This window comes from Gallinula chloropus, assembly GCF_964237585.1.
Source record: "Gallinula chloropus genome assembly, chromosome: 5".
NCBI classification, from domain to species: Eukaryota; Metazoa; Chordata; class Aves; order Gruiformes; family Rallidae; genus Gallinula; species Gallinula chloropus.
Genome location: NC_140090.1, coordinates 50,639,956 through 50,712,044, shown reverse-complemented (window position 1 = coordinate 50,712,044; position 72,089 = coordinate 50,639,956). Strand labels below are relative to the sequence as shown.

The 72,089-nt window shown below is 43.7% G+C and overlaps 1 protein-coding gene across 1 annotated transcript; it reads left to right on the top strand.

The window, feature by feature from the left end:
• Nucleotides 1-33,046: 33,046 nt before the first annotated feature.
• Nucleotides 33,047-71,499, top strand: PHYHIPL (phytanoyl-CoA 2-hydroxylase interacting protein like; the record flags this gene model as incomplete). Its single annotated transcript, XM_084264713.1, has 5 exons — nucleotides 33,047-33,152; nucleotides 59,765-59,961; nucleotides 65,718-65,892; nucleotides 66,827-66,944; nucleotides 70,965-71,499. The coding sequence occupies 5 exons, from the start codon at nucleotides 33,047-33,049 to the stop codon at nucleotides 71,497-71,499; spliced, it is 1,131 nt and encodes a 376-aa protein (XP_084120839.1).
• Between the last annotated feature and the right edge of the window lie 590 nt (nucleotides 71,500-72,089).

Here is a 72,089-nt window from a genome sequence, read left to right as displayed (position 1 = left end):
AGGGAGAGGTGCTTCGGAAAAGTCTTATGGTTAGCAGGGCTTCAATGAACCTTTGAGGGGGCAGATGGATTATAATAGCATCCCAGGACCTCCTTGCCTGCCTGGAGATGTGTATTTGCATGCTGCTCTCCCCTTTTCCCTTCCAGAGTGCCCCCAGGAGCTGCAGAGGGGCTAGCAGCTGCTACGCATGTGCCTTTTCCCCCCAACCAGTGAGGTTTGTGCAGGAGAAGGTATCTCCTGGATAGGAGAATTTAAGCTGGTGACAGTGCCTGGGTGCTGCCTGAGAGGCTGACGCGAGTGCGCTGTGTGCTGGGAGGACTTGCTGCAAGGCTCTTTCTGGGCTGGAGTGGGCCGCCTGAGAGCTCTGACTTCTCCTGTCCCACCACACAGCAGCAGTTGGCAGAGGGGTTGGCCCTTGATGTGGTGTGGTAGAGAAGGTTGTGTACATTGGGAACTGAATGGCCCCGTTGGTGCTTCAGAGCATGGCAAGTATCTTTTGAATCCATAAGGACAAAGAGATGCCGTATCAATGTTGCAGACTGGTGTGGAAAAATTCTTATCTGTGCTTACTGCATAGGTCTGATTCTTCTCCCTTAGAGCCAGCAAGGTGTCTGACTCAAGCAGGAGCAGGGAAGGACACCTTATTTTTGAGGAAGGTGTTTCTTTTTTGATGTATAGTGCTTGTTGAACAGCACTGCTTTGAGCTGCTTTTGTTTGTGAAACAGAACCGTATGTTTAACCTCGTTCATTGGGTCTCAAAATACTTTTGCGCATTGTTAGCAAGGCACAAGGATTGAAACCTCGTAAGTGCTGCCACCTCTGTACTAATTTTTGCCCTGGATATGGACCTGGACACGGGGTGGTTCCCTTCGGACATGCACACTGTGCCCGTCCTTACCCAGAAGCTGGAATTCTTTCAGCTACTAGCTTCTTTTCCCTCCTCCTTAGCTATGGGGTTCGCGTGTCCTTTTGTCTCTGTCCTGTCACAACGCCACCACCACAGAGCTGAGATCAGGTTTTACATCTGAATGCTGTCTGCCAACAACAGGGCCCCGTCATCCCTCTCGATGCCACAGATCAGTCTGATAAATTTTATCAAGCGCTATCTGACGATCCCCTTTCAAATGGCGAAATGTCTTCTCCGGCTCCCCTGTGTTGCTCCCGGTGACTCCATGGGCTGTGAAGTTGCTCCCGACGGGACACTTTAGCAGCTGGCAGCGCGGCTGCAAGTGAACAGACGTGTTGTTTTCTGAGGTCGGCACCCATTTGTTAGTGGGAGCTGCTCACAGTCTCCACTCCACGGGAGCGCTTCCCCCTCTGAACTTTTGAACTGCCGAAACAAATCAAATTGTGGCGCTCGCTACAAAACGGAAACCGGCGTTTGGGCTGCGTGAAGGAAGCCTTCTGGCTGTGTGAAGGAAGACTTCCAGCCTCGGTGCAGTTGCCTGGGGAAGCAAAGCCAACAGAGAAGCGCATTGTCCTGGACGACTAAAGAGTAAGGGCCTGTTAAACGAGTCTTGTCTATCAAGTTTCTCACGTCTTTCTAACGTTGTCTCTTAGGTGTGACCACATATGTAAGAGGATATATTTTTTGCAAGATTTTTCCTGTTTGACTTTGCTGAAATCCGAGCGGTACCCGCTGATACTGCTTTCAGGTTTGGGAACTGGTGCCAGAACTGCCAGCCCTGAGTTTATAAAAGCTGTATGAACTTTCAGACTTGGCACGACAAAGGTGCGTACCAGTTCTTTGGTGGATTTCTTTTCCATTAACACATCTCAAGTGCTGTTGCATTTCAAGTCTTCCTGCTTCAGAACAATGTCCTCAAGCGTGAGAAGGGACAGCACTGATTTGAGTGGGCTCATCAAAAGTGCCTTCATCCTTCACGCAAAGATGCTTACAGGCGTCCACAACGGCAGTGAGTCCCTCACGCTGGGTCACATTTTTATTCGCATAGCTAAAGCAGAACTGGTGTTCTCTGCCCCCCCATTCTGCATTGTGAATACACAGGACACATGCAGTGGATATGCTTTATGCCCTGAAAAAAGTTATTATTAGCCAGTAATGACACCTCCATAGTGGATGATCATTCTCTTGTTCGTTACTATTAACACATTTTTCCTCTTCCTTGTTTCCAAGTGGGAATAAATCTGAATGGAATTTCTGCACTTCAGCTGGGAGTAGTAAAGGTCAAAGGGGCTAAAAGCCCCCCCTGATACATTAGAGGCACTACAGCTGTAGGTTTGCCCTTTATCCTTAATACTGTGTTAATTAATCCTCTTAAGGATGGCGTATGATTTATACAAGCTTTAACAAGTGAACATTGGTCTGTCTTTTTGACTGAGGGCATGATTCATCGAGTCCCTTTTGCATGTGCCTGACTGTAAGAATGAACTAATCTCATGGAAGTTAGCTGCAGTGCGTTGCTGAAGCAAGTTCTTTGGGCTGGGTCAAACCTGAAAAATCGAGCAAAGTTGCTTTGAAGTGAAATCAACAGCTTGTACAGCAACTGGGATTCACGTCTTCTGTATTTGGCTGTATAAATGTCACGGATGTAGCCAGGGTCTGCCATCTAGGTGGAGATGATCTTTGGAGAGGATCTCAAGATGAGGATGGGCTAGAATGAGGTGCCTGTCCTGCAGCATTGACTGCAGTCAGAGCCTAGATTGTTATTAGACTAAATCTCTAATGTATATGTGTCTGTATGTGGTTAGTGAGCTGAGTCCTACCTAACTCCTCACTTGCTTGGTCAGCTCACATCAGATGCACAATCAGACCACACTGTTTAAACAAACACAAAATAACACATACCAAAAACACCCCACAAACAAACAAAAAAAGCAAGAAGAAAAAGGCATATAAAGCAAAGGATACATGGCAGCAGAGTGTGTGGTCTTTGTTCTTTAACCAGTTTTTTGTTGGTTTCAACTAATTATTGACACCATAAGAAAAATTAGCTTTCAATTTTAAACTATTTTAAAATATCTAGAAAGAGTGCAGTATGTTTAAATCCAGTAAGCTACCATGTTATAAACCCCATGAAATCAAGGACATTCAGATGTAATGGTTGGGTTTTTTTGTGGGGCACTAGTGTACTTAATTGTGTTTACAAGTAGAGATATCTACATACTGCACACTTGAAGATAACATAAAATGTGTGTCCTATGCCAATATAGTTGCTTAATCATCTTCCTGGAATTATTCTGTACTGAATGACATTGGAATCTACAGTGTGTCATAGCAGATTGCAGACAACACAAAATATGTGTGCTAAAATTTGATGCACGAATCAATAAATAACATGTCCCTTTAAATATAATGAAAGTAAAGGCTCATATTGATCTACATCAACTCTGATTAGAGTCGCATGCTATTCTCTTTTTTAAAAAAAAAGCAGAATAGCTGCCAAGTGAATTGTAAGCATTAGATATTACAAAGGTTTCTCCCATTGCAGTCAGAGGAGCAAGAGCAAGTAGGGAGCTATATAGGACTTTACTGGCTTCTATAGGATGATGTCTGCTTGAATAAGATGGTGTCTGCAAGAAAGCTGTGTGTTCTCTACTGCTCAACTGTTCATTGCACTTTTTGTTGGTATGAAATAGGGAAAGAAAGCGCCAAAACGTAGAAGGGAATCCCACATCTGAGCTGCAGAAATATTGGCACACTTTGCCAATATTTCTGCATGTTTTGATTTTTGGGAAACTCGCCAAGTACACAATTACAGGACCTACACTGCCAACATGTTCTAAGGAGAAGGAAAGCTCTTCCCAAGATAACATCTATCTTTACTTTCCTCTAACACTTAGCTTTTAAAACAAGGTATCTAAATGGTTTGGACGCTTACATGTGCTAATCTGCTGAATTGTGCTCCTCTTCTTGCCTGTGGATGCTCTCTGTACCTGCCCTCTGCAGCCTTCCCCGTGTAGGTAGGACAGCCTCCTCCAGCCCAGAAGCTTGTCAAGTGCCAGGATATCCAGAAAGGCAGAAGGTCCAAAACCCTCTTTGACTTCCTTCATAGGTTGTTAATTGATATTTCATTTTTATTTCTGATTTTGGCTTCAATGTGACATGTATTCCGATTGTCTGGGTTGGGAATGCTTGGTCATCAAGCCTTGCTATTGACACAGTGTTACTCTGAACTGCCTCTAAGTTTCTATTCGATTGTCTTCCGGGGGATTGTGCAAGGTGGTGTTTTCCAAGGCGGTGTTTCACAGCAAACTGTGGGGCTGAGAGAAGCAGCCAGCTGTCAGACTTGTAGGGCACAGTGACATACCCTCTGTGAGAGAAGGGTCTCCGGAGGTGGGGATCTCCCCCCTTCTCTTGCTGCAAATTAGGAGAGACAGACAAATTACTATCACAGTAGTACTCTGCTTGCTAGGACTGTGCCAAGCACCTTAGCCTCTCTCTTAGCCCTGGTCTGGCAGATGAATTCTTACTGTCTTAACCATTAGGCAGGACCACAGCTCAGCTCAAAGTGCTGCTTTGGGTTATCTGTGGTGCTACCAGTGCAACTTCCTCCAGTTGAAGCTCTAACTTCATGTTACATGTTATCAAAGGATAACGGGTCATCCTTTACGCACAAGCTTTTCACAAGTTTGATCTCTACATTCTTCATAATAGGAGCAAAAGGCTCATTTCTGTGCCATGCCCCAGCACAACTGCTTTCCTGACACCGTGTGGGACTACTGGTAAGCGTTTGTGAGGGTGGAAGCATGTGTTGGTGTATTTTGTTGGGTTATTTGGAGCTTGAAATGGAGGAGCGTGCATGAAATTGGGACACCAGTGACTAAAAGCTCCTGACTGACATTTATAAAGAAAAATACTTCGGGATTTACTTCAGTAATGGAGTGTGTGGGTAGATCCCTTCTCTGTCCCTGAGAATGGCTTAGGAATGCTGAACTGTTTGCCACATCTTCAGATTTTTCTCATAATTCTCTAAGAAATGGGGGTAAATCAATTACTAAAAGTTGCACTTTCTTCTTCCATGCCAAATGGAATTTTGTGTGCCACACCTCCAAAGGTACTAGAAAATCCGTGCTTCCTTGGTGTCGACCATTCTTTGTGCCTAGTACTGAATTCTTTTTTACACTGATTAAGAAGTACTGGCTCCCACATAAGATTCTTAAATCCATGAGGATCACTTATCCAAGCTCAAATCTCGTATACAACTAAAATCCTCCTGTAATTTTTTTGCTATGCTTTGAAATTCAAATGGATTAAGAGAAAAAGCTCCTTAAGGAGACTGCAACTAGGTAGATAGTTTGTTGTATATAAATTGTACATACATGCCTGCAGACAAATATACATAATGTGATGGTGTAGTTTGCTTTTTCAGGATCATAGGCAGATTCAGAAAAGTCCCCAGTTTCAAACTAGCAGAAAGTTACCCAGGCCCTCTCACTTTGGTGCAGATAAGATCTGTGTTTTGGCCATGGTCTTGAAAAATCACAGATGCTCAGTGTTAGTTTAAACTCAGAGACAGAGGCTACATTTCATGTCTAATAGGTTTCAGAGCAGCACATAGGAGGGAAGGGTGGAAAGCTACTGAAATTCAATAGGAACTGGGCAGCTAGCTCTTTCAGACCCCTTGGAAAAATCCCTGTCCAAACGTGGAGGAATGAGACAGCTGCAAAACAGATTAAAATTTAGTTGGAATAACTTTCTTTGAACATCTGAATGTGAAGTATTTTTAAGGCCTTTCCTGTTTCAACTCTCCCCTCTCAGCACTCTGGAGTGAGATGCTGGGCTTTAAAAGCCATCACATTCTAATGTATAGGAATGCACTTTTTTTCTTGCTTTTTTTTTCTTTTTTTCTTCTTTTCTTTTTCCCCAGGATTGAAATGAACATCTCCTGGGCTTTGAGACAAAGTTATTTTTCAAGGAAAGGTCTATATTTTAATGAAGACAGCAGACTGGAAATGCCAGCTGTCTGAACCTATTCAACAGCATAAAATTCCAGAATAAGTCCCAAGATGGAATGGTTACTGGCCAGAGAGTAGAAAAGGTAATTAAAGGTGTTTAATAGGTGCATTTATCAAATAGCTCTGTGGTTTATCATGTAGTTCTACAGTTTATCACAGGAATATCACTTCCAGGCACTCCTGGCTTTATGCAAAATATGCATTATAGCCCTGGCTTTTTTCTGCTCGAATATAATGTTTCATGGGAAGAGCAAAATCTGTAGAAGTCAGAGATCAAAACTGAATGTTATTTCCAAAATACCAATGATACACAGAATGCTGTCATGGAAACCTTCCTTGCAGAGCCCGCAGTGTAATCGGCAGTCATCCCACACTGTGCTGTGGAAGTATTCATCTGTCACCACACCAGACTATGTAGTCTATAAATTGTAGTCACAATAAAAATACAGATTTTTGTTGTGTGATACTGCTTTTCATGGACAAGTGTTGCAGCTTGCTTTTCATGCCTGCATGTCTGGCTACGCCTTGCAAAGCTATCATGGGATCAGATGGGGTTTATTTCCTTAACTGTCGTGGTTTGACCCCAGCCAGCAGCTGAGCCCCACGCAGCCACTCACTCACTCTCCCCTTGCTGGATGGGGGAGAGAATTGGAAGAGTAAAAGTGAGAAAACTCATGGGTTGAGGTAAAGACAGTTTGGTTGGTAAAGCAAAAACCCTGCGCATAAGCAAAGCAAGACAAGGAGTTTGTTCCCCACTGCCCATGGGCGGTGGTGCTCAGCCATCCCCAGGAAACCCACATTTCATTGCTACTCATGAGTGGTTTTATTTGCCCTTCACAAAATCCTTGCGGTTATTAGTTATGTTTCCTAAAGTGATCTTTTTCCAGATCATAGAGACAGGGTACCAAATTTCCAGACGATGTCAAGCAACGATTTCTTGTCTTTATCAGGTGCAAAGTATAGGCAGATTAACCCACTGCAAAGATACCACGTGAAAGTAATTCTCAGACTGAGTGTGAGAGGCAGAAGTAGCAGAGAGTTCTTTGTATTTATATGAAAGATGAGATGAAGTGTTGCAATTGCATAACAGAAGGGTCTGTATTGTGTCCAATTCATCTCCATATCCCATACCTCGGAGAAAATCCAAGTTCTTGAATGAGAGACCACAAGGCTATTTGGATAGAGATGATCTTTGAGAATGCAGGTATCTGCTTCCTTTGGATTTGGCATATTTAAGTGAAGGGGACAATGCGTTCAGGCATGTGTCACAGTGTGGTTTTAGTTGCATCTTCATTTTCCAGGCAGAATGGAAAGGCTGAATCAGAAATGCTGAATCAGGGCAATTGTGATTTATTACATGGAGGGAAAAGTATACTTCATTAAGTAGTGGGGAACACAACAAAGTCTGCTTTTCACTTTGGTCTGACAGCATTTGTGACTCTGCATCTTACCCGCCTGCCATATCTGGTTTTCAGGTGAATGGATAGTGAATATTACTGATTTCTGCACCAAAGATGTTAGGAAATAAGTTTCCCTTGTGTTTCTATACAAGTTAGACTAAGCAAACCTTGAGAAAAAGTAAACTCTTCATTTACTGAACAGACATATCCGCCATGTTCTTACTCCACGCTGTGTAAAAGAATCCCCATTTTCAATTGCTCAGTTTGAGAGATCTCTCTGTAGACTGACCACTGACCCCCATCCTCAACTTCTGTTTTAGTTATGCTGTGATAGTTGCAACAAAATGAGATTTGAAAAAAAAAATAAAAATTGGAGTAAATTGAGTTTTCCCTGATAGATTTTGGGAGGCATTCCTTGTCATATCAGTGAGAATGCTCATCCTGCCTGATTTAAAGCTGTGCATTGGAGTACATCAGGAAAGAAATTATCTTTCTCAGATCTTTTTTCCCCCCTAAAAAAGAGATCCCAAATAAGATTCTGACTTTCTCTTCAGTATTCAAATTGCTCAGAAGCTCCAGTAATTTTGGAAGAGGTCTTCTGCCTTCTGCTTTCATTTCCTCCCTTTTAATAGGAAACTCTTTGTTCCCATGTCTGAAAGTGAAGAAAAGTATACTTCATTAAGCCTGCAATTGTTTAGAACTCAGAAGTGTAGATTGATTAGCAAATACTCTACAATAGCTCTTATAATGGAGAGCTTTAAATAAATGGGTTTTAAACTATTCTTACAGTTTCTAGTGCTTTTTATACGGTCTAAACATGCTGTGTACACTATTCTTTGACTCTGCTGTGTTCCTGGAGGGGAATGAATCAGAATATTCTGAATGCCTTATGTAACGTATTTAGAGAACTTTTTTGTTTGTATCTTTGTTTGAATTTCTTGGACGGAATTAATTAATGGCAAAGTATAAAGGCCAACTTTGAAATCCTAGCTGACTTTATACACCAGAGCTCAATTTGTATTCTGCATCAAGGAAATGTTTGGATTTGAAAGAAGGACACCATTATCAAAAAGATTTCTGTAGATGGCTCTGTTCTTCAGAGCGCCATCTCTTTGCCACAGGAGTGTGCCTTTAACATTCGGGTAACTCAAAAGGAAATGAATTTTTTGATCAGAGTACATATTTAATTCCTTATTAAAAAATTAAACTCAGAGCAGGAAATAGTTACTGGTTTGGGGTAGGAAAAAGAAAAAAAGGTTGGATTTGTTCAGAGTGCTGTTAATTTCAGAGGCGAGGTACAGCAAATAAAGTCTGTAGTCTGTACTTCTATGATCCTGTAGAAATCTGATGGGGCAAGAGCTTTTAGGAAAGAGAAAGGTTCTTTTTCTTTTCATATCCGTGTTTGCAGTGTGATTTTGGAACTGCATTCCTTTGTACAGTAGTATACCACTGCAGTAATGTGCAAGGGTTAGTTCCTCACCAGGTACATGTTTGTCTAGCTTCATCAAAGGTGGTGGAATGAAGGTAACAGATGTCAGCTTCCAAAAGGTTTGATTAGCTGATCACTGCAGCGATGGAGAAGTCGGCAGGAGAATCCCTCCTTTTACATTTGTGGAAAAGGGGTTCTTTGTGAAACACAACCTTCTCTTTTACCGACAAGGAAATCCCTGCCTCGCCATATGTTAGCATCCGTGTGCTCCACCCCTGTGCCCGCTCCGTGCTGGGACGGGCAAAGGAGAGCAGGTGGAGGTCCGGCTTGCACGCCGACGCTTTCCTAGATTTCAGCTTCTACATTCAGAAAGGCGAAGCTGCTCTGCTTACGTGATAACAAAGGGAATTTTAAAAAATGTCATTTAGGGCTATAACATGCCAGTTTCTGTTAAAGGTACAGGCAGTTCCCCAGAGTATACTGTCGGAGCAGCATCAGCTCTTGGTCTGTACATGATGGGGCCCAGGAGGAGTTGGACATGGGGTGTTTTCAGACTAGACCAGTGCCTGTGTTATAGCAGGAGGAGGCAGGGTGCTCGATGGCAAAGGCCAGAGGGTTCCAACACTGTGCCTTAAGTTGAGTAAGTATAGGGGAACTTTTTTCAAGTCTTGGACAGGGCCAACCTTGCTGTTTTTTTTTTTCTCAGCTGTTTCTTGTGTTCTCAGGCACTGAAGCTTGAGCTGTCACTCCAATGAGTGCAAAGTCAGCATATTGCTCTGGTAGCACATATATAATGCCTAACAGTAGGATATGAACACTTCCAGGTAGATGAAAAGACCTTGGTTTTATGCTTTCCAGGATTATCCTCCCTGACAAAGAGAGATCAAACAGGAGGGAGTAGAGCGTTGAAAACATCTTTTATGCTTCTGAATATTTGTATCCTAGAGAGAGGACTGATTGAGATGGTCTTTTCTGTTTTAAAAATAATTCTCATGCTAGTAACTCTCTCTTTTTCTTCTCTGATGTTATGTATTTTCTGCCTCATTTATTTATCTCTGTGGCACCTTGGCATGGTCCTGAGTTAAATGCTGTCCTGTCTCTGTCTAGAAACAGTGGAGCGTTAAAGACTATTCTGTAGCATCAAACCCTGACAATACTTATTGCAGTGCCATCACATTCCCTTGTCCTATTTCTCTGATACTGACAAACTTCCACATTCCTGCAAGAGACAGGGAATTAGGATATGGGCAGTAGCTGGTGTACAGAAAGCAACCCAGCTTCTCTGGCCTATTTGACACTGGGTGATCATGGATTTCCTCCAGAGCTGCCAAGAGCGCTGTGGACAAGCCCGTGTTTATAGTCCTGCAGTACAATGTGAGCAGTGGCACAGAAAGGCTGCTGGGCTCCTGCCAAAGGGCCCCACAAAGGCAGCCAGATCATCCCCCTGCAATTCAAATAGGATGACGGGGTGGCAGGGGAAGCCTGGTTGCTCAGCCACCTCCTCCTTTCCCAGGCTCGCTCCCCCCAGTTCTGGTACCGGGAGAGCGTATGTACTGAGAGGGAGGTCATCAGGAGCGCTGACTGCAAAGGGATTTTGGGAGGCAGGTGCCTTCTAGGCTCAAAGCTCACAACCTGAGCTGACTTGGGATGCTACGAGTCCTATCCCAAAGTCCCCTACTGGCCCCTTACTTTGGGTGTCTTTGGTGTTTGGCTAGTGGCCAGAGTGGGCAGGACCATTCCCTTCATGAGGCCTCAACACGAGTTTCAACAAAAGCTTTCTTCTCTGTCCCCAAATGATGAGACTGGTGAGAGCTGGGGGAGGAGCAAGCACTAGGAGGGCAGCTCAGAGCCCTCTGCTAGGGGAAGGGCCCGCGAAGAAGTTGCCATCTCCAGCATGAGCAAGGGTGGCTCCTCAAGCCAGGATCCCAGCCGTTCATCCTGTGCACGAGGTACAGCAGCCATGGGGCAGAGGGAGGCTGGAAAGAGGGAGGAAGGGGAACTGGGAAAGGGCTACATGACCAAGAGAGGAAGGTGATGCAGGGAAACCAGGATAGAGAGGGGCTTGGAAGAACATGACCTTCAGGGAAAATGAGATTCAGTGAAAAGTTCAGATACATGGAATGTAAGGAACAGTGATGCTGTGGGGAACAGAAGGAGAATTTAATGTAGAATTAATGGCTTGATGCAATACTGAGTATTCAGTGACTGAGGGACTTGAGTGGGACTCTCCATGTCATACAGGCATATCTGATGCACGTTTTTCTTTAAATTTTTACTCTTCTGACATTAAGTGGTTTTGACTGGTTCCCACAGGTCTACAGAGTTTAGCCACATAAAATTGTATTTTCTTCTCCATTGCTGATCTTCTCTTAAGCCATGAATTTGCAAAACTGTCTAAAAACAATTTTCCAAACCCAAGTTTCCCTTCCTGCAATCAGCAAGTAAAGGATTCACTGCATCTCAGTCGATTAAGTTTCCCATCTGTTCAAAAGGTTATGGCTGCTTCATGAAATGAATACGTTTTTTATTTAGATATTTTTGGAGGAGAGAAGTTACATGATTCAGGAATAAGATGTAGGAGATGGTGTCCTTTTCTGAAGGGATGATTAGATCTGGTCTGCAGAATGTGACAAAGCTCAAATGTCATTTTTCTCTTGGACTTGAATGCCTTTGGATCCCAGATGCTCAAGGATAAAGGTTTTCTTGTTTGTTTGTTGCTTGTTTTCTGAGTGGAGTTTTATTTATTTATTTATGGGCAGAATGATCTATTCTGCTATGTGGGATGTCAGACTGTTTATTTTGGCACCTTCTTTGACAAATAGGTACATTTACTGTGCAGCTGAAGTGTTTTTGCTTCAGGTCCCCTTAGGATTGTAAAACCCACTGGAGTCATGGTTCACTGCAAAACGAAGAGTGAATGGTACTTGGCTTTATAAATTTCTCAACATTTTCCACGCTGTCAAACTCATCCATATAACCTTCCATTTTTGTGAACCTCACATGGCTCAGCATGCTTGGATTTACTGATTTCCTTTTATTTTTTAAATCTAATTCCTGTTGGAAAGCTGGTTATGTAGGGTGTTGAGTTCTAGCTGTCCTTGTTTTATATACAAGATTGTGGCTTGATTTTAAGATGTCACAGCAGAGTACTTTTTCTACGAAGTGTTATTTTATGGTATTCCCTCTTGCCATTTCTCCTAAGGCTTGTTTGGCACTCGGAGGGCACGCTGGAGGCAGCTGGCCAGTACAGCCATGACTTAAGCCTTACTCAGTTCTAATCGAATGCACAAAACATATAGCACCACACAAGGGATAGGATTTCTCTCCATCCATCTGGCTTGCACCCTTTCCACAGAGGGAGATCCTATCCTGTGTGTGGTGCTGTACTCACAGGGTAGTACCTGCTTGAAAAGACCAGGGAACAGCAGATACAGTGATGCCATCCCTGAGCCACGTGTGAGTGTATGCATTCCGGCCGGTGGGGCTCTCCCAGGTCCTTGCTGCACTGGGAACACCCGGGGAGAGAACAAGCAGTAGACCCATCCCTCAACTTCTTTGCCCAGCCAGGCTGGTGGTGGTCGTACAAGGCTCTTCTTTCACCTCTTTGGTAAATACAAGTGTGGCAGCTTAAAACACAGCCTTGGTGGGTGTCCAGCTGGAAGAGAAGCGGTGACTTTGCTGAGTGCCCCAGCTCTCCACTCCTCTCTCCTGCCTGGGGCAGGCCTGTCCTCTTTGCTCCTCTCAGGTAGCAGGTTATAAGGAGTTATTGTCACTTCCACCACGGTCTTTCTCAGCTGCCTGCAGCTAAAATCACTCTGCTGATATCTCACCTTCTGGAGCAACTTTTCAGGATCTTCGTTTCCATTCAGAAGGTGCGATTTTGTGGTTCAGTTTTGTGTGTGGTGGAACGTTGCAGCTTGGTATTTCTCCACAGATATAAATCTCAAGCTTCTAGGCTTGAGGGATGGGGTGGAGAAAGTGTCTTCTTTTTTTACACTTATGACAATAGCTGTGAATGTACATAGCTACACTGATAAGGCTTATGGAAAGTATTTTATTAGGAAATGTGCAAGCTATTAACTTTTCAGTAAGAAAGTGTAAATGACCAGTCTTACATTTGTATGTGAAAATATAAAACTTCATTTTCTGTGCATATAAGAGCATTTTTGTCTGTCATAGTAGCCGAAACACCTTAATAAGTTATTTTAATTTAAAAATAGCTCTGTCAATTAGTGATGTCATTTTTTTCCTCCACACCACCTCAACAGTCCCAAATTCTTCCTTAAAAGACAGTGTAGTGAACGTAAAAGTAAAAACACAGGTGATGTTCTGTGTGTCAAATCCTCATTTTGGATGCTGGTTTGGCGAGTGGACAAGTACCGTTACTACTGAAAGGAAGGTTTTCTTTACCCATGGAGCCAGCTAGTTTTACTGGTGGCTTCATAGGACGTTGTGTTGCATCCATTTTAGAACATCCTGGTTTTAAAACACATGCTTACCCTGTGATTCACATACATGCGAGCAGGAAGATAACTGTGGACAATGTAGGAAGAAATAAAAATTAGGAATTTATTCACTTAAGGTATTTTCATAGGTCCCAAAAAGAAATAACTAAATCATACATTTTCAATGGAATGGACTAAAAGATCAAGCCAAGTGTTACAGTATGTATTTCAAGTTTCCTCCAGCTCTGTGCTTGCTGCTATTTGCATCTCTAAATCAATCTTTTTAGAGCTTTGCAGACAAAATTTCTTTAAAGTCTCAGTAGTTTTGGCTGTTTGGATTGATCGTGTTTCAGTTGTTGATGTCATGACAAATTTTTACTCTGGAAAACTTTCTTCTAAGGGAACACACACAGCACGAAGTACAGAGGAGCAGATTCTGAGAATTATTCAAAATTAGGAGGGATGATTAGTAGTGGTGTAAGGATGACACTCAGAAGAGTAGCAGTGGTGGACCGAGGCCCTTTGAAGAAGGCGCAGAAAGAAGGCTACGCAGAGTCCTCACAGAGAGAAATGTCATTGCAGAATGAAAACAGAACATGGTTAGAAGACAAAAGCTTAACACCAAATACTTCTTTTACTAGTAGAAGAATGTAGTGAACCTTTGCAGAAGAGTTGGAAGAGACCCACAGGAGGAAATCCCATGGCAAGAAACATGCCCCACTGAGGTCTAGCATCATTTTTATCTACAATATTGTCTTTGTTCTTTAAATCGTGATACATTATGGAACGTATCAAAGTCATAAATGTCGTCAAATGCTATCAAACAAGAACGAGTTCCTTAGTCCCAATTATTTTAAAATTCTTATTTCTAACAACAACAAAAAAAAAAGGTGGAAACAGCTTCCCTTTTGCGGGTGCACTTATGTACAGCACACAGAAACCAAGCCTCGCAGGAACAAAAACTGCCACGTGCACTTGACAACAGCAGGCCTGTGTGGTGTTCCTTAAGGCTCGAGTCAGCTGAGAAAAAGTGTCATGTTGAGCATTACACCATTTTTCTCTGGATAATTCAATGTGTGAATTATTTCACTGTTATTTCACCATTTCTTTACATACTGGATTTCAACAAAGCAACTTTACATATATGGCATTTAAGCACCCACGACAGCGGGCTGACATTTTGCTGGGCTTACACATAAAATCCTGCTGAGGATGCAGAGACTGTTTGGCTTCTCCCTCCAAAAGGCTAGTCATGTCTTCACATACGATGAGATATTTATTGAGTGCAATGTTAACAGCTACCATATTGCTGTACTCCCACGTTGACGCAAATGTTGGCAAAAGCTGCCATGCCAGCTGCCCACTTACACACTCTAGTGGCACCTTTGCTATTCCTCAAATCCACAAATTGCTGCTCTCCTCCAATTAATGCTCAAATGCTGGCGTGTTTTGGGGTTGTTTTTTTTTTCTGCCTCACATATTAGCAGATTTCTGACAGAAAATAAAACACGAAGATGGATTCACGGGAGCTTGTCAAACCAGACCAAACCCAGCAAAGTTAAGACTTTTCCAATGGAGTGGTCCGTAGGAGTATTAGGGAAGAAACCCAAGGATTGGTGCAGAAAATGAGGAGATTAAACCTTAATTTAAATGAGCACTTGTGTACAGTACATATGGCAGGAAACTATTGGTATAGCTGGAACAGAGCAGAAGTCTTCCAGCAGTTCCATAGGTCCTACCTCTTGTCCTGCCCAAGGTAGAGGACACAGTCTTTAGGTCAGTATAGAAACATGTAACTACAGAAGACTCCCCACAGCATGGTGCTTCTCTGTAAGAAGATAAGGTGAGTTCCACAGTCAGCATTTGCATCTAAACCACGCAAACGGTTTTTGCCCTCCTGCTCATAGACTGTATTCCTCCAGCCGACAATGGTGTGTTCACTGTCAAGCCAAAGCATGGCAGCTGCATTCCTTTCTTGAGCACACAGAAATGGAGCTGATGATCGTTTCTGATAACTTGTCATCTCTAGAAGTATTTATCCAGATCTGTGAAAGTCACTTCCTGCTGACCTCCCAAATATGCTGCAAGGCATATTCAAGACTTGCATTTATGTCCCCCCACCTTTTTTTTTAAAGTCTGTTTACACAGTTCTCCAATGGCGTTATAGTTCTCATGTTTGAAATCTGGTGCATGCTATTTCTATGCTTGTGTCATCATTTTCTTTGGCTGTGGAGCTTTATAACTGATTATCAGGAGGGTTTTATATTCTACAGACTTGTGACGAGTAAGAAGTATACAAAGATCATACTGTGGTGGTGTTGATCATCAAAAAGTGAGGAAAAAAAGCCTTTAACTTCTGATGTGCATCCTTTCAGAACTCAGTAACCACTTCAAGACTTTGAAACAGAAATACAGAATATCAAAACTTATCTAAATGACAAGCCAACATCTTTCCAAAACACCAGCACAAACTTCTGGAGTTTGTGTACTATGTCAAGAAGTGGTTCAGCTTGAGTGCCACTGTTTGAATGCTTTCAAAACCCTCGATGTTATAATCCATTACTATCCAATATTCTATTATTCCCAGTAGGACATTTAGTGGAGAGATGAAACATGAGTAAGCTGTCATTAATTCTTTCAGCAGTTCTGGCGGCTGCATGGAATTATTTACTCCTAGGTAGAAACCTAGGGGGCTCTATGTTGTGATGGCATTCATTAGTACTGCCTTCTGGCCTAGTCTTTGTTACAGTGTGATGTTATTTTAGAGACCCGTTTGATAATTTGGGAGCAAAGTCTGGAAAGAGACATTCACGTGTACATCCCTTGAAGCAGTGGGGCTTCTGCCACTCAGTCTCTTTGGTAACAACTTTCCTTTACTTTATTCACGGGCTACTGCACACAAAGTATTCCTCCAGGTCATTGCCAAATTATTTGTTTAGTGTTTCAGGGCAGATGATGTTTAAATTATTTGAGATAGTGTCATAACAGGTATAAACTAATTATTCTAATCAACATTGAAATACAGTGTCATCGAGTTGCAGGTGTCATTTCAGAACATCTTCCTGTGAAAAGCCTACCGTGCTGTTCCACTTCTGTTTCAACCCTTGCGTTGAAGTCAGTGAGCTTCCTTCTTGCTATCGCTCTGGAAAGAAAGAACATAATCTCTGCCTTAAGGGTCTTCATAAGAGATATACTTTTCCATAACCTCAGTTATCCTTACACTTTTCCTCACCCTCCATTCCTTACTTGGGAAGGAGACAGGTGTTATATGTAAATACATAAATGTTTATACCACATGTGCTGTGTTATTAGGTGAGTGAATTTAAAAGTCAACTTGGCAAAAGGGGTTGAGAGGGGGAAAGTGGAAGCTGTGACCAGCACAGAAGGAAAAGTTTTGCAGGAACAGAGGAAAACTGTTGCTTCAGGATTCTAATAAGCAGTGTTAGTGACTTTGAAAATAATAATGTCTGCTGGGGCATGCACAGAGCTAGGAAAGCTCAGATATCTGGTGACTGCCAAACGATCTTGCTATGCAGCCGCTGCCTCCAACGCAAATAGCTCAGCTACGTTTAAGTATCCTTACTGGAGGCAATCAATCACATAGGGAACAGAGCAGTTATAAATAAGGCTTGCTGTTCATATACATTGGGTTATTTTTGCAACTAAGCTATATTTGCATCCAAAAGAAATATTTGGATAACTGACTGTCTCCCTCCTAGGAGAAACTGAGGGGAAAAAAGAGTGCAAATTGTCAGCATAGGTCAAGAAATAATTGAAATTCATAATTCAGTGCCTGGATGCATTTAATCTTTGGAACTGAAGCGTTGCCACCCTGTGCAACCTTTCAAAAGACGCTGGCGCCTTAGGCTTAAGTACCTAATGTCACAGCGAATGAAGAGATCCAGACAGCCAAAAACGCCACAGCGAATGGAAGGAAGACAAGCACAGCAAGAACACTGTAAAAATCCGAGAGGTCGCTTAAAGACAGTTGTTAATAGAAAAGGGGTCTTTGAGCAGAAAGTTAGCTTCTTGAATCCTCCCCCATCTCTGTGTTTCTCAGTGTGATGGTAGCAAACTGGCTTAAAAACATCGATTTTATTTCTTCTGCTATCAACATCTACCCCAGAAATTGTTTTACCAACTTCAGTCAAGTGTGTATCCACGCGCTGGGGGTTACCAGCCCCCCGGAGCTGTCTCAAGGAGCCTGTCTAAACTGCAAAGAGCTGGGCTGCCAGCGGAGCGCTGGCGAGAGACACAAATGGATTCGCCTGCTGGGCACTGGCCAGCAAAGCAGGGGCTGACAGTGCCGGTGTGTGCCACCACAGCAACAGGACCAGAGAGCTCAGCAGCTGCTGAGGTCACGCCTCTACTCAGAGTAACTCTGATCAACCTGTGAAAGTCTCGTTTTATTATCTGACTGAATCCGGTCAGATGATTAATACCATCCCTGCTTTTCCCCCATGAAACAAAGACCATGTGATATATCTTCCCTGTTGGGGGTTTTGTTCTCTTTCTTCTCTCTTGTTGGACATTCTTCCTGCCTCGCATTTCAAAGCTGGTCTGCAGGGCTTATGAGAAGACAGGTGCAAGTACTGTGTTTGGATTTTTTTCGTGCTTGTGGTATTTCATTGTAACTGAAGCCAACATTAGGAGCTTTACCCTTGTTTTTTGTTGCTTTCTCCCCCCCCCCCCCCCAGGTTTGGCCTTGCTTTTACTGCCAAGGCAATGTGTATTGGCCAACGGTTTGCATTTTAAAGTGCGAACAGAAAAAAAAATAACTGACAGGTTTTTTTATAAAGAAGGGCGTGTTTAGGCTGGGTTTTCCATCTAAGAGGCTGATGAAGGCCAGCCTGAAAATCATTTTAATGTTAACTAATTTCAAAATTACAGCTTCTGAATAAGGAAAAAAAAAATCACATATGAGCCCTTTTGTTTATAACTAATGTAGTGACAGGGCAGAGGCGAAATTTCTTCACTTGCTTCTATCTTTAAAAATCCAGGCTTTACCAATGCATTATTCCAAACCCTTCAGTGAATAATCTGCATAATGATTTCAGTTTCTGCAAGTCTCATCGCCAGCAAATTCATTCATTAGAATGTATATGAAGGACAAACATAGAAGGAATTGAATACAGCTGAACTGAATTCATTTTTAAAAGTTTGAAGGAATGCGGGTGGATTTTTTTATCCCAGTATCTTCTCAGCTCTCTTCAAAACAAATTCAAATTCCATCTAAAAGTAGCAAAAAACCTCCATTGCTCACTGATTTTTGTGAATCTATCTGCCTTCTATGTATACCTCATGCTCAGAAGTAAAGAGAGAACAGACCTCCTGGCTCTGACATTTTTTCTCCGGGTATGAAACTCGTTGAGGTGTTCTCACATTCCTACAAACAGCCTCCACCCATGAACATCATTAATCTCTCTGGTATGTTCAGGTCTTGCATGTGTTGGCTTTGGGCCATTCTGTTGGAGCACAATGTTCTTAAAGCTTGCAGCATGACACGATAGAGCAAAGGAAGATAAAGGAAGGCCCAGCGCAGACAGTGATAAATATAAAAGAAAAGGGCAAAAGAGCCTCTCCACGTTTCCCATCCATACTGCTACTCCTGCTTCTTTTCTCTTCCCTTTATCTTTTGTTTTACTCTCTCTGCTATCAAGTCTTTTAAGTCCTTCCCTCTGTCTTACTGTACTACAAGCATGAGTTAGGAGGAATGAGCAATAGTGAGCGAATGCAGTCTTCCTTGGGTGCAGCAAGCAGTGCGCTCACATGTGAGGAGACTGACAGTGGAGAATCACAGGATCCCAGAACTGTAGGAGTTGGAAGGGATCTCCAGAGATCATAGTCCAACCTCCCTGCCAGAGGAGGTTTCCCTAGGACAGATCATACAGGTTGCCATCCAGAGGGGTCTTGAATATCTCCAGAGAAAGAGACTCCACGACACCCCTGGACAGCCTGTGCCAGGACTCCCTCACCCTCACTGTGAAAATGTCTCCATTTCCTACGTCAGCATGCAAAAACTGTCAGACAACGCGGTGTCACCACATGGTGCCTGGTTAGGAAGAACAACTTTCTTGTTTGGTTCCTGCCCATTTCATTCACTGAACATCTGATTAGCTAAATAGTGGGTAGTGCATTATCACATAGGATTCTGTAGTGAAGAGTGAAACTCTTACTTAAGTTTATTGTGTATATTTAAAAAAGGATTAATTTTATTTCTCTTAGCTTTTTATTATATTCAGAAAAGACTTTCAGGACGGTAATACCTGTGTTGAGCTCCAGATCACCTGCTGTTTTGCCATTCAGTCTGCTCTTTGCATGTTTTCTTTTCCAGTCCTTACATAAGGAGATTACATAAGAGAAGGCTGTAATTTTCAAAATCATTTACTATATTAAACAGCAACTACCATCAATGGATCTTTATCAGCTGCCTGAAGCAGAAAGGAGACACGTGGCTGTACATTTGGAAACCAGTTGTTTACAGGACTCATCAATGCTTGCTGCCACTCGTGGGCAGATGTCATCAACAGTCATTACACAGCTCTGAAAATAGCATCAAATTTGACCTGGACAGGTCCTCAGACAATTGATAAACTGCCTCTGAACGATGGAAATGTGCGGAGTCCATTCTCTCCACCAGCCTACTGCTGCTCAGGGATCCTGCAGACCAAGAGCTAGGGCGGCGTGGGGAGGGGGTACTCACTTGGGGTGTACCTGTCAGGATGTACATGTCAAGCTGAAGGCTCCTCACCCCTAAGAGTTACTGTGTCTGTGTGTCCCTGACGTGTCCTCGAGAATGTCCAGCATGTGCCTGCAAATCCCTGCAGCAGTGCTGTGTCATCTCTGGAGATGGCAAGTCGCGTTGGGCACTTGTTACTCTTCCTTTTCCCCCCACTAACTGCTAGTAAGCAAAGCACTTCTTGAGGAGAAGTGTGAAGAAGTTTTGAGAGCTCCTCTGCCCTGTGTGCGCTTCTTTGGCTGTCCCAGACACTGCGAAGGGACGAGACAGCATCAGAGAGCAGAGGGGCTCCTGTGCCCCTGCCTTGCTCACTTTCCCAAACTGTGTGAACTTGACATCGAGAGCCGGCATCAGGGCTCTGTCAGCACTCCTGCAATTGCTGTGGTTTTTGGGGAGGGGACAACCTGCCAAGGTCTCACATTCATACGTTTTTCCCAAATCTGGCTTCCTCTGCTTAGCTTCCCATGAGAGGATGAAGAGTATAGTTTCCCCTTCCTTCTCCCTGCCCTGACACAAGGCAGCATTCCTCCCCACTGCACACAGTGCCTTGGTATCAGGAACAGTCAGCTGCTCCCGTGCTCCCATTTGCTCGCTGGCATGTGGCAGAGGGCACGGGAGAACGGGAAGCAATGCTGTATCTCTGAAATGAGGCATAGCAAGCGCTGTGTGCCCGCAGCCCCAGCCAGCCTGCCAGAGTTTGTCTGTTCTTTAGTAAGCAGGTAGAACATTACAAGTGACTTGCGCTTAGTTGCTCCCCCCATGCAAACCCCTCCGATCTCCAGCAGGCCTGTAAAGACGTGATTTAAGGCTGTAAGAAACGTGTTTGTTGCTTAGCCCTTTTGGAAGTGCACAGCTAGCATTCTGGTGGCAGTGCTGTCTTTGAAAAACAAGAGTGCTTTGTAAAGGCTCCTGACACTACTAAAAGCAGTGACGGGAAGAAATACTTTTTAAGATACGTCTCCACCAGCACAATACTTTCTTGGTCAGAAGCACCCAACAGCAAGAGGGTTTGAGTATCTCTCTGCAATTTGCTTCTCCTCCTTTACAGTCTCTATAAGGGTGCATGCAGGGCGCTTTCTGCCCCTTTGCCTGCTTTCTCAAAATGAGGACACCACAGCAATAATCTTTTTGGTGACAAAACCGCTGGACTGAATCAGAGTTTGCTATGAGCTGTATAGCCCCGCTTTCTGTCATGGTCTTCCTGTGCAGGAGTGATCTCTCTATTTAACAGCATTTGCAGCAACAGAAATGTTTCTGGCTACAGGGTGGTTTGTGGGGTTTTGTTGGGTTTTTTTTTTTTTTTTTTTGGTTTTGTGCTTTTCCAAGCATTCTACTTCGTCCTTTTGGTTGTTGTTGAAGTTGTGACATGAGATCAGGGAAGCTTAAGAGCTTAAGTGACTTCTTAGCGTACCATCGTTTCAAGATGAATAAGCGTTCATGAAGGCAGCCTGCGGGAAGGGAATTGATGTACTATTTGAATGCCCTGACTTTATAATTCATACAAAACTCTCTCGGCAGGAGTGTGCCCAGTGCTGAAAACTTTGCCTTAGGGTTCAGATGGATCAAGCAGTAATAAGACTGCATGGCTAGTTGAGGGGGAGGAAGAGGAGAAAACAATTTAAAAGCAATGAAAGAAGATACCCACGATCATTGTCGTAGTGAAGCTATTGCTCCTGCAGCCTGGAACCACCACATAATAGGTCGGAGAACTGACCCCGCTCTCAGTTGCCTGCCTTGCAGCTGCACGTGGAATTGCATCCTTGGTTTGGGAACAACTGGCTGAAGGGGAGGCAGCTGGCTGCTCCGCTCGGCTGTGTTTTGAGATGAGCAATTTTCTGTTGAGGTCAGCAGGAGTTTGACACTGTGAGGAGTTCAGACTACCATCCCCAGAGAGGGTGGAGAAAGCCAAAACAACAAAATGGGAATAAGACCATACGTTCTCTCTAAAACTGGCTGCATCATCTATTTCAATCTGCATATATTTGACCATAATGTGTTTTTCCCAGCAAGATATGAGGAGGTTTTACTCCAAGATGAATTCACAGTTTGCATACAGCTCGCATAATATTTCCATTCAGACAGTGCTGTCAGGCAGTCATTTTAATGAGCACTGAAAACCCCAAACTAACTGTAGGCGAATCCCACTGCCTGCTCCTCTTTCCGCGTTGACACTCCTGGCACCTCCCAGGCATTTGCCTTCTGCCACCACACAGCCATACACTGGGAGCAAGCATCTTTGCCCAAACTGCTATTTAATAATGCTTGCTGGTAACAACTGTTTTCCTAAGTGAACAGTTTCAAATGCTGGAGCAATGCGTGCTAAAATAAAACCAGACACAGATAGCTTGGTTTCCCCCCACAGTAGCCATCACATTCATTTTAGATGGCTTTTCTTTTGCAACTTTTAATTAAGAAGGTAGTTTTGAATTACGTGGGGGAGGGGGGCAACATCTGCTTTTAGACCTGGGCTTCCCAATGTGTATCTCATTTGTCAGCAAGCATCCCTTATACCTCCCAAGCACTGGAAGAAACCCTGAAAATGTTTGTTTTCTCCCTGAATTATTTGCTGTTGTGTTTTTATTGGACATCATTTCTGCTCCTGTGTTGGAAGCAGGAAGGTTTGCTTGTCGTTCAGGTAGAGGCCAGTCACATGCGGTTTTTGGTGTTTGTGATAGCCCTGTTATTAACTCCCGAGGGCATAAGACTTAGTGGTCAGGCTATAGATAGCCTATGGGTCTGATTGCTGCTAATCTCATTAACCCTTGGATTTAGCTTGATTTATTGCGTCGTTTGCTCCCCCTCATTTATAATGATACATTGCTCAACCTCAAGAAAGCACAGAACCACGGGGGAGATAACAAAAAAGTGGTCACAGAGCCATTTTGATCATGGCCTTGAGCTCTGCAGGGAATGGAAAATTTGGATATAGTTTAGTGCCACCAGCGCTCATGTCTGTTGCACTGATAGGCAAATGCGAATAGTCCTTGGTAGCTGCTAAATATTTTCAGTTTTCCATCTCTCCTCAGGCTCTCTCAGCACCATATCTGCCTTTTCTGGATAGCTTTGCATGAATAGAGTTTACAAACGTAAAAAACAGCGTAGATGAGGTATTTAGGGATATGGTGTAGCATAGGACAGGAATGGTTGGACTTGATCTTAAAGGTCTTTTCCAACCTTGTGATTCTGTGATCGTAAACACAAATTTAGTAGTAAGCTTACAGAGTTTTCACTATAAATGTACGTTTGGTTCTGCTCCAAAAAATATGTACAGGTTTCAGTACTGTCTTAATACCAGGGCTAATTAATTCCTGGTGGGAGCTGTTTAGCAAAAATAAGAGTTTGGGCTCAGTTTTTGCATTACATTAGTTATATCACCATAGTCACGTGATAATTAGGCTGGTGCAAGCTCTACATTAATTTGATGGCCCTACAGCTATAAAATATAGTTAAAAGAGTAGTGACTGTTCTAAAAATGCAAGGAAAGAAACTGCAGCAGCGTAGCTATTGCCCACGCAAATCAGTAGGACTAATTCCACTCGAAGTACAAAACTCTGCGTAGCCCCACCTTTTGCTGTTACTTTTGCTGCTGTGAAACTTTCCTGTCGCTTAGCTGCACAGATTCATGTTTCCACAGCGGGACTGGGAACACAGTATGAGACTGGTAACATCCATGGAGACAGCTTGTCTAGTGGCGGCTACTGGAAATATTTATGCTGAGGACAATAGACTAGAAAATTTAATTCCCCTACATAAAATAACCACCTCAACACAGAGAGCGGTTTTGCTTTTTGCCATTCTCTACCTCGCTTCCCCTCTCCGCCCCAGCAGTGACCAGGTGGGTATCCTGTGGTCAAACCTAAACCAGCACTGTCAGGGGCCAAACTGAACTTACATGGAGATAAATTCCTCAGAAGTTGTCATGGAGACAAATTGGAGTAGATGGGCTTAGACTAAAAACTGAGAAAAATAAGAACAGAGAGAATTAAGATGCAGAAAAATACTGGTATTAAAAGGAAAACCAAAAAAAAAAAAAAAAAGGATAAATAACTCCAGTAAACTGGGTTACAAAAGAAAGCTCGTGTAAGATATCAGGTTAACAGCATGAAAGGAAAAGAATTCGGAGGCGATGAGCTCTTGCTGCAAGTTCAGCAGGTCACAGATTAGCAGTGACCAGACAAGCCTGAACACAGACCCGCGCTCCATCACACAGGACCACTGTCGGGCCTTGTCATGAGGCAACAGCTGTGCCTGGATAAACGACTGCTTGTTCCACTTCACAGCCAGCCTCGTTCCTCTAAGCACGCGTACATTAAGCCCCCTGAACTTAGGACAAGGAGGTGAGGGGCTAGCGGTAGCTTAGGAGAGAGGGTTTTGCCATATTTGGTTACTGTGCTCATTTCTTATTTCAGAGTATAGTGCAGATTATCAGAGCTGCAAACACATTTAAGAGGAATTGGGGGGGGGGGTATTCACAAAGACTACATTTAGTCTTGGGATGCTTTCCTCCCTCAGCTTCCTGCAGAATTAAGAGAAAGCATTTCCTCTGGGGCAACCCAGAGCACCTATTATAAGCTCTGACTGAGACACTGCTGCAGACTCTACCACTCTCCACTGGCTGCGGAAAGATCCCAAGGCAAATCAGCTCCTTAGGCTAAAGGAGGCCTTTGCCACTATCATCCTGTACAGCCTGGTTTAAGATCCAGGGGCAGTAAATAAGTTGCTAGCAGCTTTTGGAGTCTATTCCATGATTTTCAAGGCTGACAGAATGCCACATTCCTCCACTGACTTTAAGCATCCCGGGGCACTGCATATGGACAGCAACTGGAAATCTGTAAGGAAATCTGTAGTATCGATAAATAACATAAAACAAGGCTGCCATACATTCAGAACACATGTAGCAGTGACAGGACGTCATTGGGAGCAGAACGTGGTTTGATGAAAATGCTTGTGGATGTTACTAACAAAGTGCTATAAACTGACGGGCACTTCATTGTCTGTTTACATACTCTACCTGAGCTGCTTGTATACAGGTGCTACGTGGCCATACAGTCCTGCCAGAGCAGAAACATGTAAAAAACAGCTCTTAATTGCTGCTTCCAATGTATTTCCTTGTGAAATCCTAGTAGTGGATCACATATTTAAATAATCATGGCTCTGAAAGACAGTGTATGAGCTTGTAGTAAGTGACTACGAGTCAAGTGAGTGCAATTTAAGACTAGTCTCACTACACATCCAGGCTCTGAGCCAAGGAGGGGGATTGTCTGGATGTTCATTCTCTCATCCATTTAACATAATTTTCCTTCCGTTTCCTTAGCAGTTAATTAGCTGTGTTCATGGCAGCAGTGGGGAATAAGACAATGGTGTCTTTCCTGTCTTGCCTTGTCACCTCAGTCATAGCAGATCTTGAGGGTAGAAAAGCTGGCAGGCAGCACAACATTAATCTGGAATTACTATCTTCTGTGTTTATCCAGAAATGCTTAAAGCCCGATAGTTGTAAGAAAAACAGATCATTAGATGATATTGAGGAACTCGCCCCTTACACTTTCTTCATTATATATTAATGAACTATACCTCCTTCTTGGCTGTCTTTGAAGAGTTTTGACAGCAGCCAATGAAAGGATGTGGCGTTATGAGGAAAATCTAATGCACGGGATCAGTGAAGAGAGTTTAAGAAAAGCCTTTGAGGAAGAGAGAAGTAGGAAAGACACTAGAAGATCGTGTTATGGAAATCCAGCAGAAATGTGTCTTGTTCCAGTGAAAATGTGAAACACTGAAGAGAGAATGGGTCACTGTGGGCTCCTTAAGCAAGTAAAAGTAAAATATGAACTACACTGGAAACAGAAAACTGGAGGGGCACCAAAACATGCTTTTACATTCCAAGTTTAGCACGTGTGAGAAAAATAGGGACGGCATGAGGATGCAGTGAAAAAGTTGACAAGGGGTTAAAGATAATATGAAGAGACTGTGTTGTAAGTCCTGAAAGTTCAATAAAGAAAAATGACTTGATCGAGAAAATATTAATTGCAATTAATTTGTAACACGAATATAAATTCTGAGATCAGTTCTTACTCCCACTAAAACTAATTGGACTTTTGCCATGGAGTTTATTGGGAAGGGAATTAAACTTAGAGTAATAGCTTGGTTAAGAACTGGCAAGCTGCTGGGAAAAAGTAACTAAGAAATACGTAACGAAATATTATCGCTTGAACAAATGCATCTGAGGTGTCCCTCTGGGTATTTATAGAACTGATAGAGCAACTAGTTGTTAAAAAAACCCAGAGAGAATTGAGGAAGTATCAGGAGACTAATAAAGTGTCAGCATGTCACAAGTCTTTAAATATTGAATTAAGAGTAACTATGGAAACTATTGTCTAATGGGCATGGCTCCAAATTGAAATAAATATTATAAATATTAAAGCAGAAGGGGAAGATGTATTCATATGGAGGTGAATAGTATGAGACCCAGATACGACACAGATGTACTACAGTAAACTAAGGCAGACAAGCTAGAATGCTTATCCCTCCCTTTCTTTTTAAAGTGAAACCAGAAGATTAGTAGAGTACAGAGCAGCATCCAGACTCCACAAAGGCATTTGATGTTCTGCCACGTAATATCTTAGGGGACTCGCCAAAACAAGTCAGCTTGGCCAAAATTCACTTGAAGGTATCACAGGCTGGCCGCTGAACTGTGGACAGAAAGTAAATCTGAATAGCAGTCAGCTTTGTCAAGGGTAAGTGGCTGATAGTATCCTTTAAAGGTCCAATATCGTGAGGGCAAAGCACTAATTAAATGTGAACATGATACTCAACTAGGAAGAATGATTTACAGCACAGAGGAGAGAGGAAATGCAGAAGGTTCTAGTTGTTCTCTAGGGGTACTATGGATCTAATAAAGTGAGGCTAAACATAAAAGAAAAGGAAATTAATTAATTATAATGGATTAATGGCACTTTGTGCCTATTAGGCAACAAATAAATTTTGTAAAGTTACAAATGCATTATTTTTCTCTGTGAAGGAACTTGTCTTTCTTAGATTCTTATTCAGGCTTTATAAAGCTGACCAGAAAATGGAAATTTAGAAAGCAGCAGCATAAATAGGATCAGCAAAACAGTAATTTTCTTGCTATCTTTCTGCATACCTGAGAGGAATATTTTTGGTAGCTTATGTTGCTCAGAGTAGGTTGGGAGTTGTGCATCCTGGTGATACCATTGGAGGGCTCCACGGTCTGAAGCGTTCATGATGAATGAGGATGGTGCGGTGGTGGTGGTGGGTGGAAGGGGATGAAGGCTTAGATACCAGGGTATTTCCTTGATTGCACTGGGCCAGACCAGACCTAGCTAGCCCAACACAGTCTTGTTAGCAGTGCCTGAAAGTGTCTGTTTACAGAAGATGAGCAGGTCAAGCACATGTAATGATCTTCAGTAATTCTTCCCCAGACTCTAATGGTTTTCAGATTAGGGACTCGGAATTGTTTGTGGATTTACTAACTCTAAAGGATTCCTTTTCCATGGACTTTTTCAGCCTCAATTTGCACCAGTGTAAACTTCTAGTGTCAACACTATCTCTTGGCCTTACAAGTCCAACACCAATTACATGAAGTCTCAGCTCCTATTTGTTTTGAAGCTGGTTGCTATTAACTGCATTTGACATACTCTAACTCTCATACTGGGAGACCTGGCAAGCAGTCTGACCTGGGCTAACCTGTTTGTGCTACTTGGGCTTTACATATCCTCGGTTGCCTTTTTCACGTACTCGTTGTCTTTTTATCATAGTAGACTGGATTTTCCCTACATGGAAGCTGTTTTCACATCATACTTTACAAAAAGCTACAAATTCATGAATAGGTCCCCTGGCACCAGAAGTCACAAAACTACTGCTGAATTGTGTCTTTGACATTTCAAAGTGTGCTTCATGGTGTTGCAAGAAAAGCCCAAATGCATGAACCATATGCAGTTGCTGAAATGAAGTCTTCCTAGCATGGAAGGAGAGGCATTTTGAGATGTATGAGCTCCTGCATGTATCTCACCAGTGAGTTTCCAGAAACAGCGAGGGCTTCCCAGCATCACAGGCGACATCAAAGCAGAGAACAGCAGACAGACCCCAGATGCAGCTGGACTTGTTGTCAGGGTGCCTGCCTTGCAGAGAGTGGGAGAAGAGAGGTAGAGAGACTCACCCCAGTGCTTCAAGTAAGCACTGCTGCTCTGCCTTGGGTTTTCCTAGAGAAAAAAGGTAGACTTGTGCCATCATCCTCCTTGTTTGAGCATTTGAGAGGCTCTTGCTTTGCTGAGGAGAAAAAAAAACCAAAGAGATTCCCAGTGAGAAACCGTGCCTAGTGCTCTGACTTGTCATACATCAATGTCTGTCTCCATGTAGGGCAGGAAGCTGTGCCGTAGTGCACATTAACTGTACATAGTCATGGCTTTCACTCAGGGTCTTAAATCTTCTTTTTGTCTTTCTGCCACCAGTGTGTGGATTCTGCTTCAGCCCTATGGTATTTCAAGGATATCTTGCACACAGTTCTTTGCAAGTAGATGCCTTTGCATGCTGAAACACTGACATGTCCACTAAAGACAAAGAATGACTGTGAAATTGCGAGGCATTTTTCCCATGAAACTTCAAGACTTAGTTGCTAAGCTTCGTCAATGCTCCTTTAGAACTGACCCAAAGTGCTGGATACTGGTTTTGACCTTTCCGTTTATCTGTCCTTTAATATTTTGCTTTTCTCCTCAGAAGTGACATATTAATAGAAAATGGGATGGGGGGGGGGGAAAGGCTGTCTTTATTTTCTCCCTTGTTTTTCTTCCCTGAAAGCTATGTCTGTAGCCTTTCTGCCTTCTGCTCACACAGTCCACTGAGCAATAACACAAGTCTTTTTTATTCCTGAGTGGGAAGGAAGAGCTGGAACTCGGAGCCTTGCTGAAGTCCAGGTTTCTTTTATAACTTGCAAATGAAAACCTGCCAGCGTGAAATACAAAAGTGTTTTCAAATAGGAGGCCTGGGGTTGCTTTACAGGCCCGTACTGTGCTCTACTGCTGAACAGCTTTCCACAAAGGGAGCGCAGCACCAGCGGGACAGGCCTTCGCAAGGCCTTGTGGGGTGGTTTGTGGGGAGGGGAGGAGCACGCAGCACCTTTTCCTCTAGCTTGTACGGCTCAAATGAGGTGGTTGTGGCTTTCGGAGAGGTGCCACACACCTCTCTGCCTGGCTGCCTGCCTCTCTGCCTGCCTGCTGTGGGGTGTCAGCCCTACAGCAAGGTCTCCACCTACCTGGGGGCTGTGACTGCCAGGCTCAAGAGGCACAAGGGAGAGCCGAGATCGTTGACCCTAGCCAGGCAAGAGGTGTGTGCCACAGCTCAAGTTCAACGTTTCAGACTAGAAAACACTGCTTTGCTCTCTTTATGCGAGGCTGCAGTAATAACAGACCCACTCCTGATGAACTACAGAAATTAGTAATACCCTATTTAACACTGAAAGTGCCAAAGGCTTCTGTTGTGGCAAATTCTTTGCAAGCCTTGGTAGTGCTAAACACATGGCAGTCTGTTGCCTCAAATGTTGTGCTGCCATTGGCAGACTTCCCGTTACATAATGTTGACCCATATTTGTGATACGTGACATTTTATTCCTAAACACTGTCAGGGATAATCCGTCACCGAATAAACTTTCTGATTACGGGCTGAGACTCTGTCAGCCTTTAGCGCAAACCTAACTTGCCCCTCAGAACAGACAATGCTGTTCCTTGTTATGACACGCAGAGTACAGTCCTCTCAGGTAAGGAAAAAAGTGACAGTTATCGCCTGCTTTGAGGCTGAAACTAAATTCACTGCAAAATAACTGCACAGAATCACATCTGGGAGTAATTTGAACTATAAAAAAATGTTTGAGCCCTGGCCCAGGTGATGGGAGTAGCAATTGGCTGAAGGAGATGTGGAGCCTGAAGCGTGACTCTGCAAAATGCTGTTTTGGGCAGGCCCAGCTTGTTTTATGCTTCAGAAAAGTGGAGCTGTTGCAGAGGTCTCTCTGATCTGCTCTTACACTGAAGTCTGCCAGCCTGCTGTAGTTTAACCAGTCTTTTCTGCACCCCCCCCCACCCCGTCCCCAAAAAAAGGCTATGGTGCAAGGGGATAAATAGATGCAGCCTAGTCAGGGGTTATTGCTAAAAGGCAGCTGAGAAATGAGAGGCCTTGGAGGAATGGGAACACACCCCTGAAGATGTCTACTTTCACAGAGCTATGCAAAATCCATTTGTTCTTAAAAACCCAGTTTTAGCTGCATAGAACAGAAAGCTAAGGAGAAAAAAGTCTATCAAATAGAGTCAAGAGAGAATAAAATGGGAATTCTCTCAGTATTCAAGAACAGGGCTGGCTTCAAATGGGCTTTATGTAATGTCATAGCAAAGAAGCAACAAGATTGTGTAAGCCGCCGAAGCATCTGCCAGACTGTAGGAAGGAATGAATGTGGAACATAAGACTGGGAGACAAAATACACCATCTCCACAGGCAGAAATTTTCCAGCCTTACGTAGGAGATGACTGTGTGCTAAGAACAGTTGCAGTATCAAGGAGAAAGGTTTTGCTTCTGTGCAAGCAATGAATGCTTGTCAGAGCCAAAATTAAAACCTGATGAATGTGGTCTCACCCACTTTCATTTCTTCCCTCTCAGATTCCACATTTTGTCCTCATTCTGTCTGCACATTCATTCATATATTTCTCTCTCTTCCCACCTCCCCATTGACTCACACTCTCCCTCCCTGCTTGTTATCGCTTCCTTTTCATTTTCTCTTCCTTTCGGGTTGCTTCCCACTCATTCCTTTTCTCCTCTGCCTGACCCCTTGGCACGTGGTTTCCCTTCACGGTGAAAAACCAGCAGAGAGACAAAGAGGAGGAGAAAATAGAAGGTGTATGATGAAGGGCGGGGGTGAAGAGGAGACAGTGCAGGAAGGGGGCTCAGCGTTGCACTTTCTTTCCAGACTGCACTACAGATTTTTGAAGGTGTCAGAGGAGTCAGGGCTCCTAAAACCTGTTCCTTCCTTCGAAGCAGCAGCCCCTTTCCTCAGGTTAGTGCCCCTAGAAACCATCATAAATGATGGAATAATCCCAGTGGAATGCCACCTCGGAGTGACAAACATCTGGCCCTGCATGGAGCTTGCTGCCGTGTCAGATGTGTGAGGTCAGGTGGGAGACTGGAGGGCTCAAGGGAAAATGCGAAACAGAAACTTTTAGGAGCATTTTGGACTTGGTGGCATGTAACCTTGACTGAGAAACATCGTGGCCTCAGGCATGCCACAAGCCTTTGTGCAATGAAGTGGTGTATCTCAAAGGAGCAAGTCCTGGTGCCTCAAAATCGATGGTCAGACTGTGCCAGATTAAGTTCAGTGAAATAACAAATAGGTGCCAGTAACGTGCGTTGTAACATTTGGTAGGAAAGGGGCTGAAGCCACTTTGTCAGGAGACAGGTGATCCCATCCCAGCATGATGGGCTGTATCCCAAAGTCGATCTGCTATCTGGAGAAAGTGCTGCACTCTTGCAGCCCCCGGGGCCAGAGGCTGCTCCTTCATCCACCCTGCGGACCTGTGGTGCGGAGGGAGCTGAGCTGGCACACCCACACAAGTTCTAATTCATTCTCCTAAGGCTCTTTCTTCAGATTTTCTACTTTTCTCGCCCCATTCTTGTTCCTCTGTTAAACTGAGATGGAATTCTTTCTCCCCAATTAAAAAAACCCTAGGTCTTGCTTTTCACAGAAGCTCTGTAGAAATAGCACCAACAGCAGACTGCACTAGTTCTCCTTCCTTAGGGAAGCGTGCAGGGCAGAGAGCCAGAAACAGCACATTCCTGTACCCCATCCTGCCACCTGTAACCTTCTCCCAGCTTTTCTGATCTGTTTAACAAAACCTAGTATTTATTTCTTCAAATTCTTGCATAATTTCCTCCTCTACTCTGTCCTGGTGAGACCACACCTGGAATATTGGGTCCAGTTCTGGGCTCCTCAGCTCAAGGACATAGAACTCCTTGAAAGAGTCTAGCGCAGGGTCACGATGGAGTGGAACACCTTCCTTATGAGGACAGGCAGAACTGGGCCTCTTTAGCTTGGAGGAGACTGAGGAGTGACCTCATTAACGCTTGTAAATATGTAAAGTCAGGAGGATGGAGCCAGGCTCTTCTCAGTGATGGCAGCAATAGGACAAGAGGCAGCGGGTGCAAGCTGGAGCAGAGGAAGTTCCATGTGATGTAAGGAGGAACTTTTTCACTGTGAGGGTGACAGAGCCCTGGGACAGGCTGCCCAGAGAGGCTGTAGTCTCCTTCTCTGGAGACATCCAAACCCACCTGGATGGGTTCCTGTGTGATTTAGTCTGGGTGATCCTGCTCTGGCAGGGGGGTTGGACTAGATGATCTTTCGAGGTCGCTTCCAACTCCTAACGTTGGAGGATAAAAGGGAGTGCGGGCAGACCGTGCTGTTCTCGGATGCGGTTCGTGGATACGGTGCAGTTCACGGACGGCGGTTGGGGCGTGCTGGGCGGTTGGGGCGGGGAAGTGCGTGGCCGTTGGTTGTTGGGGGCTTTGCACCGGTGCGGCTCCCCTCGGGGCCACAGAGCTCCCCGAAACGAAACGCACAAGGCGCCGAGCAGGACGGGCGCGGCGGCCGGGCTTGGCCCGGGCCCGAAGGCGCACAGCGGCTCTGCGGGGCCGGACGGGCTGTGGGGCAGAGTGCGGCGGCGGGGCCGGGGGAAGGGGAGGTGGGGCAGCTGGCGGCCCCGGGAAAGGCCGAGGCGAGGCTGCCGGCGGCGGGCAGGGGGAGCTCGGCGGGCCGCGGCGCGACTCCTTGCCGCCGCCGTTACGTAAGGCAGACTGGGGGAGGGGAGCGGGCCAAGCCGCCGCTTTGCCGCGGCGGCCCCTTTAAACGCGGAGCCTGGGGTGCGACGAGTGCGCGCCTCTCTGCTGCCCCCTCCCCGCCTCTCTGCAGTGACAAATCCGCTCCCCGCCCGCCTCCGCCGAGCGTAGCCGAGCCGAGCGGCGTCGGGAAGTGCTGCCGTGCGGCTCTGCACCGCCCGCCCGCCGCGGAGTCGGCCAGCCCCAGCCCCAGCCCCCGGCGGCGCGACAGCAGGGAGCGGCGAGGGGCGCGATGGAGGCTCCTCGCCTGGCGCACACCATGAGCAGCCCCACCAGCCCCTGTGAGGAGGTGATCAAGAACCTGAGCCTGGAGGCGATTCAGCTCTGCGATAGGGACGGTAAGTCCGGCTGGGGCTCGACGCGACTAATCCCAGCAGACGCAAGATGCTGCTGCCCTCACGGATGCTAATACAAATTAATCCCCGCGGCGTATGGTCCTTTGTTATCCCCCCACGTATTTGTAAGGTGCAATCGCTCCCCACCCCTCCCGCCGCCGCCGCCACCCTCCTACCATTGAGAACAAAAGGGAAAAAAAGAGAAGATTGCACCTCGCCGGAGGGAAGGGAGGGAAGCCCGCCGCTCCCTAAGCCGTCCCTCGCCTTGCAGTGCGTTTACCCCTGGGCGAGCCTGCTGTACAGCCCTGCCCCTGCCAGGAATGGACGCCGGGGTTTATTCAGGGAGAGGCGATGAGGAGAGCGAGGGCAGGCGCTGCGGAGTCCGGATCTAGAGACCGGGTAGTGGCCCCGGTGGGTTTTTGTTGTCCGTGATCCCCAAATTCCTTTGTATGGTAGGGCAACCCGTGTGTTTAAAAGACACAGACGAATCTCCTGGCTGGCGCGGGCAGGCAGCGAGACTTGTTGCCTGTCGCTTGTGCACGGGGGCTTGCGGGGGGGAGACGCTGCGGGGCCGCGGTTCAGCACCGCGGACAGCGCCGGGCCGGGCCGTGCGGCCGCACAGCGCGGGGAGCCCGGGCGCAGTGGTGGTCCTTCCCCTGGTAGGCGCAGCCAGACCGACGGACGGATGAAGTTTGGGTTTAAGAGCTGCAAGCGCGGATAGGAAGGGTTATCTGGGTCGAAGCAACCAGACGAACGTTAAGGCGGCGCTGAGCCGTGCCAAAAGCCACGCCAAAGGCGGCCTGTGGCACGGGGGATAGTGTTCATGCACAGCTACGGCTGACAGGACTGAGCAGGGAAACTGAGAGTACCTTATAGTGGAGAGTCATACAATTTGCACTCATACACCAGATTACTCATGTCTTCTTATTTGGTGATGAATTATAAAATATATATATAACTTCTGATGCAAAATCATGCTTTGGGTGTGGAATATGTTACCTGGTAAATCTACCGAAGGATGGAGACACTGTGTCAGTGAATGGCACAGCTGCATTAATGAAACTATTTCCTTGTTGTGAGTGTGTTTTTGGAGCATAACAGCTAGAGGCGATGGCTACAGGAAGAGGGACTCCACCTTTCTCAGCTATTTCTTTTTTTTTTTTGCATATTAGTTGTGATGAAATAATTCACCCTGGAAATGCTGGATTTTTGTAAGCTCCTTATTTTTCCTGAAATATTCAGGAAGCTGACAAGGCATTGAAAAGCCCTGTCAGTAATTATTTTTATATCCAGATTGGAAGTTCTTGGCATTTTTTGATGTTTGAATTAAGATACAATATGCAGTTCCAGCCATTCATGCCTAACTCATTGCCTGGAGAAGCTGAGCCATGTTTATAGTAGCAGAGGCTAGACCATTCTTCTGTTAAAACATCTTTTGATATATATTTATTAATACTGGAGATAAAATAGATAAACTATGAAATCCTTTATATTTGTCTACCCCAAGTAATTGTAGCAACCTACTCTGTGTTAAATCATTGCAGATTCCATTTGGTTCAACATACTGTAGTTAAGGACTGCTTGATTCCTATGGAATAGTGTCATATGAACAAGCAAATGGGAAAAATGGAGTCTTTCATTTTCATTCCCGTTTGAATAGGCTTTGCTGGAAAACAACAACTTTCTTGTAGATCTGGCTTTGCAAACTACTCTTCATCAAGTAAGCCACTATCATACAGGGCCATTGCTTCCTACAGTACGTGACTGAACTTCAGAAGAAGGCACCTATATTCAGTGTGTGAAATATGCAGCTGAGCGCCTAATTTGGCACAAGGCTGGGCTTGAGCATGCTTCAGCATTTCCTACAGGTGGCACTTATGTATCAAAAAGCTTGGTTGGATGGGAATGTAGAAGCAAGCAAAGATAATCTTTGTAGGTAAGCATGTAAATGTATGTGCAGCACGTTTAGCTCTCTAATTGTGTACACAGGTTTAGCTAATGTGTTCATATTATAAATATTTACCATTTATTTTAGGGTATCTTTCTTGCAAAAGATGTAGTTCTTGAGGTGATATGTTGGCATCACTGAGGCTAATCAAAGTTTTGTGATAAATAACGTATTACTCACTGCAAATTAAAAATATGCCAGATTTTTACATTCTGGAAATGTCCTCGATCTCTAAGCTGTAGCAGCAGTAAAGGCAGCCAATGAAATGATAACATTACCTACCCAACAATGATAAATCCTGCAGCACGCTGAGTTTGGAACCGGCAGTGCTGCGATATAAGCATAAGCAATAATGGAATATTAATGCAGATAACAAAGTATATTTCTTCTTTTTTAAGATGAGTGAGTCAATATTGAAACCTTTTGTGTTCAGAAAACTGGGTTATACCTCCATAGGAGGTATATGCAGGAGCCAGAAATCCATGAAGTGGAGTGAACAATTAATAATTTCGTAACAATTCATCTTTTTAGGTTTTCTTCTGGGTTTTGTTTTGGGGGTTTTTTTTGAGAACACTGTCATCTCTCTTAATGAATAGAGACCATTTAGAAAACTTACAAATGTCAATAAAAGAAGTGCATGCATTTTGGAGACTTATTAAAAAAAAAAATCAAACCAGCTGATAAGATTTGGTTTAAAGTGAATGCAGCACTATAGAGCCAATGTTCAGCTCTTGTTTTCAACATTCTGTGTTATTTAGAAACATGTCTTCCTATTATTATTATTATTATTACTACGATGTTTAATAATGCCAAGCACAAAGTCCTGCACCCAGGACATAAGAACCCTGTGCAGCACTACAGGCCTGGGGAAGGGTGGCTGGAGAGCTGTCAGGTGGAGAAGGACCTGGAGGTGTTGGGTGACTGCTGACTGACCATGAACCAGCAGTGTGCTTGGGTGGCCAGGAAGGCCAATGACATCCTGGCTTGTATCAGAAATAGTGTGGCCAGTAGGTCTGGGGAGGTGACTGTGCTCCTGTACTCAGCACTGGTGAGGCTGCACCTCGAGTGCTGTGTCCAGTTCTGGGCTCTTCACCATAAGAAGGGCATTGAGGTCTTGGAGTGTGTGCAAAGAAGAGCAACCAGACTGGGGAAGAGGCTGGAGGGCAAATCCTATGAGGAGTGGCTGAGGGAGCTGGGTGTGTTCAGCCTGGAGAAGAGGAGGCTGAGGGGAGACCTCATTACTGCCTACAATGACCTGACAGGAGGATGTAGAGAGGTGGGAGACGGTCTCTTCACCCCGGTGACAGGTGACAGGACAAGGGGGAATGGCCTCAAGCTGTGGCAGGGCAGGGTCAGATTAGATGGTAGGAAAAAGTTCTTCCCTGAAAGAGTTGTCAGGGCCTGGAACAGGCTGCCCAGGGAGGGGGCTGAGTCACCATCTCTGGATGTGTTTAACAGATGGGCAGATGAGGTACTTAGGGATATGGTTTAGCATAGGACAGGAACGTTGGACTTGATGATCTTAAAGGTCTCTTCCAACCTTGTGATTCTGTGATACGGAATTTTGAGTGAGGGGTTGGCTTGGCATTCCTGCTTCTCAGATGGTGGGGGGAGTAGAATTTCTCTTCCCTAAATGACTCCTCCTGCCATTGTACTTATTAAGAACTGAGGCGCTGGACATTGGCTGGCAGAGATGAGGTTGCTACGTGGCAAAGCATCGAAGGAGTTCAGGTGTCCGCTAGGCTACTGTAGAGCCTGTCGCTAGTTCCAGGGTAAATAAGCATCCTTATGAATGATCTAGAAAGACAGAACATTTCTGTATTCCGATCTCAAAGGTCTTTTCCAACCTTGTGATTCTGTGATTACTTTAGGTGGCTCTACTGGCACAGCTTAGTATTAGTCTATTGCACAGTTGGAAACTTAGAACGCTGCTGAACTCTATGTATAGGAAAAAGTCTGTCATTTGTTATCTTCCTTTGCTGTGTTTGAACACTGCAGCCGTATTGCTGTAAACTTAGCTCAGGAAAGTGTTTAATCTGTGCTAAAAGCGGCTGACCTTTTTATAAAATTTGTATTAGCCCTACCTAGGGATTAAACCTTTAGTAGATGGATGCCCTTTGCGTGGTGAGCAGGCCGACTCTATGGAAATACATTTAACTTCAGAAAATCATAAGCCTTTGAAAAAACCCCGCACTTTTTACAGAGTTGGTAGAACAGTCATAGATTTTAGCAGGTGATTTTCCTTAAGCTTCACACGCAGTGCTCCCCCTGCAGATACTGCAGTTGGCTGCCAAGGTCCTGCCAGAGTGAAGAGCAGTGATGCTCTCATCTGCTTTCTGGCCTCTTACAGCTGGAACATGAAAGTCACCTGTCAAAATGCAGAAAGGAGAAAAGCAGAGCAACAAAACAAGGATGTTGGAATCTGGGGGGCAGACTGGGGAGAGGGACAAGAAAACTGTCCCAGAAGGCGCTAAGAGGGATGGAGGCACTGGATAGTCAAGGGTGAAAGAATAGGAAAGGCTTAGAAGTTGGGGGTGATTGTGAGGATCAGATTAAATGGGAAGAAATGACCCTGAACAGGAACAGGAAAAGGAGATGAAGGAGCAAAGGAGGAAATCCAAGTTCAGGCGAGGTGTCCAGGGAAGTAAAAGTGGGAAAAAAGATGAGGGGGCGTTCACCTATGTTAGATGAATTGAATTCATGAGAATTGAATGAGAACTGGGAACCTGTGAAGTGCAAACCTGGAGATGTGTCTGCAGAGAAGGGAAAGTACATGTGTGGAGGGAGGAACTGGGCAGTTTGGACTATGGAGGTTAGTAGTAAAGGGATGGAACTGGGACTTCTTGAACAAAGAAACTGGGACTGGGAAGGTAGCCTTAGGAATGAAGAACAGGACTTCTGAAGAGTGACTGGGAAGTAAAAGGGGTGGGACAGGAACAAGTTCAAGGAACAGGGCAGAAATGGACCTATTTTGGTGTGACAGCCAGATAAAGGTCAGCCTGTATCAGCACCTGCTATCTTCCCAAACCACACACACAACCCCAGGATACCAAAGTCTTGTCCATTTGCCAGCGGAGGGGTCCAAAACCCACTGGCAAAGCATGACATGCATTTCAGTGCTTATCTATGTGAAGGACAGCAGCCTGATGTGGGTGGTGCTAGTCCATTAGCTCAAACAGTGGTGGTATCTGTGCCAGTTGCTGTGTTCCAGCACTGCAGCTTACCCACGTGAGAACTGGTATGAACCCACAGGTAGAATTTTCGTCTTGGGTTTTTTTTTTAAGTTGCCATTTTGTAAAGCTGAAGAAATTGCTACCAAAGTAAGCTCTTAGAGCTAGGAAATGGTGAAAGTTTGGTCCTCTGTGCAGAACCAGCATGTCCTTGGGATGTTTATGTTGTGCAGGGAGTACTGGGGGTGTGGAATAGCAGGCTGTAAACAAGGTGGGAGAAGAAAGAAAGGCAACTGAGAAATTTTGCTCTAACCTGGAGTCTGTTTCAGACTTTCTGCATGGAGCTGAGCAAGAGCTACCAACTTTTCACTGGGGTTTGTTCCTTGTTGCCTCTCTCCTATTCTAGGTGCTGTACCAGTGTGTCTGGGCTTCAGGGGTACTGGGTGTCAACAGCTGCATCTGACTTCAGAGACAATAGAACTGTGAACTTAGGAAGCAAAATGCTTCAAGAAAAGAGATGTTAACCACCTTAAATAGACACTGGAAGTTAGGAACTACCTTTTCACTTCTCCGTTCCTCACTTTTCCTTGTTTCCTTGCCACACTTCACAGAGGTGCTTTCAAACTAAGCTGCTGAATGGATGTTGAGCAGCCAGGCAACTGTAGTAGCCTGGAAAACCCATGAGGTGCATGGAAAAACCCGTGATGAAATTCATCATTTTGTCTTCAGAGCAGAATGTGAATAATGTGTAGCAAATAAGTCCTGGGACTACAGACAGAACAATAGCTGTTACAAGAAAAATAGTTCATTATGTACACGCTGTTCATTATGTATGCTGAATGAGTCAGAATATATGTGAGAAAAATAATATGTAATCATGCAGTTAAAGACGATGGTATAATCTGAACAAACAAAGGGCCCAATTTAAGCTTATTCAAGTATGCTTAATGCTGATGATTTCTAACTACTGGCAGATTAACAGATAAAATCTCACTAAAGTGGATTAAAAGTTTGGGATTCCTTCTGTCTTCACTTCATATATCCAAAGATAGTATTTGGGTGTCAGGATCAGAACTAGAATCGGTGTTTTGGTCAGTTTCAGCTGCATAAAACCATTTCATTGCCTTCTAAATGCTTGACACCATCAAAATTGTTGAGTCTGCCAATCTTGTATGAAAGCATTACATCATACAAGCTAAGATGCTGTTTCTGTGTTATGTAAGCAACTCGCACCCGTGACTTCCCATGTTATTTGAGCATGTCTCGGTTTTCCAGTTTATTGAAGTTTATTTTTATGCTGGATTTATTGGAGCATTCTGAAAGATATTTCTTGGATTTGTAAATATGGACATGGCTGTATCATTGCCTTTCAAACAGGAGGGGAAAAGTGTCATCACCCAGTCTCTGAATGAATCCTTCAAATCGATTTTTTGGCGTTAGGGACCAATATCACCACTATTTCTGAAATGTTATCCTGTGAGTCTCCGAGATGGAGAAAATGTTAATTTCTAGGTACAATCCCACACGAAGGACAACATAAAAGATCCAGATTTCACAGTAACTCTTAGTGTCACTGAATGGTTGGACTTGTAGTTGTTTTTCTGTTTGGGTTTGGGTTTTGGGTTTTTTTTTTCATTTTGTTTTAAACTGGGTGACTTATAAGCACAGGAATAAACAATTCATATTTTCATATCCAGCATAATAGAGAGGTGCTTGTAATTTGAGAGGGCACAAAATTCAGAGGTATGTTTATTGTAATTTTTATTCCTCTCCCCAGCTGCAAGTTTGAGATTTAAATTCACTCTCTTCAAAATGTAAACCCTTTTCTAGGGCTGGATGATGGAATGGCCAGCTAAGAAATGGACCTCTTCCATAAAATTTTGCCTAACCAGCTAAACTTAGAAATAACAATTTTTTAATTTTTTTTTTTTTTATGGTGACAAGCGATAGTGGTACTTCAGGTAAGAACTGAAATCTGGTACATGGCTTCAGAAGCTTTCTTGCTGCAAGGAAAAATGCTTCTGGTTTTAGCTTTACGTCCTTGCCAGAGACTAAGATTTTCACATGTAATATTCCTTACTGTTAAGACACAGAAAAATTCTAAATGCAGCCAAGCAACTATTTTAAAGCCTTCATAAATAATCTTTAGAATTGTGGAAGAGAAGAAAACCAATAGTGTGCTTATGTCTTTCACTCCAGTGCACCATTTTAAGTGTTTTATCCCGTCTTGTTTTGTATCATAAGCAATGATGCCACTAATAACTAGCAAGGCTTTGCTAGAAACTGCCTATTCAACATCCCTGTGCCAAGAAATGTAGTCATCCCTATTCTTCTTTTATATTCTTTAGTTTTTAGAGTTATTTTTCTTCATTCTTCCTCCCTGCTCACCTCCTTTCAGAGCTTCACGCCACTCAAATCTGTGTGATTGATTATTAACTATTTTGTCTGGCAATGACCAAGTTACATATTTAAATCTTGCCTGGTGGTCTATTTGTGCCCCTGTTGATTCAATTATTCTTCACTGAAACTTTTCTAGACCCTTTAGAAAGCATCTGGAATGCTTGATGTATAATTACACCAGGTTCCCAGACAGAGGCACTGTTCTCTCCCAGTCTCATGCACTACTGTGAGACTCAAAGATACAGTGTGGGTTTTGTAGTGGATTTCTACTCACTGTTACAATTAAAGGCTTTTAAACGTTACTGTTTCCCATACATGTCCCTCCTTCTTTGTATTTCTTTCAAATTATAGTTCCCAGGTGCGTTCTTCTATTCATTCTTTAACAAAATCCATTCTGTCGTTTCCTGACATCTTGTGCTTGCAGCTCCTTCTGTTTGAATGTTGTCTGCAATACAGAAATGTTCTGTCTTTCGAGATCATTCATAAGGATGCTTATTTACCCTGGAACTAGCGACAGGCTCTGCAGTAGCCTAGCGGACACCTGAACTCCTTAGATGCTTTGCCATGTAGCAACCTCATCTCTGCCAGCCAATGGCCAGCGCCTCAGTTCTTAATAAGTACAATGGCAGGAGGAGTCATTTAGGGAAGAGAAATTCTACTTCCCCCACCATCTGAGAAGCAGGAATGCCAAGCCAACTCCTCACTCAAAATTCTGTATCACAGAATCACAAGGTTGGAAGAGACCTTTAAGATCATCAAGTCCAACGTTCCTGTCCTATGCTAAACCATATCTCTAAGTACCTCATCTGCCCATCTGTTAAACACATCCAGAGATGGTGACTCAGCCCCCTCCCTGGGCAGCCTGTTCCAGGCCCTGACAACTCTTTCAGGGAAGAACTTTTTTCCTACCACCTAATCTGACCCTGCCCTGCCACAGCTTGAGGCCATTCACCCTTGTCCTGTCACCTGGCTGAAGAGAACACAGCCTACCTCTCTATACCCTCCTGTCAGGTCATTGTAGGCAGTGATAAGGTCTCCCTCAGCCTCCTCTTCCCCCAGCTCCCACAGCCACTCCTCATAGGATTTGCCCTCCAGCCCCTTCCCCAGCCTGGTTGCCCTTCTCTGGACACACTCAAGGACGTCGATGTCTTCTGCAATCTCAAAGACAACTGCAGTATGTCTTCTGCAAGTCTCAAAGACAAAACCTGTTTTTCTTGAGCAAGAGTTAAATCATTGCTATCTGCTTAAGCTGTTTCATCTTCCACTTTAAACTAGATGTAGCAATTTTCTTCTCAGCCCACTGTTCAGATGGCTCCACCACCTCTGGTAAGCTGCGTTCTGAGCTCACTTCTCTGACTTTGCTGTTGACCCTGCAGTTATGCCTGTAGTCTCGATCAGAGGCCACTGCAGCACAGCAGCTTTCCGAGGAGGTCCCTGCTTCCAGAGGCAAGCTTCTAGAATAAGCAGAGTACAGCTTTCGTCATGTAAAGGTGAGGGGAAGAGAGACTCTGTCACATTCTTATTCTATGATTCTTATATGCAGTCCTCCAGTATTTTGTCATTTGTTTTTGAATGAGTTCCAGTCTGGCATTCTCCTGTTCGTTTGTCTCTGCAGACTTGCTCAAGCTTATCTCCCTGACCTTGTTTTTTTCTTCAGGGACTTTCCTGCCTCATTAATTCTCCATTTTTTTTTGCCTCCAAGATTTAGAAAGATCCCCTTTACCTATGCCTTGTAATTTCCTCCATTTTTTGTTATTTATGGCCCCTACATAATAAGTTTGGAGGCCCTAGCTTTTCTGAACAAGGTAGTTTTCAGTTCCCTTTGTGCTGCTGAACGAGTGCAGGCATCTTTAACCACAAAGTGACAAAGTAATCTTTAAAAGTCCGTAACAGGCTGGGGGTTTGTTTTTCCTTAGTCCACTTGGTACAGTAGGTGCATCTCCCGTGCTGCCAGCTTTTGTGCTATATGAGACCTGGAAGGCTGTGTTTAATTCTGCCTGAGCACAGCCCAGAATCATCCCCTATGTTTTCTTTCCTCTTTTGATAGAAGTTTGAAGCATTTTACTTGCAGACTGCTCCCTTCAAAAATTTATAAACACGTTTGGAAAAAAATAGTATTAGCATTGCCCTTACATGATGCATTTATATATCACTGCTGTTGGGCAGTATGAACAAATGCAGTGTTTCTGATGTTGAAACTAAAGAGAGCACTGCTCCAGGATCACTTCCTGTGGTTCCCAGACTGGGTTTTGTGATACAATAGAGTGTCCTTTATTCAACCTTGAAAACGTTTCCTTCAGCACAGCAGCTTTGCTTGGAATTCATTGTAGTGTTTGTAGCTGGATCAATTTTTGCAGCGGTGTTTGTAGTTGAATCATTAATCAATTTTATTTTATTGTTTTCACAGGGTGTTCTTGTTTTATTTATGCTTGAGCGAGCAAGCTGTTTTGCATGGATGTTTTTGAAAACAATGATTAGCTGGTTTTTATAACCCAACAAAACAGTTTCCCTAAGCCTTGACAGTTCTAACTGCTGCCAGAAAGGAGAAACCTTAAAACACTTTGGTGTTCCTCTTTCATTCCTGCAGAATGACGGGAAGGTGTTACAAGGGCTGCATTCTTTCCTAGTTCCAAGTATGGAGCGGCATCTGAAGTTTATTTCCCCATCAATGTTAAGTCAGACACAACCGTCACCTCCGGCTCAAGCACCATTTGAGGAGCTCCTGTGTTAATCTCTGTGTGTCAGTGCACTCTCCCTAGGAGAACCTGCAGTTTGCAATTGTCAGAAGCATCCCATAAATTTATTCCCTGAGCTGTTCCATTGGCTTCAATAAGATTTTATATAAAAACAAGTTTGCATTCATAACATGGCACAGTTAAGATCTTCCAACTACTGTGTTTTCCTAACTTTTGTTGTGGATATTCCACCTTATTTCATATAGATGGGCCTTTAATTTAGAACGTCTCTCTTTAAATTCTAGTTTGTCTGCTTTTAGTTTTGTCTTAGAAATAACATTTTTGAGGGATTATTCTGGGGGGTTTTTTAAGTTCACTTCTATGTGTATTCATAGCTGAATACATACAGACTTCAAAATCAGCAGGATAAAAAGATGTTAGAAGGCTCTTTCAACCTTGGCCAGCCATAAGTACTAGTATACAAGTATCAGTGGAGTGATTCATGCTGTGCCATTGGTCCTTTTAATCCAATTTATGTAAAGGGAAATTAGCCATGAGTTTATATAAACTAAGGGATAAAATTAAGAACAGAGTGTGCAGCAGATTGTATTTTAATGCTACTGAGGTACATCTGATGACATCAAGAAAATATTATGCACTTACACTTTTATGATGTAATTTATGCTGGTAATTTAATATAAACGCTCAGTAGTAAACGTGACTTTCAGAATGCAAACGTTTCTGATGAATTTCTAGTCTTTAGACTTCTCGGTGTAATTCCAAGGCATATCTCTAACCACTAGATCTGAGAATCCCTAAGCCTGTCTGCTTACTGAATCTGTTATGTCACAGAGAAGCTCTGTCCCTCATGTGCAGAACATGCTGGAATTTTAGTCAGTAGTACCTGTGCTGTGATGACATAGCTACCACCTTACCCTTCATGGAAGGACAGATTTGAGCAGTAAGGCTTCACAGGTGGTGTTTTGGGATTGTCTCACCTCTACCCACACATAGAGGTTGCATTCTCTTCCCTCCTAGATGGAGGCACCTGAAACTCCAGGTACATGTCTTTGATTCCTCTCCATCTGAGCTGCTTTATCCCATGACTCCTTGAATATGTTGCTTCTCTGCTTCACTTTGTCACTGTTTAAGTAGCATGGAATTCTTAAATCATATTTGATTTCCAGGGATCTGAATATAGCAGCCTTCCCTGAGTATGAGAGTTTAATTTCATCTTTGGTGACACATCAGGTACCCAGATGCCCCGGCATGACCCACATGGCACTCTGTAGTACTCATGTCTAGTACTCTCTACTTTCTTGTATAAGTGCAGGAAAGACAGAATCAGGTCTTGTACATGAAAAGAAAATGCTGGTTCTCCTCCTTCTATTTGTATATATCCTGTAATGCTCAGCTGGTGTCTGGGTTGCTCCTTTGAGCAAACCCTCAGCAAACCCCGAGCTGCCTGGTGAGGCCGTCAGCCCGAACGCACGTGTGCAGTTCTTCAGGTGGAAGCCATACAGTGAAACCCAATTCTTTGGTGTACTTTGGTAGGCTTGTTACATTTAGCTCACAGAGTAGGGAATGTGAAAGCATTACTTGCAGGTGCTTTTTTAATGCTGCAAATCCAAAAGGGGAAAATCAAATCTAAATATTAATTCTTTTTAAATAACATACCTGAGGGAGCCTGGTTAGCTTGGTTAGCTTGTGGTGGGTTGTGCAGCTGGTTCTCTATAGGTAATACTTCAGTTTTCTTACCACGATCAGGGCTGATCACTTGTTAACGACCCAATGACAGTTTGATAGCCTGAATGATAAGACTACAGAAAACTTTGTAACAGAAACTGTTTAAAGCATCCAGCTGAGCTGTATTAAAAAATATATATTTCTAGAACTACTGAGGAACACAGCGTTCCAGTGGGTTTGAATCTGATTGTTCAGAATTGTTCTATGTTTATTTCAGTTGCATCAAAACTTCAGTTTGAGTTTTCATTAGAAAATCTTCATTGGAAAACTTACATGAGAGATCTGCTACAAACGCCATCAGGACAGGAAAATGAGGAGCTGGAGTAAAGACTTTTAATGAGCCCACAGAGTCTATATGCTGTATTGTGTCTTAGGGAAGGGTCAAACATAACATGGAGAAAACTCTGCCAAATTATTTCTTTCAACTGCAGTACTCACAGCTGTGTCATTTGTGTATTCTAGTGCCTGTGCAAGGCTTGAGCTCATTAGAGGCTTCCCCTTGGTAAGGGAGTATTTAACAGGGGCCTCTCATTTCTGCACACCCACCTAAGTTATCTATGAGCTCTCAACTCTTGTCAGAGGCTCAAAAGTTAGTAAGTCAACCAATTGCAGACCCACATCCAAACCCCATGACTATGTTTGGTTATCCTGTGAAACCAGCTAAAAATGAAACAGAACAACTCCGGCTCCCACCAGAAAAGGTTCTTGGATCTCCTGTGTCCTTTATTTGTCAGGGCCTGAGAGAAAGCCTGAAACCTGCGGGAAAAGTACATTTTTTAAACTAGTGCAAGCTAGGGAGCAGAATTTCCCAGACTGTTGTGAATATGCCATGCATTCCAAATCAGAAGTACAAGCTGGTATAAACCAGAGCCGAATCCTGTTCCTGACAAGAGACCTGTGTGCAAAGCACACAGCACTTACCAGCAGGCTGAAGTAAAGAAATGCTCTTTCATGCTGCAGGCTGCCAGGGTATCCAGTGAGTTACAGAAGACCACTTGTGCTGAGCACCCAAATTTCTCATGAAAAATGGTTAGTGAAAGTGTTCCCCAGCCTTGGGTTCTCTCTTATGCCCTTTTTGCCTTTCTCTCTGTGCTTCCTTTCACTTGAAAGAAAAGTGGTTCTTAAATGAAAATGTTCATGTGATCAGATGCAGTTGCAGTTTTCAGACAAGCTAGCAGGTCAAATCAAAGCTCGTGTGGATATAAGGCTGCGTCTGCTCACTGGATTTGAACTCACATGGCTTAACTTGAAGTAGAAAACGCCTTTTTGGGGTTGGTTGAGGCAGAGCTGCAGTAAATGGCACGAGTTATTGCCAGCCAAATAAGAATGAGGTAAACAAGAATGAGTGTGAGGTTCTCAGTAATAGACTGACGTGAAAGGGTCTCTCTCATTTGGAGACATGGGAAAGAACAAATCATGAAAGGCCACTCACTTCACTAATATGCAGTTAATACTAGAGGCAGTAGAAGATTAAGGCCAATGCTTTGCCCTCAGTTATGCTGTGTGAGATGAAGAGCATCGGAGCAATTAGGCCAGTGACCCAGAGCCATGTAACTTGGATCGGAATCTGGCCTTGAGCAACTTGTCCGGGGTCATCCAGTCAGTGCCTTCATCCATGAGATCTGTTTTCTTTCATTGTTAGTCTTGGAGGCACAGGCGGTTCCACAGTCTCAGAGGCAGCTGGACTTGTCTGTTCATCAGACAACCTCGTGCTGTAAGAAGCACCAGATCCCTTCCTGCTCCAAAATCTGCCCCTTTAGTAATCAACAGGCCGGGGTTCTGCTGAAAAATGCCACTCTCTGTTTTCCAGCTAAACAGTACTGAGATAGCATCCTTCTGAAAATATACCACAAAATGGGTCTGAGCACAGCTGCAGCATGGCCAGAATTTCCTAAGGATTCATAGGTGCCTAACCACGCAGTCTTTTCCTGCTACATATGGTCTGCTTCTATAGTAGTATTTCTGATGTAGTTACTTGCTTTCAAAATAGGCATATAATGTCTATATAATCAAAGGTACGCATCATACACAAATTCTGATATGTGTAAGTGGCCGTAAAGTTAACTTTATTTTTAAAATGACATTCAGATGAAGCTGGAAGATGGTTTAGAGCCTTTTACATCCCTTACTACTTTCTTTCCATTTCAGCAGCTGAGAAACACTCATTTTAATTAAAATTTGCTTTTTAAATGCATCTTGTAGTCAACACATGCTGAGAAGAGCTACTTACCACCCATGTACTGTAAGCTTGCTGTGCAGAGCAAAACGGGAGTATTGCTTTAATTAGTAGTAAATACTGCAGTGGCTTTAATGACTGCAGTCTGCTGTAATGTCCTGTTTGATTTCAAGAAGGTAGAACTGCACTAGCCTAGCTCTTGAAGTCAGAGGCAGGAAACCCAACGGGGTACCAGTAGGAGTTGTAGCATGGCTGTAGTTGTTTTTGCCACACTGCAATCCTCATCCTGTAGAAGGATGCAGAGAAGCTCATTTAACATCAACACGACGAGGTACAGTAAAAAATACACCCACGTCTTTAGCGTAAAGAGTGTAAGGGAATCTTAGTGGGAACAGCATATCAATATACATCTTTTTTGTATAGATGAGTCACTCATACAGGAGGAGGAGCAAGATGCTGATGTTTGGTGGTGTTATTTGCACTCAACCTCAGTTTATGTGGCCAATTCAGTTTACTTGGTTTTGATATTCATGGATCGTAAAAGGAGATTCCACCACTTCTCCCTGGCTCTTTACCACAAAGATTTGGGCAGTGGTTAGAGGACCAGTACATTTGCATACCTTAGAGAGGGGTAAAAGCAGGCATGATGGCATGTCAATTCTCAGGGCTAGATGTTCTTTTTAGCATCTTACAGCTTTCCTAGTCCTTAGTAAAGAAATCTGTGCCTGCTTGATTATTCCCAACCTTTCACTCGCATGTTTTCATCCGATAATGAAATTCCTCTCTTTTTTTCATCATTTCCCCATATGTTTTTTAACACAGCGAAATTAAATTCGGTGTGCACGTCTGTGTGCTTAGCTTAGTAATTTATGGAGGTGACATTCCTCAGCTTACATGAAATAAAAACATGGTGGGGGAGTTGGACTCGATGATTTCTGGAGGTCCCTTCCAACCCCTACGATTCTGTGATCCTGTGATGGAGAGAGCAAAAATCAGGTAATAGTGGCCCAGCCTTGTGGAACATCCAAGTACTTTATGGATAAGCAAAAAGGCTTGAGGTTCTAATAAAAAATCTCTTCCAAAAATCTTCATAAGGAGTAAGGGAAACTCCAGAGGTGTAATTGTACCCACAGAGACTGGAATCTATTTTCACAATCAGTACTCAGTCTATCTGAAAGTCTAGGCTTTTTGGCTGCTATTGGCATTCTGAAAATGTGGTTTAGTTTTGAAAGAGTAAAGTGCAAATACTATGTACTCCCAAGCCATCAGGATATCCAGTAAGAATTTAATCTTAGTGAAAGAATAAGGTCAGCCTTGCCACATTAGCCATTGATCAGATTTTTCAGTTGGGTTTTGTCTTATGTACTGTGCCTCCATGATTTGCTTTCAGCCGTAGGTAGGAATTGCTAAACACACCCAGTGAAGTTTGCAGAAGCTCTCAGGTAACTCAGCTTAAATCCTTTTGATTTCAGTAAGACTCCTTTACATTGTTTAGATACTTCTGAAAAGGTTACCAAGTGTTATGTAACACTCTGCTTCAGGTAAGGATGGACCAAAAATCAAAGCAAGTATTGGCACAAAATTGAAACAGTTGGCTAATAACTCCAGAGGACAACTCACAGTGACAGACCTGATTATTCTTTATGGTAATAACAGAAGAGGAAAAATTATTTGGACAAATTAGTTTAATGATGCAATCAAATACACTATTTTTCCTTAAAATTAATGACAGTTATTAAATAATTTAGCTATAATTGCAGCTAGCAAGATACAAATTAATCTGTATTCAAGCTTAAATGGTCCTGAGATGTTTGATCCACTAGTGCTTTCATAAAAAATACTGTGGGGATAAGTATTCCTTGTTTCTCTTTGGCAGTGTGGTGGATTTACCCAAGTTGGACACCTGACGCCCACCAAAGCTGCGCTATCACTGCCCTCCTCAGCTGGACAGGGGAGAGAGAGTATTCTGAAAGGCTTGTGGGTCGAGATAAGGGCAGGGAAGATGACTCCGTAATCCCTGTCATGGGCAGAACAGACTTAACTCAGGAAACTTCTTTTGCTACCAATCAAATCAGAGTGGAGTTATAACAAATAGAAACATTTCTCAAAAACAGCTTCCCTGCACCCCTCCCTTCATTCCAGGCATAGCTTCAGGCATCCCCCTGCTCCAGTGTGAGGTCTTCTGCAGGCTAGTGGCAGGTCCATTTTGGAGCTGGCTGGCATTGGCTCTATCAGACGTGGGTGAAGCTTCTAGCAGCTTCTCACAAAAGCAAGCCCTGTAGTCATCCCCCTACCAAAACCTTGCCCTGAAAACCCAATGCATTCCACTCCTCGCCTCTGTAAATGATGTGTTTAATTAAAACCCACGCTCATCACACAACCTTCAGTCACATCAACAAAAAAAAACAAGAATTCCCCAAAATCAAAGTAACATCACAGCACTGAATGGAAGCGGACAGTTTGCACACACATTCCACATCGCTCTCTAGCTCTGTGCAGCCCATGTTCTGCCTGTTACCTTTCCAATTAATATCCTTATCTTGAACCACAAGCCTTTTGTTGTATTCTCTCTACCCTGTCCAGCTGAGGAGGGCAGTGATAGAGCAGCTTTGATGGGCACCTGATGTGCAGCCAGGGTCAAGCCACCACAGGCAGGAATCTTGCTAGTTACCAGAGGTTGTTGTTGCATCACAAAAATCATAAGAGTCAGTGAATGTAATTTAGGGAATAATTACTTACAAAGGATGGCTACAGCTAGATCTTACCTTCTGTGACCTCCAACTCAAGTCTTTGAAAAAATCAGACTCTTCCAGGGCAAAGTTAAGTGTGAGAGCTAACTGTAGGTACTCAGATTATCCAGTTTAGGCGCGGGGCAGAATGTGGGCCTGAGGACACTCACTGCCCAAGGCTGATGTTGGTCTTTATTAGGATTTTCTTCTGTCTTAGCACAGTAAGAGTATTAGTGGTTTCCATGGTAATACATCGTATCAGTGTTGCACATGAGCGTTGTTGCAAGTCGTGTGGATAAAAGCTTTTAGGGAGTAGCCTTTGCTTTTGGATGAGAGGATGCATCTTGGGAAGAAATTTTTTTCTAGTTGCAATTCCTGAGACACCACAGAATCACAGGATTGTAGGGGTTGGAAGGGACCTCAAGAGATTATTGAGTCTAACCCCCCTGCCAAAGCATCTGTGGTCTTACTGCAGGAGTGAATGTTGTTACTGCTTTCTTCCTTGTTAGTCTATCTACTGCCTTTTTTAAGAAGCAAAGAAGCGTTTGGGGTCTATTATCTAATAATTTTGAAGGAGTACATATGGCCAAAAAAATCCTCTGTTGAGAACTTTGTATCCAAGCCAAAGTGTATATTCCACAGAAATGGTATAATGGGACTAATTGATTTCTGCTTAATAATAACAGTAACATGCTCTGTACAGACACACTTAATTTCCTGTTGAACTTAACGTTGCATTTGTTGTCCACTGACAGAACGTTTGAGCTGTAAACCAAAGCCCTACAGTTCTGATGCCGCCGTGGTGCTCCAGAATACACTGGTGTCATGTATTCGCTACTGCGAGCTGTCAGGTCTGCCGCCGATGCGTCGTGTGTCCCCACTGGTGTTAGTGGAACGCGTATTTATGCCCGTTTGAGGAAACTGGAGTCCCTCAAGTCCCTGCACAAGACCTCAAAACGCATGATAGACAAGTGCTTTTGCTAAGGGCAAATGAGCATCCCAGATGAGTTAGTGTTGTGGTTTTGCCCCAGCTGGGGGAGCTGGGCACCACGCAGCCACTTGTTATTTAAGATTGAGTCAGGGGAGTGGGGTTGAGGGAGGGGGAAAGGGAGAGAGAAGAAAACCCGAGGAACCAAAACCTCGCAGGTTGGGATAAGGACAGTTTACTGGGATAGCAGAGAGGTAGATGTAATAATAATAACAGGACTTTATAGCAAAATATATGAAACTGGTGATACACAATGCAGTTTCTCACCAAACCACACAGCTCAGCTCCCTTCTCATTAGCAGGGAAATATGAACAACAGAAAAGTCCTTGATTGCTTGGCAACAACTAGAAACATCCGTGTGTTGTCAGCACTGCTCTTATCCCAACTCCCAAATACGGCATCCCACCCGCTGCTAGAAAGGAACTCCCTCTCTCCTGGCTGAAACCAGGACAGTTGGTATTCAAGCAAGTACTCTCAGTGCCACTCTCAGTGGCAACCAAGAGCCTGCTTGTTCGTTGCTGTCAGTGGGTGGATCATGGTGTTGGGCTGCCCCTGGTTTTGAATCATGGGACCACTTGTAGACTACATTTGTTTTCCATGCAAGGTGAAGGAAGAATTGAGTCCCCTTTAAGAGGCTAGAATTCTTTAACACAGAAACTAGACAATCTGGACTTCTCTTGGTGCTTTATGTAGGCTCAGGTTTGGGGTACCCTCTCCTGCTGAAGAAGACAGCTTTATTACAGCCACAAACCTGCTCGCAGAATTTACTTGCATGCTCTTGGTTTTGCAATGGGGAGTGTTCAAGTCAATGGTATAGATTAGCAGGGGACAGCTAAATTGAGCCTTGAGTTGGAATCAAGTAACAAAAGAATCCGAATGTATACGAGCTGTCCAAAAGCACTCGGTAATTACAGATATGCATATTGAAGTTTTAAATAAGTAATGCTTTATCTCCAAAGCTATTTTTAAATTTTTGGATGCAGCACACATTGTCTTACTGGAAAATGCAGAACAGTGACATCAGAAAGGGGGAGGAAACAAGGAGAAGATTTAGAGGGGTTTATCCCTCTAACGGCATTTATAGATCCAGGCAGTCTTTCTTTATCTAACGTAGGAATTGGTTTTACAAGGTTACTTATTTAGAAACTATTCTTACATATGCTTACGTAAATGTAAAAATCTCGATCAGGAGTTGGTTTAACAGGAATCTGGGAGCGAGGAGAGGCAGACATCCAAGAGCTTGAGACTTGCACTCCCTTTTTTGCATATGAAAAGAAGCACAAGTGCAGCAGCATAAAAGTTTTACTTCACATGCTTGTGGAGAGCAAATTGAACTTGGAAGTAGAATAGCTGTCCTGGAGAAGTGCCATTTACATGACTTAACAAATAACAAATAGTCCTGATTTTGTAAATGTTGCTGTATTTCCTCTGTGTGATGTAACTGCTTCTCTTGAGCAAGGTATTGCAGGGAATGCTGAAATTTTGTATATTTGGGTTCCTTATTTGTTTGGGAGGGACGTAATGTACTGGTCTCATAAAACAAATTTATGCAGCTAGCAATTGAACAGGGACCCATTCATTCCAGAGCTCAGGACAAAACCCATGATACCGGGGTTTTTTGCTTAGTTAAAATTTAAAACATGCAGCTAATACATAATTTCATGGCACTTTCCTGTCATTTTGATGGTTACACAGAAAGAAGAATTCTCCCTTCTATTGAATTTTTGCGGAAATAAAATACCTCCACAGCAAGTTGGAGAATCCTGAATGACAGCACTCAACTATTGTCAGTCTGTATCAGTTTTCTAGAATTACAAACTTAATATTTACCTTTATAGAGCTGATAGATAAACAATCAGCTGAATAACCATGACTTTTTTCCTTTCCAGAAGATGCAAAGGTGTCTCTGCTTGTTTCATGTGAGTTAGTGTTTCTAAGTGAGTTGCTTTCAGTTGTTATCAGTATCTAGTAAGAGGATTTCTTACAGCGGGGTACCTAGGAGCTCTTTCTGAAGTCGATCCCCTCCCATCAAATATTTCTACTTCAAAAGGTCATAGCTAATGTCTCTTGCAGTATTGAAAGCATTAGCTTGAGAAAAACACTTTTCTGCTTTCCCAGTGGACGTATTTAAGATTTGAAAAAGGTGACTTTTTAGAATAATGTGACTTGCATTATAAGATCTGGGTTTTGATATGTTTATTGCATGTGCTACGGTATCTGTGTACAATGTAAACCTGAATTTGGGGCGGGTCTCAGAAACTGCTTTGTTTATCGCTCTACGACAATCATCCCCATCTAGGTATCTTCTGATTTTCAGGTATCTTCCCAGAATGTGTCAGGTCCAGTGTCAGCCTTTAATTTTGTGCTATCTGGGTACAGTCTCGCCATGGTTATTTTCTGGCTCACAAGCCTTAGTCACGTTTCCTGTATCAAATCCCTGGGTTTTCTTGGAGCTGACAGTGCTGCACCTCATGCCCTGTCTTCTGCGTGACAGCAGCCCGGATAAACCCCAAGCCGTGTGAACCAGATGAGTGAAATTACAGCAGTGCCAGAGAATATTGTGGTGACACAGGAGTGGCATGACGACTCTTCCACTGGCTTTCCTCCCAGTTTGCTGGCTGTGGGATATCAGCAGGGCTTCTCTGTGCTTTTGGGTTCCCAGTTAGTTTGGTAGGTTCCACGTGTCTTACCTGCTGTAGATAACAGCAGCGACCCCAACGCTGCTTTGTGCTGGTTTAGCACAGGCAGCTCTGGTTGGGATGCGTGGAACATGTGCCACTCAACCTAGGCTTTGTGGCTTGCAGCAGGATTTGCATCCTGGGCCACAGGTTGGTGTTAGAGATGGAGGTTCTTCAGGAACTTGGCGTGTTACGTAGGCTTACCTTTCTTTAGTGCCTGTATAGTGTCCTAAAGTACGTGTTTTTTATCACCTGGTTTTCCATCCTTTTCTTTCTTTCTTTTTTCCTCATCACAAAGCCATTTCTCATCACACCCATGTCAAAAGATCTCATTTTTGGAAAGTGTTTTGACCTGCTTTCTTCTTTGTTGCTGGTAGAGGTAAATTCAGAGAACTGCCAGTCTTCAGATAGAGTTTGAGTAGGACCTGTTATTTACTTTGCTGTTCAGGTTTTTGATGAGCTATAAATGAACTCCTTATGTTTCTGTATTTTCAATGACATTCTTTGGGAATTACTTAGAGTCCGTGACTTTAACACTGTGTTTATTTGAACTCTCTAAACGTATGCATGTCTTCTGGAAAATTAAACTGAGTTTTTGAACAGATGTTGTTTTTTTGCAAATTTAATTTAAGAAACTTACATCCTCACGTATTGGCTGTCACCTCCTCATGAGAACGTGGTAGCCAGACCAGTGAGCTCTTAGGATGCCTCAGTGTAACTTAACAGCTGGAAAAGGCAGGCTTGTAACTGGAAACAGCCATCACTACCAAGCGTTCCATTCTGTGTTGTGTTTTGGTTTAAATCTAGACCATATTAAATGCAAAGAGTTTTAACCTCAGAAAAAGAAACTGCTTAATGGCAACCATTTCAGATGCAGAGACCGGCGTGAGATTTGCAAAGTATAAACTGACAGCCACCCAGAACGCTTTCATTGGGGTTTTTTATGGCTCCTTTGGGGATGTGTTTTCAAAGTTCCGTGGCCGTGGTGCCGGCAGCTCAGGAGAGGCATGATAGTGATTTTTGAACATCCCTTCCAAAAGCATCAGTAGTCCATGCTTCCCCCAGAATGACTCTGAAGACTCTGAAGATTGATCCCCAAGCACAAAGCAGCCTGGAAACAGATGATTTGTCTTTGTCTGTATGACTGGAGATTTTCCAGTGCGGTGCCAAAAGAGGCAAATGTATTTATACACATTGAGGGGGGTTAGTAATGAGTTTAAATGAAAATGTAAGTTACACTTCATTAAGCTGGTGTAATTTGCATCTTGAGGGACAGAAGGACAAAGCCTGAACAGGAAACAGAGTTGACAAGAGATTTTAAAGTGATGCAAGGAAAAGCCATTTTATCACTTTCTTCTCTTTTCTGTTGGTTGTTCTCCAGGCATGTTTGTGATACAAAGCACATTTACATCACTTCAGGGATGTGTAATTCTCCACCACTACTTAAGACAGCTTTGAATTTGCTTGACTGATGTTTCGAGCAGACCTCTGCTTTATTCCAGATTCTGTTTAGACATTTACTTCTTTTTTTTGGTGTATAAAATGAATAATTTTTTTTTCTTGGTCCAGATATTGGACAGATACCCAAAATGGTTGAATCTAAACTATGTGAAGGGGAAATAGAAATCTGAAAATTCTTCTTGTATTATTTTGATGGTCATTCCCCCACTATGCAAATCTAAACTGCGGATAAATTTTAGTATTTTACAGCAGTGTTTTGCCATCTGCTGCCACTGAAGGGATATTTTGTGGCTCCAGCAGAGGAAAGGTTTCCAACTGGCCCTGCCTCATTTTTTTTTATTTCTCCAGATTTAATGGACATCGCTGCGGTTGAATGAATATTTTACGAGTGTACTTCACACGGAGTACAAGCAGTCACACTCATTAGAGCTGCAATGTTTGTAGGGTTGGGGTTTTTTACCTGTTGATGGATGGCTGTTGTGTCATTGTATTCAGTCCCGTGCTGGTTCTGTTTTCTGTGGATTTGTCTCTTGACTGTGGGATGGTTTTTCACGCTTGCAAAGTGCAACAGGCGAGATAGTTAATGCTGTGAAGGGTAGCACACAGTGTAACGGATGGAGTTACATGAAAAGGGGTCATTTCGTTGCTGCATGGAAGTTCTGAATACTCAGTTTTATTGCAGTGTGTCTGGTATACAACCTTTGAGCATGGACCCATCCTTTTAATCACAGAATCATAGGGGTTGGAAAGGACATCAAGAGATCATTGAGTCCAACTGCCCAATGTTTCCAAATGATTAATTAAATTCAAACTATGGGAAATACAGATGTGTGTATTGGGATTCTGTATCTTCAGCAAATGCATGTCATACTGCTTCACTTGATTTGGTTTTTTTTTCCCCATTGTTTAAGTTTCATCTCAGGAATGTGTTTGCCAAGATACCGCCAGAGTCAAAACTTCTGTAAGCAAGGTCAGGGAAACACAGAACTGGTTTAGCTTATTGGTCTAGTTTCATAAAATTCACTTCTGTGAGCAGTAGGTGTGCTTAAAGTATGGATTGCAAATTGCCCCTTTCAGGATTTCTTTTGTGGGTAACATACACAGTTTGCCTGTGAAATGACAAATCAGTATGCACATGCTCCCCTGCCCTGCTTTGAAGTTCTGTGTTTTTAGAACTAAAAGGGGTAAAATATAAAATTATGAAGTATTCTAAACTTATAAAGATTCAGTGATTGTGAATGCCCGGTAATTGCCAATCAGGGGTTGTGTTAGGGTTCTTTTCCACCGCACTGCCAGTGCTGCAGATGTAATGGTTCCGCTTGTTTTGAATGACGAGGCAAATTTAAAAAAAACCAAACCAAAACACAACCCACATCCTTTTCCAAATCTTTTCAGCGTGGGCTTATCAATTTCCAAGTCTTTTAATTTGTCTCCAATAGTGACAGACGAAAGCCATCCACGTTCAGCGGGAATTTTCTGCCTTTTTTCCCCATTCAGAGATAATTTATGTAAGTAGACGATATAATGAGGATACTAAATTAAGTGTGTCTGTGTGTATATAAATAAAATTGGTTTGTTACCCATTTGCCAGCATTTTGGCTCAGCTGTAACAGCGAGAATTGTAACTGCTTTAAAATTGATTAGGCGATTTAACTTGAGATTTAACTCTGGGTATGTTAGGGATAGATAAGCCTGTGATTGGGAGCATAAGACATTAATCTCACAGTTCTCTGGTTGATCTTGGAAAGTTGGCATGTTGTCTTTATTGTTTGGCTTTGAAGAAATGGTCGTATGCTTCCAGTGTGACCTTATGCACACCGAGGGGTTTTTGACTTCTTGTTTCAAGGATCACTGGGCCCCTTCTCCTGTTCTAAAAGAGATGGGGTTGGTTGTTGAAAGAGGGATGTTTCTGCAGCACACAGGGATGACATGCCTCTCTGTTTGGCATTGGAGACCAGGTTAGGTTGACTACTAGTTCTTCTGCAAATTTCTGCCCAACAGAGACCTGAAAGCAGCATTTCCATCTGGTCCTGCAGTGGCTTCCAGCGTCGAAACAACATGAATGTGCAGAATGAAGTAGCCATCTTCATTGGGAGCAGGTCTCCTTTAGTTTGGTATAAAGCTGTTCAGAGTAATATTTCCTATGCTGTTTTCAGGTTTTGTCTGCATTGTGATGCTTCGTCAAAGAAAGATTAAGTTAGCCTCAGGGAAGTGGCAAAGCAACTAACATGAAAACAGCCAGTCCTAAGGCCTTCTCCACCTATCTTTGCATCCATAACAGTAGTAACTTCCTTTCTGCTGGAGTTTTGGAGTGCTTTGGGGGAACTGCATGCTGGTTTTGACTAAATTCAGCTGCTATTTCTGCTTTTAGTAGACATTCTATTAGCTGATGTTGATGTGTCCTTTAAATTAGTGCTGGTATTAAAGAAGTGGCTTGAAACGGGCATGCTTTCCAGTATGAAAACCAATTCAAAATATTAACCAACAACGCACAAGTGGAAAAAAGGCAAGGTATTATGTGTTTAGTCAGTTATATCTGTCAGATTCTGATCTCTGTGACACCTGTATTTCACTCACCACACACCTAAAGCCTCTAGTTTTAACTGGCAGGTAGGCAGCTAAGTAAGCAGCTAGGCAGCTTTTTTAGCTGCCAACATTTTTCAGTGGTTTGGTTGACCCTAGTTGAACTCTCACTTTAGCAGCAGATAATAGTATTTTCTTAAACCCCGGACTTCCAAATTTACCTCAAAGTTACCCTTCTGCTATTGAAAATTCTACCTATCCTTACTGATTAGTCTTACAATTACATAACGAGGTGTCATAGTAGTCATAATGCTTTTATAATGAGGTATCATAGTAGTCATAATGCTTTTATAATATTGGCAAATATTCTGCATTACATGGCTGTTACAAGCCATGTATGTGAATTACTGGACTGGGTAGGATAGTCTTATCCTCCTTCTGTGCTACCCTGTTGTCTTCATTTCTTTCTAGTTAATTATGGTATAGGGATGACAAGCACCGTGGCTCACGTTTTTATCTCATACTCCCAATGTCTTGGGACAGAATTCTGTCCCAACACCAAAAAGCACTAATTCTTGCAGGACCCACGTTTGAAGTTGGACATTTTGCTTTGAAAGAGAATGCTTCTTCAAAGCCTCCTGGTGGTCTGGATGTTAGGGTGGCTGCTGTGGGCAGAGGCGATCAATCGCCTGCGTGATTGGTTCCTAGAATCAGCCAAATCTAAGAGAACAGGAGCATGATTTTCCTGCTCTGTCCTTACTTACCTTGTTCCTGTGCAATGGCACACCACTGCTATTCAAAAGTCATTGTTTACCAATCATCATCCTCCTTATGTAGTATTTATCACTTTCAAGCTTTCGAGTAATGACTGGTATGTCTGTGAGTCTGTTGCAGCCAGTTCAGCTGCTGAAAATGTCTGTGTGGATGGCACAAATGGGGTAGGATATTGAGCAAACTGTGCACTATCTCACCTTGGTATTAGTTAAAAATGGTGGGGGGCGGGGGGGGGAAGCAGTAGTGTGTTTGAAAAATAGATAAACTGTTGGGTGTAAAATGTGACAAAAATATAAAAGGCATATTGCTGGTTCTTCATCCATAAAATCGCTTTATTCAGAATATTAGCTGGAAATACAGTTTGCAGACTCCATGATTGAATTTCACGTATTCATAAGTAGAATTTTGAGCAGTCAGGCCAACCTCAATATTCCTGCACTGAGGTATTGGTAGAATTCTTTGGGAGCATTTGTTGAGAGGTTGAAATGTCCCTAATGTTTTCCAAGCCAAATTTTTAGTATTATTATTTACTGTCCAGGCTGACCTTCTGTGTCCAGCTTTTTTATCAGTTATGATGGAAGTATAAATACTGTCTTTTTTTAGTTAGATGTGAATAAAAATAGTTCTGACAATGTGTTGCCTCACATCTCTGCATGGGCCTCCTGTCTTCCTCATCTGGACAGAATTGGAGAATTTTCCTCTCTCTTTTACATAGACTGTTTTTTTTCATTTGTTTCTTTCTATTCTTACCTATATTTGATTTATATATATACACACACACTGTTTCTTTACTCCTCTTACATCATCTGCTCTATTTTTTTCCTTTTTATTAATTTTTCTCATATTTTTGCTTTTATTGTTGGCTTTTTGATTCATGTCTTAGGCAAGATCACCTAATGCTTCTAATATTCATGGAATGCTCTACTGCAAGGTTGCCTTGGGAACTAAGGAAAGACCTAATTTTAGAACCTGTGGTCGTTTTTGGAGTCAATGGTCATTTGTTCATCCACCATATGCACTTAGAGAAATTTGGAAAAAAACCTCCTAAGAAAACCACAGGGTCTCAACTGGGTAGAGGAGTACTCAACAGAGTAGAGAGAAGAAAGACTAGAAAAATAAATTGGCGTCTATGTTCCTTTTACTGTGGTTCAATAAAATGATCCCTGTTGATTGTTTAATTGTGGAAGAGACCATATTTTGTGTATGTGTGTGTACTTACTCCATCTATAAACCTTGAAGAGTTTTGAGTTACCACCTATGAGACTACGTGAAAGGCTGTTGGGAGGTGTGATTGCACCGGAGCACAGAAAGCACTGAACAAATCATGCTTATTATTTTTTACACAGGGAATAAATCGCAGGACAGTGGCATTGCAGAGATGGAGGAACTTCCAGTCCCACACAACATTAAAATAAGTAACATCACATGCGACTCCTTCAAGATTTCTTGGGACATGGATTCTAAATCCAAGGACCGCATCACTCATTACTTCATCGATCTCAACAAGAAGGAAAACAAGAATTCCAACAAGTTTAAACACAAGGTAATTTTCATTTAAAAGTTAAAGTGGGATTAGTTGGTTTGAAATAGATGGATCTCAGTGTTTTATTAACCATTCAAAGCCAGGCCATGGAAAACAGCCACTGGACATCCAACAAAGGTAGGTTTTAATTAATTTGATTGACTTTTTTTTTTTTTTTAACTTGGAATGCCTTCCCCATCTCTAGCCTCTGTGTGTGTGTATCTACATTAGTTTCATAGAAAACTGAACATCACCATTTCTCTTTCGTTTGAAAACAGTTTTGCAACCTGTACCATACAAGACAGACCTTTTTTTAATCTCTGGCTAACTCGTAATCCTCATTTAAACAATTTATGTATTCCATTCCCGCCCTTCTTGGGTGACAGACTCAGGGGAGCAGCACATGTAATTTCAGCGGGAGAGTCACAAATTCTACTGCACTTCTAGGAAGGCTCCCAGTGATTTTAGTTCGCAGCGTTCAGCACCGTGACCTGAATATTCATCTGGCCTCTTTCCTGGAGCCATGGGTGCGGGGACGCGCTGAACGCATTGCAGAATCCATCCGTGCTTACCAAATCCAGCAGAACCTGCTCTGGCCTCAGAACAGCTGAAATAGTGAGATGTCTAGCGAAACACAGGATGAGATAGAAGATTAAACACCACAGTCAGCGGCAAATTAAGAAAGAAAATTGGCAGCATCTCTAAAAGATAAAGCTTGCCAAGGCACAAATAACCACCCAGACACGTATGAGATCTCTAATTCTATCAAGACCGAAATTACTCTTGGTTTATAAGCCAGTGGGAGAACTGATTTCTCTGAGTCATTTTCTTGTGAGAGGATTTTTCCCGTGACTTCTGTTAATAGCAGGGGTGTAATTTTCACATCTCCTTGTTTGACTTTTTTTTTTTAAGTGTGTTTGGAAGTAACATACGTATCACATGTCATAAAAAATCACTTACTGCTGCTTGAAATGGAAAATCGTACACGTTTGGCCAGGATGTTGCAGTAGCTGGGAATGAATGTGCAAAAAAAAAAAAAAAAAAGCATTTATTATGACCTGGGTTTAGTTGTAATAGCAAATAAAATAGGATATGTTTGCTTTTTTGTCTTACAGTTACTACTTTTGGAGTGACAACCTTTGAATTTGAATTCCCATTTTATACTGCAGGAATTAATATACCTTCTAATATAAATGCAGTATTTAAGTATTTTTAATTTCTTCCATTTTAATAATCAACATTTATTAATCCATTTATTAATCTATTTCATTAATCCATATCCAAGCAGGATAACCCTGAGCCAGAAATGTGCCCTCATAGCTAAGAAGGCTGATGGCATCCTGGGGTGTATTAGAAGGGGCATGGTTAGTAGGTAAAGAGATGTCCTTCTCCCGCTCTGCTCTGCCCTGGTGAGACCACACCTGGAATATTGGGTCCAGTTCTGGGCCCCTCAGCTCAAGAAGGACATAGAACTCCTTGAAAGAGTCCAGTGCAGGGCCACCAAGGTGATGAAGGGAGTGGAACACCTTCCTTATGAGGAGACGCTGAGGGAGCTGGGCCTCTTTAGCCTGGGGAAGAGGAGACTGAAAGGTGACCTCATTAATGTTTGTAAATATGTAAAGGGTGAGAGTCAGAAGGATGGAGCCAGGCTCTTCTCAGTGATGGCAGCGACAGGATAAGGGGCAACGGGTGCAAGGTGGAACAGAAGAAGTTCCATGGGAATATAGGGAAGAACTTTTTCACTGTGAGGGTGACGGAGCCCTGGAACAGGCTGCCCAGAGAGGTTGTGGAGTCTCCTTCTCTGGAGACATCCAAACTCACCTGGATGGGTTCCTGTGTGATTTAGTGTGGGTGGCCCTGCTCTGGCAGAGGGGTTGGACTAGATGAGCTTTCGAGGTCCCTTCCAGCTCCTAACAGTCTGTGATTCTGTAATTTTTTTCATTCATGTGCAAACTGATGTAAATTTGTAATTTTTTTTTAAAGGCTAGAGCCACCCGAGCAGATCAAACGATACACACTTGAAAATCTGGGTCACAGTGATGAGGCTAGTGTTAAAATGGAGGGGTTGGGGGAAGGATGTTGATAGGGTAATAAAGATGAGACGTGAGATTTGTTTTCTTCAGCAGTTCCCTAGCTTTTTACTGTGATGAAGTGCTTAGTGAAAGGAGAGAGGTAAGTGGTTTTTTGCGAACAGGAGACCAAAGTCTGTCAATTAAAATGATGAAAAGTTGGATATCTTGTCAGAATTAATTTAAAATTTCTTGCTACTAATTATGTTGGTGCTTTTTTGGTTGGGGTTTTTTTCCCCCCCCAAGACAGAATGATGGAAATCTAGACAACATCCAGGGTGAGCAAGAGAACTGCACAGGCTGCATGCTCTAGCCCTCGCCCATCCATTGCCTTTGTTCTTATACAACAAAGCTGTTGTATACAGGAGAAGGATATTGCTGCCCCTTCTAGCAGGACTTTTAGAAAGCAAAGAGTGCACCTTACCACTTTGTTATGAAAAGGGGTTGGGCCCTACTCTCAGGAGTCAGCTAGCAGTCAGGCTGTGGAAGGAGAGTGGCTTCTTCAGGGGTAGAAATCATCCCCACGTAGCTTGCGGGTAAATCACTGTCTGCAGGTGCCTGTCTCTCTCAGAGGTGGTAAACCCAGATGACCAGCTTAAACTGTTTTCTAACTTGTGGAGAGTTAGCATTAGGTCTCAGTTTGCTCATATGGCTGTGGACAAGTGGCTTGAGAGATAGCTGTAACCTGGTAGGTAGGTAGGTAGGTAGGTAGGTAGGTAGGTAGGTAGGTAGGTAGGTAGAGGGAGAGAGAGAGGGATAGAGGGATAGATAGATAGATGGAGGGAGGGATGGATGGATAGATGGAGGGAGAGAGGGAGAAAGATAGATAGATAGATAGATAGATAGATAGATAGATAGATAGATAGATAGAGGGATGGAGGGATGGAGGGATGCTGTACCTCAGGAAAGGCAGCTGTTTGTTTCCTGGTGTACCCAGGAGAGGATACATCCCTGATTTATCCTTCCAATACTTTTTCTGGCGGCAAACATATAATGTATATTCAGCATATTTAGGGTGCATGTAGTTTTATAATTTATGAGTATTACAATAGCTGTAAAGGAGGAAGTTTGTATTGGTAGTGGTGTGCAAAGACTAGAATTCTAGTAGGACTTTATCTTTTTCTTAAAGCAATTTGCATATCTGCCCTCTTTTTTTAAGATACAGAAGTATGATATTCCCATGTAACAGGAACTGAGGCTCAGATTTTAGCAAAACTAGGTCTAGCATGTGGATGTGCTGAGTTCCCACAATGTGTCCTATGAGCAGATCTGTCAGAGGGAAGGGTAAGATGAGATAGAAGAAAGCTGCAAATTGAAAGCTCTTTCTTTGGCAGCAAAGAGAGATTCACAGGATCACGCAATTGTAGGGGTTGGAAGGGCCCTACAGAGATCATCAAGTCCAACCCCCCTGCCAAAGCAGGTTCCCTAGGACACGCCACACAGGTCGGCATCCAGACGGGGCTTGAACATCTCCAGAGAAGGAGAATTCACACCCGCCCTGGGCAGCCTGTCCCGGGGCTCCGTCACCCTCAGTGGGAAGAAGTTCTTCCGCATGTTGGTGCAGAACTTCCTGTGCTCCAACTTGTGGCCATTGCCCCTTGTCCTGTCCCCACAGACCACTGAGAAGAGGCTGGCCATTTCCCCCTGTGTCCCACACTTTAAATATTTATAAACATGGATCAGATCCCCTCTCAGTCTTTTCTCAAGGCTGAACATCCCCAGCTCACTCAGCCTTTCCTCCTCGTAGGAGAGATGCTCCCAGCCGTTAATTTTTGTGGCCCTCCACTGGACTCTTTCCAGGAGATCCTTGTCTTTTTTGTACCGGGGATGGCAAAGCAAGGATCTTTTCCCAAAATAGAGAGTAGTAGTGTGACTCGCATACCTTGCTGCTTGGTTATTCAGTGATTCCAGGTTGTTCTTGGAAATCAGTGCTGTCTAGGTAGCTTTAGAGTTGTCTGGTGGGTGCTGGTGGTGGAGCAGCCATCTGCCACGTCAAAATCCCAGCTGTCCTTGAGCTGGCACATAACCTCCTTTGCACCTCTTTGGGGGCTCAGCCAGGGAGGAGAGCTGAGTAGAAGAGATGAAAGGAAGAAATAGAGAATCCCCAGAGAAAGTTCAATATGAACATTTGAACATGGTGGGGTTTTTTTGTTTTCATGAGGTCAGTATGGCAACCATAAAAAAAAAAGAGAGTTTACTTGGACAAAGAACAACAGATTATAGTTCTGAGGAGCAGCATATCTGCCACTCCCAGCTGCGCAAGAGATAAGTTTAATGTAGTTTTTAGGTAATCTGCCCCTTTTTGGGCGCAGTCAAAGTTTCCTCAGACATGGTTAGAAGGTAAGGCTTTGATGTGGGGAGGGGTGGGGGGCAAGGCAGCTTTTCATGTTACATGAAAACCGACAAAAATTAATGGGGGCGAAACCCCCCACCGGGTTGTGGGCACAGAGGCCTGACCCAGGTGGCAGCAGTTCTTACCGTGCCAAAGGAGAGCTGACAGGAAGACTACTGACTGTAGCTGTTGGCAGCTGCTGACTGCGTTAGCAGCAGCAAATGCAGCCTGGTGGGATGTCTTTGCAGTATACTTCAGGGAGGTTGCCTTCAATGTCATTTGGGGTTTCTTTTATCATTCCTTCTAACTTGTCTCTAGCTGTTGTATTTATTTCGCCGTGCACAGCCGAGTCCTTTACAGGCAGAGTTTTCTCTGAAGCGTTATTTGATTTAAATGAGAATTAGCAAAAAGGAAACCGTGGCAGAGAGCTCTTCCCCTTGATTGTGATGTCAATCACATTTCAGTTCTTGTAATACCACAAACTACTAATTTTTCAGTTTCTTAATACAGAAAAAAATGAGGAATGACAGAAAAACAATAAAAGGAAGATACCTTTTCACGATAGGAGATAACCCAACAAACAAACAGACCTTCAGTCTTGCTTACAAATGATGAACACAAAAGGTCTCTTCGCTATTTCTTTTTTCCTTACATAAATGCAGCACTAGTATTTATAGGTGGATGACTGCGGGCGGGTGCATAGATAGTGGTTGTTACCTAAAACACCCAATTTCCACATGGCAGCCATGTGGTTACTGATAAATATCAGAGAGTAGCTCCCTCTCTCACTCAGGTACACCCAGCAGAGAGAATCATCCAGCTCCGCCGCGAGTCCCTTCACCCGCAGTTCTGGCCTAAACTGTCTAGTCCTTCATCTTTTTCCTTCCCCTTGGTGCTCTGCACTGCAGTCTTTGGTACCCTAGGAATGAGGTCTTCCAGCAGTAACAAGTGGCTGTTCTTAGTTGCACTGGAAGAGCAAACCAGAGTACCTGAAATGGTGGTGGGGTAGGAAGCAACGACAGGCACGAACTGTCTGGCTATATATTTGGCGTGTTCTGGCCCTTCCTGTGCATAAGGGTATTTTGATGCATGTAAAACACACCAAGTTACTCTGCAATGGGTTTGATTTTCTCTGTTGAAGTTGGAATAAACTTCCCTATAGGTGCAAGTTATAGCTGTAACTCTTGGGGCAGACCTCCCTCTGTTGACCACTCTGTCACCTTTACTGCGCCAGTGGGATGTGAGAAGTAACTACACTTTGCACAGGAGAGCCAGGCGTGGGGATTACAGCGCGAAAATCAGCAGAGGCAGGGGTGGTGGATCAGTTGGGTCGCGCTGCTGACTCAGGCGTTGTTTTGTCCTTTTGTTCCCGTCAGGATGTACCTACGAAACTGGTGGCCAAAGCTGTCCCTTTGCCTATGACAGTCCGTGGGCACTGGTTCCTGAGCCCCAGAACGGAGTACACGGTGGCAGTGCAGACGGCATCCAAGCAAGTCGACGGCGATTACGTGGTCTCTGAGTGGAGCGAAATCATCGAGTTTTGCACAGCAGGTAATGCTGCTGCTGGGCAGCCGTGTGCCACGGGGCGCGCGCAGTGAGCTCCAGCTTTGCTGCCTGAGCGGGCTTAGCCGCCTGCCAGTGCCAGCTAGGCTGGAAGAGTTGCAACACTCTCACCCAGAAACTGGAATTCTAACTTCAGGCTTTGGATGTGCTCAGGTTTGGCGCATTAATAGAAGACTGCCGCTTTGTTCTGCCGCAGCGTAGCTGCCCCAGAGGACCATGCCTAGCACCCCTGCTTGTCCCCGCCTAGGAGAGCAAACCAAAGTGTGCCCATTGCTGGCTACTAGCACCTCCAGAGAAGAGAGTGGCAGCTCCCTTACTGACAGCATCCTGTGGCTCTGCCTTTGCATGCTGCAAAATCACCAGTGCCTTGCCTCATGGATCAGTTTAGCCTGTCATTGATTTACAAACCTCTTCCTCTGGTTGGTCATCACCAGTGCTGATGTGCCTGGCTGTGCAAAAGCTGAGGCAAGATCTCTGTGAATCCCATGTGGGCTGAGACGCCATTCAGGCTGGTCCTAAGGAAGCTTTTTCTCTTAGGTGAATAGTTACCGACCCACAGCTGGATATGCTGTAGCAAACAGTTTATCACATGACACAAGCCAGAGAGGGCAGCTCTCAGCTCCTCCACAGTCACAAATATAAGAAAACTAGCTCTTGCACAGGAAATCCTGGGCTGAAAGTTACCATAGGGTTACAGGGTATTTGTGCAGGGAATCAAACATGCACATTCCTGCCATTCATCTGTTGCCACCGTTGGAAGCTGCCCCTGGGCCACTATAGTTTCTGTATAGCTACAGTGTGACGTGAGGTATGTTACTGTGCCTCTCTTCCCGATTTTAAGCCTGCTCATCTATGTAGCTTTTGGAGGCTGTGGTGTTTTTTTCCTGCCCCTCTATACTAACAGATTGTCTTTTCTTTCCAGATTATTCAAAAGTTCACCTAACACAGCTACTGGAAAAAGCTGAAGTGATTGCAGGCCGTATGCTTAAACTGTCTGTTTTTTACCGGAATCAGCACAAAGAATACTTTGATTATACCAGGTAAGAAAGTAAATGTATGCAAAAAGGTTTGGCAAATTAAGGGAGTAATGAAAATAAATAAACGGAGGCAGCTGTGATAAAGCTAGAGCAGAACACCCTGTATGCTTTATTGCCAGTTCAGAAGGGAAAAATTAAAATGTAACTCATTTCTTCTGCCTTGCTTAACTCAGCACTTCCATTAGTCAATAAACGTTTGTGATTTGAAGCAAAGACTGAAGCGCTCACAGGGCCCACAGCCTGATTAAAGCACCTGTTGTCATAACATAGGGTTTAGTAGCCAAATATGTCTATTCTACTAGAAATTCAGAGTGGTCAAATGTAGTAATTTGGGCTCTGCAATCTGACTGTTATTTTACAGCTCATAGTGGGGGGAGAGAGGGGTAGATGTTCAGGCAAATGTGACTCAGCTGAGATGAATAAATAGGGTAGCTGGAGGCAGGGTCGTTACTGCTGTTTGAGACCCAGCGTGCCTTCACACACACACACACACACACACACACACACAACTAGAAGCATCCTTGCAATAGAAAAGAAGATGACTTTTCAATAGAAGGCGTCCCAGCTCCGGAGCAGCCACTACACAGAGGTAACGCTCAGCGCTTGTTAGAAGAACGTGGATGAGAGGTAAGGGGTGTGATGACATCTTTGCTCTGTTTCGGCACTGTGTCAGAAGGGTGCCAGCACTGACTGTGCTGCTTTGATGTGTCAGGAGAGATGGGGCTGCTGCTGTGCCACAGAATCCAGTGTTGTCTGGGTGTCACACTAGAACTCAGGGGCTTTTAATAGAAACTGGTGAATAAAAAAAAAGTAACTCGAGGGAATCCAGCTCCAACGAACAGCCTTCAGCACCCTTGGAAACTTTGACACCTTGCAGCCAAAGTATCTGGTGGACTCCAGGAGTTTCTTCTGTGTTCCAGAGTATGGGGTTTGTTCTTGTCCTCCTCTGTTTTGGAAGAATTATTTCATTGCACATAGTGACAAGCTGCAAAACTCAATGGATGTAGAGAATGAATTGCAGTTGGTGAGGTTCCTTGAGGACCTTGTAAATCTCTGATGCCACCCTGGACTAGATGCAACAGAAGGAAAATGCCTGTGTTGGTTCATATTCTCATACAACTTTGTTTTCAGCCATCCAATCTTAGTGCATCTGCCTTTGTGGTCACAGAGCTTTGAAAATTACCACAGATGTGCATTTATGGCTGTGGTTTTGGCCTCGTTCTGCCAAATGCGACTCTTAATTAATTGATTGCAGTTTTCCCCTCCTTTCTGTTATGCTCTGTCTTGGTTTGATGCAAATAGAGACTAGGAGTTTCTCGTCTTGTGAGTTAGAGAGATGAAAAGCTGCGTTTTACCAGGTAGGCATGAAACTAGAATCATAGAATCATAGAATGGTCTGGGTTGGAAGGGACCCCAAGGATCATAGAGCTCCAACCCCCCTGCCACAGGCAGGGACACCAACCTCCAGGCCTGGATCTACACAAGGCTGCCCAGGGCCCCATCCAACCTGGCCTTGAACACCTCCAGGGACGGGGAATCCACCACCTCTCTGGGCAGCCTGTTCCAGCACCTCACCACTCTTTCTGTAAAAAACTTCCCCCTAATATCTAATCTAAACCTTCCCTCCTTTAGCTTTAGTCCATATGCCTGCGACAGCCTGATGGGCATCTCTTCTGATCAGGAATGTACTGGTATGGACACCAGGGCTGGTCCTTCCACAGTGCACCCTTCTGAATGTTCCATTTCCTTTTAGGAAAGCTTCCTCATTGTACCATGCCTGCCAGTAGCCTCTGTGCTGTCATTGCTAGTGCACAGGCTTGGAAAAACTTAAAGAGTAGCTCTAGTAGTATTGACAAAGAAGCAATTATCACAGTGCTAAACAAGCAGGCCCTAAATACCAGAATCACAAGGTTGGAAAAGACTTTGGAGATCATCAAGTCGAACTGTTTCTGTCCTCTATGAAACCATATCCCTGAGCACCTCATTTACCCATATGATTCAGCCCCCTCCCTGGGCAGCCTGTTCCAGGCCCTGACAACTCTTTCAGGGAACTTTTTCCCAGCATCTGACCTGACTCTGCCCTGGTGCAGCTTGAGGGCATTTCCCCTCATCCCATCACCTGGCTGAAGAGACCATCTCCCACCTCTCTATACCCTCTTGTCAGGTCATTGTAGGCAGTGATAAGGTCTCCCCTCAGCCTCCTCTTCTCCAGGCTGAACACCCCCAGCTCCTTCAGCTGCTTCTCATAGGATTTGCCCTCCAGCCCCTTCACCAGCCTGGTTGCCCTTCTCTGGGCACACTCCAGGACCTCAATGTCCTTTTAGTAGTGAGGGGCCCAAACCTGAATCTAGCACTCGAGTTGTGAGCTTGTAAGTAGCGTGCCCGTCACTCTGCTGCTTTCCTCAGCTGGGAGGGCCATAAAGCAGCTCAGATCCCTGGGAAGAGTGACCGCTAATTGGCCTAATTGGCCACTGGATGTCAGTGTCTTGCCACAGAAACCGACCTGTGGGACACCAGACTTTTCAGGTCGCACAGATGGTGGTTATTCAAACTGATCCAACCACTGGGCTGGATTTGAATGGCCCAGAAAACTTCTGATATTTATCATAGATTCAAGTTGTGATCTGCAGAGACTAGAAATAATGAAGAAAAAATAAAAATCTCCCAGCTGGAGCCATTATGGAGTTGATTTGGAGCTGGCTTGTATGTTTCCCTGGAATTTGTTTGCTTTGACGGCTACCTCCTGCTTTAACCAAGGGAAACCTTCTCCCACGCAGCACTGGTTTACAGGGAGCTGCTGCAAGGCAAAAGCAGGGAGCACAGACGTTCTTGGCTGTTTTTCCCTCTCCTCAGCAAGGAAAACAAGGGGGAAAAAAAGAGTAAAAGCAGAGCAAGAGGTAGATGTAAGCATCTCTAGCCCCACAGCCATGTGTGTTTTAATCTGTCAGCATGTATAAAGGCAATTTCTAAGGATGCCTAGTGAACCCGGTGTTCTGCAGGACATGGCATCTAGCTGGAGGTGGAGAGAGCCAAAGCTGTCACTGCAGCATTTCCAGGGAGGCGTGGGACACAAGTTCTGGGGCACTGCTTGCTGTACATCATAAAATCTCAGGTGCTGAGGGAACATTAGGTGGGGTGTTCTGGACAGTTCTCCTAAAATTAGCATCTTAAAGCTGCTGGGTGCAATCTGGGGGGTTAAAAATCCAGTTGTTAGATTGAAGGGTTCTTTTCACTGGACCCAAATTGAGCTCAGCTTGCAAAAAAAAAGCAACAAACAAAGAGTTTGCCTTGTGTGGGGTGACTCCCCCTGCCGCCATAGGACTAGTGAATGCAGAAAATGGATGCCAACCAAAGTGGAGACTAACCAAACTGCCTCATAGGCTGCACCCAGCTCTGCCCTGACTGAAGTCAGCAATAGCCAAATAGCCCTGAAATTATCATTTTTTGGGGGGGGGGGAAATCCCAACAAACTGTGGTAGACAGTACCTTCCTTTCTATAAGCTCTCTGAAAAACTCTTCAGAAATAACTTTCCCTGGCAGTTCTCTACATGGAACATGCTACAATACTCCTCGACGAGGCAGCGTGTGGAGACTGACTCACCATTTGCTGCACGCGGTGAAATTAAAATGTGTCTCTTGTTAGAGCTGTAGGGGAAGGCTGAACAAATCAGCTAATTAAAGATATTGGTGATTTGGGGGCTTTTTTTTGCTTGTGCTATTCTTTGCCTGTGTATAATTCTCACACAGCTCACAGCTGGCAGAGGAGCCAGACTGGAAAAAGCATCTTCTCCCCCCTCCCCCCCACGCCCCGAGCAGGAGTTATTCTAGTTTGTGTTGGAGTGTGGCATCGCTTGATCTTTTTCTTGGTCCTAAGATCAGGACACTAACCATGGTTCTTAGTGTAATGGTTTTCCTTTGTGTGTCCCCCTTCAGTACAGTTACCAAACAGCACCACGTCCTAACTTCCCACTTTTTTCTTTAACGTGTGTTGCAAAATAAACAATACTGGTCATTCATTTGTAGAGAGCATCACGGGAATGCTATGCAGCCCTCTGTTAAGGATAACAGTGGCAGCCACGGCTCTCCGATCAGCGGGAAGCTGGAAGGCATCTTCTTTAGCTGCAACACCGAGTTTAACACCGGGAAGCCACCGCAAGATTCGCCTTACGGAAGATACAGGTTTGAGATTGCAGCTGAAAAACTCTTCAACCCAAACACTAACTTGTACTTTGGAGACTTCTACTGCATGTACACAGCCTACCACTACGTCATTCTGGTGATGGCCCCCGTTGGATCACCGGGAGACGAGTTCTGTAAGCAGCGCCTTCCTCAGCTTAATATAAAAGATAATAAATTTCTGACCTGTGACGAAGAAGACGGTGTCATGGTTTACCATCATGCCCAGGATGTTATTTTGGAAGTAATTTACACTGATCCTGTGGATCTCTCCCTCGGCACAGTTGCGGAAATTACTGGTCACCAACTAATGAGCTTGTCTACTGCAAACGCAAAGAAAGATCCCAGCTGCAAGACCTGCAACATCAGCGTTGGACGTTAAAAACCTCCCTCGGTACTTAGGAGCCTTCAAACCTCTGTTGCCCATTCCCATAGTCAGACATTTTTGTCAGAAGCATGCACATGCCGCTGTCACCAAAAGCAAACATGAGTCTTCAAAAAATCTCCAATAGCGTTTTTAGTATTTCTTCTGTCCCTCTTTCCCTTCCGTTCCCCTGACGCTTTAAATGATTAGAAGTCCTGGATTTCTTTCTGGCAACCATTTCTACCTAGATGCTGCAAAAATTGTTTTCTGTTTCTTGCCAAACATAACAAAATCCTATATAAACTGCTTTAGCAAAATAAAAATAACGGCTTATAAATGGTGTTTAAATATGCGTTCATTTTAACTACTGAACAAATACTGGGATAACTCCAAACAGCATGAAAGGTTGTAATTGCAGCATGATTTAAATTTCAGAGCCTAGAAATGTCAGCACTTCCAACGTGTTGTTTGACAGTGTTATTTATGTTATTTATATTAGCTAACTGAAAGCAGAAACTGTGTCTCGACATAATAAATATAATAGAAAAATATTTTATTTGTACTGTTGTATAAAATATTATACAATCGTATAGAATATATAGATTACA